Raw genomic sequence first — 72089 nt, forward strand, 5'->3', positions numbered from 1 at the left:
AGTGTTCAAATTTTTAGTGGCAGCACAAGCAATTACTATATCCATTAATGCAATTTATTGGTATGTAATTGGTATGTACTTGTTGCAAGTGAAATTTGTTGAGGATTGGCAAGAGCCCTTCCATTCTCTTCGAGGTGGACCATATCCTGTGTCATTGAAACTATGAGATTCAGGCCAAATCCCACTGTCAAGTATTCCAATAATGATGTCGCTTTCATGAGCGCGTCTTTTAACTCCATGAGGGAAGCCCATGAAGTCCCATGACCTTGTTGTGTGGAGTTTCTTCTTTTCATTAGGGAACACAGACACTACTCCCGCCATGCCTGAATTTTATGGAAGTTAAAAGCAGAGTTAAGAGTGGAAGTGGAGGACAAACAAATCATGCATGGGATAGATTAAGTAACTAGTTGAAATTATAAATCACCCACTTGCTATTTTTTCCTTCTCTTCCTTTGTAAGTTTTGCTACAAATCCATTAAAGCTCCTCTTGTAGCTATAGAGTAAAGACTCTGATGCCCTACTGTTGAATCCATCCAGTTATAAAGAAGTTAGTTAATATCAAAGAAAAAAAAATAAAAAAAAAATCTTAACTTCCTCCCTCTTTTATTTTTAATTTAAAAATGGACACGTGTTATTCTATTATTATGCCAAATCAGTGGTGAGGAAGAGGTTCCTACTCACTGGTAAGAAGGCGAGCTTTGTTTTATTTTTACTTCATGTTTAACTTTTTGTGTTAGTACGAGTCAATGCAAATGCAACAACAAATTGCATTGATCATGTTCAATTTTGTGATTACTGCATTGCAGAGCACCACTTGAGATCATATTATCTAATACATTTTGACATGTTAACATATGGTATATACTATAGACACATCTATACAAGTATAGGGAGTGACCTTCCAACAACTTCCTTCAGCATTCTCATATGATTCGATGATGCAGAGACATTACCCTTGGGAAGGTCACCCATGTACACAATGTATACCTGCGCCACAAAATGATCAGTTCTAACTAATTCTATCAGCTATAAAAACTTTAAAAGCAATATTAACCATAATGTGTTTATATATATATATATAAATGACTTTTGATCTACATCAGATGCTCCAATGCAGATAATAAGCAGAGTACAGGTAAGGCTGACGACGATAAGCCATGAAAGAGTCGTCATTTGACTAGCCATTAGAGGGGTTTCTCAAAAGCTTGAGCTATATTACTGATATTTCCATGCAACAAACAACCAATGGGCTTTTATGACATGAAAAGTAAGCATGTTCAACTTGTATTAATTCCACACATTGATTACTCAAATTGAATTTGTTATACAATCCTACAAGCAAGATCATCCAAAGCCGGGATTAACAATGTTTTTAGCTAAATTCTCCCACAGCCATAATGGTAACAAAGTACCAATGGTTGACTTTTACCATATCTTAAACCTAGTAAATAAGATTGCACCTAGAAGATTATGTTGGGGAATGTGTATCTTTTATTACATAGCATATCACTCAATACATACAGAATTTAGCATTCAATATATTAAATAACATTCAAAGATTAAATTTTACAACATGAACACAAATCAAGAAAATGAAAATACAGTAATAAGGACACATCCATCTACATATAATTATAAAATGAAGGAATATATAGATGGCTTTTAATATAAACATGATTTTAAAAGTTACAATTAACAAAGTTTAGAATTTATAGAACAATGAAAAGAAAAATAGCATAACTTCAATAAGTAAAATGAAGAACACATATTTAAATATATATATATATATATATATATATATATATATATATATATATTTGATAAAAGTTAGAAAACTGGGCTTTGAAGTTCAGAGGCGTGTTAGGCACTGTTGTAAAGTCTATTTCCTCCCCACATATGAGTATTGGCTCCACTATACAACCCAGATGTTCGTAGGTGGGGTCCCCTTCAACCATGTCCTAAGGAAGATGATATCACCATGTCGCTGTCCTGTTGCTCATAAACACGTAAATAAAGAAGTGCATAAGCATTCATATAGATACACCTTGCTCACATTCCTGATGGCTTCTTTCTTCTTGTACATATATACAAAGAATTAGTACTAATATATATATATATATTTGATAAAAGTTAGAAAACTGGGCTTTGAAGTTCAGAGGCGTGTTAGGCACTGTTGTAAAGTCTATTTCCTCCCCACATATGAGTATTGGCTCCACTATACAACCCAGATGTTCGTAGGTGGGGTCCCCTTCAACCATGTCCTAAGGAAGATGATATCACCATGTCGCTGTCCTGTTGCTCATAAACACGTAAATAAAGAAGTGCATAAGCATTCATATAGATACACCTTGCTCACATTCCTGATGGCTTCTTTCTTCTTGTACATATATACAAAGAATTAGTACTAATAGAGAAGAGAGTATTACACACTGTACGTGAGTTTTACAAAGTTATCACTAGGATTAGAATTTGAGAGGTGGTGGAGGCCTCCTTTTACAAGGTTTAGAGAGCAACTCCTTTTTGTTAATAATGACTATTCTCATAATAAAAATCAATAAAAATAATTATTTATAATTTTTATTAAATTATCTCCAGCAGTCCAGCCTATTTAATAAAAATCTAACTATATAATCAATCAACTTTATACCATGCAACAGGCGTAGGTGCCTTCTGGACTTGAACCTACACTTATTAGTATTAATAGTCTCCATTTGAAAGGTTTGTTGAACTATGTCTTGAAACCAATCCATTGAACCAAACTTCAACATTTCACACTATTAAAGATAGATTTTGATCGGTATGTGCTCATATCTTGCTTCTCATGTGAACTCTCTGAAACATTGTAACAACCCAATTTCCAAAGTAGGCGGCAACTCACAAGGCTCTCACCTAATAAGATGAATCCTCCAAGGGTTTATGTAACATATACCTTGTGAGAGTATGCCCGCCTCAGATTCATTCAAGGCAATGCCCTTTCTAACATCATATCAAACAATACTGTGTCATAGGGACGAACATGAGAGAATCTCCTTGAGAAATCTCCTAATAACAAAGTGTTGTATACGAGTCATGCAATAGAGATTATTTCTACCCATTGAACGTTCTTTATGGGATCTCCAAATCACAAAGGATGACTGACACTTGGTATTTGTCCTTTTAGTTTTCTTCATAACCCAATGCTTTGGTTTTTCTTTCTTTACTTTTCTTTTCTTTTCTTTTCTTTTCCTCTCTTTCAGTTTCCATACTCCTTTTTCTTCCCCATTTTTTTTTTCAGCCCACAATTTCCATTCTTTTCTCTCTCATTAGTAAGAGAGAGAGAGTAAAGTATACATGAGTTTTTCTTGGCAAGAAACACATTTACATACTCACTTTCCCCTTATGGGGTCTTGAACTCGACCTTCCATTTTAAAAAAAAAAAAAAAAGTAAACGTGAGTTATGGGTAATGGTAGCCCAACCCCAGTAAAAATTATGTTGTTTTTGTCATGGTAGCCCTACCCCAGTCTCTATACTACTTAAGGGTATTGAAAAGTTTTCATCTCTGTCAGGACTGCACATTAACCATAGCAAAATCCTCATTTTCCTCTTTGGTTTCAATAGTTCTGTTGAGGCTACTATCCATTCACTTGCTGGATTTGTTAAAGGATTGCTACCAGTTAAGTGTTTAGAGGTTCCTTTAATCTCTACCAAGTTAAATGCTATTGACTGCAGAATACTCACTGATAAAATTTCAAGCAGAATTAGGCATTGGACAAGTGGAGCATTGTCTTTTGCAAGTAGTTTACAGTTAATCAGGGCTGTCCTATTCATCACCCAATTCTATTGGAGTACTAAATTCATTTTACCCAAGGGTATCTTAAATGAACTCACCAGTGTTTTCCGAGCCTTCTTATGGTCAGGTCCTAAGCTCAAGTCGAAGAGTGCCAAGGTCTCCTCAACAACAATCTGCCTTCCAAAGAAATCTGGAGGTGTAGGGCTTCCAAACCTACATTTTTGGAACAAATGTGCCATCATGAAGGAGCTATGGAATATACTCACAGCTAAAGAAATGTTATGGACAAATGCTTACCTTCTCAAGGGCATAAGCATTTGGGAAGTAGCCATCCCAGGGCAGTGCTCTTGGTCCTGGAGGAAGATGCTTCAACTTAGACTGGCCATTAGACCTCTTGTCAGGTTAGAAATTGGAAATGCAATCCAATCCAATTTTTGGTTTGACGGTCCTCACTAGGTCCTCTCTGCCCACAAGAAAACACCACTCAGCTCTTTCATTGTGGACTCAGCTTGGGTTTTCCCACCAGCATTGCTACGAATCATTTCTCAACTTGGCATACCATCTATCGCTGCTCTCTCCATGCTCCAGCAGGAACCACAAACTTAGATGGATTCCTTCTCCGAATGGTGAGTTACCCCATCAGCCAAACATTTAAACCACTTCACCAGCATCAGACGCTATTGCTCACCTGGTTCAATCCGAGCATTCTTGAACACAACTTCATTTTGTGGGAGCCCATCCACAAGAAGCTGCCAACTATGGATAGAAGACCGACCAATGAGAAATAGGCAATCGGGTAACCTATGCCATCTTTTCTTCTCATGTTCCTATGTGTCTCCCCCATTTGGTCATTCATTCAAACATGTTGTGCCCTTTTACATCCTCCCATCCTCTTGACCAATCTTCTTGCCTGGGCTACTGATCAGCATTGGAAGAATAGAGAGTTGGCAATTATAGAGCTTCAATTGCAAACTCACCCTTGCAGCTACTGTGTACAATATTTGGTTGGAAAGGAACCCAAGACTCCCTTTACCAAGAAGGGAAAGGGCTTTCACCAATGGTGATTCTGCAATTAATCCTTGATTCGGTCTCAAGCGAATGGGAGCTTCAGCCGTGCGTCATCCGCCCTCCTCCAAGGCCACCAGACTGATCGGATCTCAAGAATTCCCTGCTTGTTCAATTGCCGTACGGCCGGGGGCTTTGCCACTGGGGTATATTATCATGCTTTTTTCTTCTTCTTCTTCTTCCTTTGTTTTTTTTTTTTTTTTTTTTTTTTTTTTTTTAATATAAAAAAATACCTTAAATAAATACATGAATGTCTCGCATATTTAAAATAAATTTACTCCTATGTCTTATAATTTTAAAGTGTCACAAATTAGTTTTACATTTTAAAAAGCTAAACAAAATAAATTCAACATTTGCATAATTATGTTTCTAATTTTTCAAAAATCTTTTAACTTACTGTTTTAAATTAATTTTATGTGTGATGTGTCGTGTGTTTAATTGTTTAGTTAAATGGGCTGTTTTATTTTTATTTTATTTTTTTTAGAAGGGGATGGATTGGGTTTATAGTCTTTGGGCCAATTAGATGGATCTTAAACTATTTAGAAGGGATTCTAATTGGATTGGATAGTGACCTATGGGTAATAATATATATATATATATATATATATATTATGTTGTATTAAAAATAATATTTTATTATATTAATTATTTATCTAAATTATGTTCGAATTTGTAATATTTTCGATTTTTGCCATTTTTTATTTTTTAGAATTTTTTGATTTTTTTTTTAGGTTATTTTTGTTTTTTCTCATTTTGCGTGCCGGACACCGTGGGGTGTGTCAAGTGTGCCAGAGTGTTGATTGGGATATTTCCTTGAATCCAAGACTCTTAAAAATGCATTGGTTGTCATTTCGGTATTTTTTTCGTTTTGCGGGCCGAGAAGTCTCAGGTGGGATCCGCTACAGGAGTGTTGAGCACGTGGATTATTTTCCGGGTCCATTACATTCATACATATTTATTTGATGCATATTTATGTGGATACATGCTTGGATGGGCGGTTGTATAATATTTAGTGTTTATATATATATAAAGGTGAAAAAAGACAAAAGAAATATATATATATATATATATATATATATATATAAGTTGTGAGACAATCATGTTAAAGCATTACAAATGATATATATATATAAGTTGTGGGACAATCATGTTAAAGCATTACAAATGACGTAGGGTCATCACAGACCCATTCTCGCTGTCTCATTTCAGCAGTTTCTCTCCTTTCTCTTATTTTCTTTTTTTTTTTCTTTTTCTTTTTACACCAATTCAAGCTAAGATCCACACTTATAAATTTAGAATTGGGCTTTGCCACTTGAGGCAAAGTTGACAAGTGCATCAAGACCGACGTTTTGATCAGAGCAAAGTTTTAATTGGCCACCTTTTGGATTTTGGGATTTTGGGATTTCTCTTATTTTGCTCTTCATTTGTGAGGTAGGGGTTTTCTAAACCACATATTATTGGATTTTTGTGATTTTTTTTATTTGACTAAAAACATGCTAATTTAGTATAATCGTTTTATAACTATTTTAATTTTATATGTCTATTAAGCATGAGAGGTGTTTTAAGTGTTGAATATGTTAAATTGCATGTTTAATCGAGTTGTGGTGATGATATATGACCTTGGTTGATTTATCTCTATATGCCTTTTGTTGAAATGCCATGATTTATATTTATGAGAATGTGATGTTGTGTGGAAAATTATATTGTGAACATGCTTAAATGATATTGATAATATGTGAAAGTAGATGTGCTTTTAGAAGATTTTTTTTACAAGCATGCTATGCTATGTTGTTGAATTCGAATGCAATGTGAAATAATAATAATAATAATAATAATAATAAATAAATAAATAAATAAATAAAATTAAAATTTATTATTGGCATGATATTGAAAACATGAAGCATTCATGCATTGCATTAGGCAAAAAAAATGAAAATTTGTTTTGAAATGAAATGAAAAATTATTTGGGAAAATATTTTTGAAAAGTGGTTTGTGAAAACCCGGACGCCTAGGAGGTGCCTAGTGGTCTGTAGCGTTAATGTAATCTAGAGGGAATTAGGGAGAGGCCCTAGCATGGTTGAGCTACCTAGGCCTAAAACGGCGCCATGGAGATGCTATGTGGTCAGGGATAGCTAGCTAATCCTTCTCTTGTGGCACCATAGAGGTGCTATGGGTCAGATTGCATTAATGATTTGGAACGGTAAAACGGAAATGTTTCGGAAATAAAGAGCGACATTGGTATATCATTGCATTATACTGGCATGCATTGTATACATATGGTTGGATAACCTGTTTTGTAGTTGTTGATGATATTGTTATCGTTGTTGTGTTTTTCTTTTCCCCAATGATATGATCCCGTACTTCTTTTATCATATGCTTTGTATGGATTCACGGTGTCATTAAGAGGTGTGTCTTAGATACCTCTTACTGAGCGGCTGTGCTCAACCCATTATATATATATTTTTTTTTTCAGGTCACGAGAAAGAAGTGCTGGACGACGCTCCTCCACAAGTTTAGATGAGGTTAGTGAACTGTTTTGACATTCTTTATATTAGTAATCTTATTTTTTTGTATAGCCTTGGGATGGCACGTATATCGTGTATCGACGTTGGAATTAACATAATGCACTTAGATGACCTTCGATTCGGGTAAGGACCTGGTTAGCGATTCCGACCCTCGGGTTTGAGTCGTTACAAAATTTACAAATAATCCTTTTAAATTATATTTTGTATACTGTATCCAATAAACTATCACATTTTGTTGAGAAATACTCCAATATCTAGACTATACTTTATTAAATGGCAATAATACCCTTTGTTATTGTGGGTCCTGGCCATTAGATATATTTATGTATAAAATTTATAAAAAATCGCATACTGTCCCCGGAGATTTTGTAAAATATTATATAATGCCCCCTAAAATTATTTTTTCCTTAATAATTTACCTATTTTTTTCTTTCTTTTCCTTCTTACTCTCCTTCTTCCTCTTCATTTTTTTTTATACTATGCCACCCCTAAAATAAAATCTTGGCTTTGCCCCTGGCGAAGGTGTCGACTTAAACCTACACTTATCTGTTAATATTTCCATTTGAGGGATATGGGTGAACTATGTTTTGAATCCATATCCTTAACCAAACTTCAACATTTTATACATATAATTGATGATACACTTTGTAATACCCCTAATTTTAAAAGGATAGTCTCGGTATTTATTTATTTATTTTTATTGTATTTTTTTAATTGTTTAATTGATTATTTGACTAATTGTTTATGTTTTTAATTGAATTAAGTGTTACTTGGTTAATTGGCTACTTATCTATGTGTTATTTGTATTTTGTCTAGGTGTTATTTGTATTATTTGTTTAATTAGATTGTGCACTTAAATGATGTATTTGATTAGTTGTAATTAATTATAAATTAAATGATTAAATGTTTTATTTTATTTTATTTTATTTTATGGTTATGATTAGTGGTAATGGACTAACTAATTGGGTCCCACGGACTACTTGAATAGGAGGTTGGATGGGTATGGATAATTACCCATGGATAGTTGTATATGTATATATATATAGATATATATGTATATACATATATATAAAAAGGAAAGTAATTTATTAATATTATAGTAACTTTAGTATTAATAAATAATCTGATGTATATATTTTATATATTTATATAATAAGGATATACATATATTTTATACGTAACATGTTTTAAGTTACCTTTTTAATATTATGGTAACTTTAGTATAAATAAATAATCTGATGTATATATTTTATTTATTTAATAAGGATACAGATAGATTATATACGTAACATGTTATAAATAAATAATCTGATGTATATATTTTATTTATTTAATGAGGATATAGATAGATTATATACGTAACATGTTTTAAGTTACCTTTTAATATTATGGTAACTTTAGTATTAATAAATAATCTAATGTATATATTTTATTTAATTAATAAGGATATACATAAATTATATACGTAACATATTTTAAGTTACCTTTTTAATATTTTTATTTTTTTATTTTTCTTTATTAAGTTGACTTGGATTGGGAAAAGGAATAGGGTTATTATTTAGCCTATAAATACACAACTATAGGTTGAAAAATGAGTGAAAATATATCACGTAATATATTCTATAGAGAAAGAGTTAGAGAGAGAAGGAGAAAGAAGAAGGAATGAGGAGAAAACCCTGTAGAGAGAAGATCAAGGAAGAAGAAGTTTAACTTTCGATTCGAAAGTTTAAGGCAAGTTCTTCTTCTATCTCTTTCCCTTTGATTTGTGTTTCTGTACATGCCTAGGAAATTCCAGAATTTATTAAACACATAAAATTAAATAATTATGCATGTTTAATTGGGTTAGAACATAGGTTTTATGAAATTAGTTTATATCTGTTCTTGTGTTATGAATTGATAAAATGCATGATTTTGATTTGATTTCTTATGTGAATTTTTACATGTTTAAATTATGTATTTTTCATATCTGTGGAATGATGGAACATAGAAATATACCTAGGATTCCTGAACATTAAATAGGGACTAGGTTTGGGTTTTCATAAATTTGAATATACTCAATCATAATGATGCTTGCTATTTGAATGTTTTAAACAAACGAATGGATTTAATCTTTTAAAATATTTTAGCAATTGAGATTAAATGTGTAGGATGAATTGGATATAGAGAATCATTATTTAACGGTATAATAAAATATCATTATGTATAAGATTCAGTTTGTGTAGGACATATGATATAGGAAGTTTAAAGAAATAATAAGTCATTCCTATTATGTGATAACTTGATATCATATTTATCATAGTTATTTATGGAATGTTTGATGTATTTCCTTAATTGTTACATCAATTGTTGGATTGTGTGGTTTAATGCACCGGTATGGGACGGTGGCATTCTAGGGATGGATTAACTTATCAGTTAAGTCCTACCTATTTTATATAAGGGAATGGATTAACTAAAATGTTAAGTCCTACTTATATTTAAGTCAGGTCAGCTGAACAAGTTGAATGACTTATGGAGGATTAATTTATTATATAAGGGAATGGATTAACTAAAATGTTAAGTCCTACTTATATTCAAGTCAGGTCAGCTGAACAAGTTGAATGACTTATGGAGGATTAATTTATACTGGATAGGATGGTTACTAGATTATATATATATAAATATGGTGCCATGATATGAACTTGAGTCTCAGGATCAATGGTTAGGGCGCGTATATCGCCAGGGATGTGTAGCTAGATATAGTGTAGTTGTGTACCCTGGTAGGTCTAGGTACTCATGCCCACTATATGTGCGTTTTGCATGTTGCCTACTATTCAGGTTGAGACAACCCTATAGTCTAGTGAGGTTCCTTTAGTGTGTATATATATATATACGGACAATTAGTTACTGTTGGATTGACTAGGATGTATACGTGTATCGGATCTCAGCTTGGACTGTAGTAGAGTAGAACTTGTTTGTGGGCCTGACCCACCATTATTTTTCAGGTGTTCGTCACGAGTAGAGGTTGTTCGTGCTGAGCGGGGATCAGTCTACTTCATTCTTCCGATGCTACATAGGAGTTCCTTTATGATTCAGTTTCCTGTTTTAGATTACTGTCATTTGTTTAGTTTGGATTTTCTAGGGGTCCACACAGTATGGATTCCCGAGTTGTTTTTTGGAGGATCTGTTGTATCAGAAGAGTTTATTAATTAATGGAAATATATTATGAGGTTTATTATTAGATTATCATTTTCTTTTTTGTCGGCATTTTATTTATTCTTCTTTATTCTTTTGTACTCTGTGTTCGTTTATTATCAATTTGTTTTGATATCCTCGGGTATTCGGGCGTGGGCCTGGCCAACCCGCATTCGAAAATTCGGGGGTATCACAGTTGGTATCAGAGCACTCCAGGTTCAAGTGTCCTTAGGAGTGTCTTTCATTATGTGACTTCCGCGTTGCGTCTCTTAAAACTTAGAGCCCATATTAGGATTCGTTGTACTTTATTTACGTTTTGTTAGGAGGAGCTGATGTTAATTATATTCTGTAGTCATAGAATGGTTGGCACTAAAAAAAGGATGGGTTCAAGGTGAAAGCAATAAAGACCCAAAGGAGTAGAGGAGTATGTTATCGATTTAGTTGCCAGAAAGCAGAGTTAAGGATTGACGGTCTAGGTTCGTTTGGCGTTACTTTAAAAGTATAAGTCAAGGAAGGATTTAGGTGTACGTGATAGGTCACCGCATATCGGGACCAACACGACTTCAGTTGATTTCAAAAGGGAGACAAGCAAGGAGTAGGAGCCGAAGAGGATCCTAATGGAGGAGATTTATGTGTATCCAATAGAGAGGGTACTAAATCTTGAAGAGGGATGATTGCGCGAGGTAATCTGAATTGCTAGTAGTATATCGAATATTATTAGTAGAATTGGGGTTGATCAATCTACAAATAATTAAATCTTTCTTATCATCTCTAAAAGAGGTATATAAGAAGTATTGTTCAAAAGTTTGGGGATCGGATGTGTTCTTATCAGAACGAAATACATAATTTTTAAATCACATACAAAAAGGCATTAGTATTATGTTGTGACGTTCTAATTCGATTTATAAAGTCAAGTAAGACAGTTTACATTCCGCATATAAGGAGGATGAGGGTTAAGCCCTTGGTATTTGTTTAGGAAAACATTTGTGCTTTTAAGCGATGTTTTAAAGGATATGTTTCGAGGTTGGATAATTATTTACGAAACTATTAAAGAAAATTTTGAAATAATCTAGTAATGTTGATTTCAAAGGAGACTTTCTTTTCTAGAAAGAACGAGGTCCTAAATAGGAGTATATTTTGTTTTATTGTGTTTATCATACGTGTTTTTTATTTTTATTTTTTGTTAATTACTCGGGATTTGGTATGTGGTTTAGTTGGGGACACAAGTGTGTGATCAGCCAACTATTAATTTAATAACATAACATGGAGTAATAGCGCTATTTACGCTAGATTTGTGAGCGTACGGTCGTAGGATTTGGTAGATACACATAAATCTAGTCAATCTATTGGACCTGGACATGTGTCATTATGGTGTGTTTTGGGATGTGATAATTAAACCATCACTACGAGTCAAACAATCTAGAACGATTAATTTGATATACTTTACGTTATGTATGGATTCGTATCATATTACAACGCCATGATATTGGTGATTGTTAATGTTTCGGTATACTTGAGGTAGTGGTAAATAAAGATCACTAAAACGCCATGATGATATATCAGAGGTGCTGGATTTGCTAAACATCTTCTTGAAAATTTCAGAAGTTGTTACCAAGTCAGAAGGAGGATTTAGTACTGGATTAAGTACTTATTAGAATGACACCGAGTGAGGATAGGAGACTGAATAAATATTCATCAGTCTATTCTTAATCAAGAATTTTATTCGTGAGGGCGTGTCATTAGGAGGAGTTGCCGGTGTTGCATATAGAGGAGGAAACTAAGTCTTATTCACTTGCATAAATAATATGAATTTTTTTTTTTTTTAGGTCACAATTTGCAACAATTAGCTGTTGTTAGGAAATTGATAACTTATGTAGAGGATGGAAGGATTTCATATTCTTTTGAAGTTAGATAAAGAAGTCGGATTGTCATTAACTTGTCTTAAAGAAGCAGGGTGTGTCAAAGACAAGATGGTGAGACCAAACACCTTTATAAAGATGAGGTGCATGGTATGTATGGAAATGTCATAATTTGTTGACTTTTGTTGAGTTAAAGTCGTAGTTGACTATTGATAAATGGAATTACCGATTGACTTTCAATATCGGTAAGTTTATCACAGATCAGTAGTGGATAGATTTAGTTGCAGAATTCGCTTTTGAAGATGCTCCAATTTAAATAATGGGTACAGACGAAAACTGGTGGTACCGGATTAACAGTACTTTCTACAGACAGATTGGATGGAGGATGCAAAGACTAAGTTTCACAACTCTTAGTTCTTTATTTATCCTAGTGGAAATATGATACTTCACGGTATGAAGCAGACGTTTGGAGGACAGGCAGGAGGGGGGACATAGTGATTTTGTCTCCCATTGTAATTTTTTATTAGATAGTCGAGATGAACCATTAGAGATCACTAGATCATTTACAGCTATTCCCTATGTTGAAGTGGAAATGAGATAGCATTTTCCACGGATTTAGTTGAGGGATTGCTGACTTCGCACAAGGGTCATGATTCTGGATGGGATATTGGTTGACTGATAAGTTGGGTCAGCTTAGTTCTTGTCTATTTCGAATTGGTAGGACTTTAGTTCATACGAATAGAATGGATCACGAGACGGTTTAGATAGATAGAAGTGGTAATTCACACTTTATATCAAGTTCCGTCTAGTAGAAACAATTATGGAAGTGGATGCTCTCAACAACCGATAAGATATTTAAATCTTTCGGTTAGTTGATGAGTTATCAGTTGAATTTATAACATGTGTAATAATAACACTTGTTATTACCAAGATAATTTAGGAGGTCAACTTTGAATATCGGAGCTGACCATGGAGAAGGTGTTACCTTACTCAGATGGAGTTTAAGGTACTGGAGAATGATTTAATAGTTTCTGTAAATAGTGTTATGATAGTCGGGCGACTGAGATGGAAAGTTTATAATTTTTCTCGGTGTACTCAGACGGTTCGAAGGTACATCATGACATCAAATGTCAATTTTGGTGAACAGATACGGATAAGGATGCACATATAATTGCCCTAAGTGTAAAACCTGCTACAATGATGGAAAGTTGATCATCAGATTTCGTAGGAATCTTTAGCCACTTCCTAAAACAAATATGGAAGTTGAACTAAACAGGAGTGACGGTCGGTGGGAAGGATCGACATTGATTTGGAATTTCAATTTTCCATATGGAATCCGAGTGGTGGATTGAGAAAGATCGCTTGAGGATATAAATTTGAGTGATGCATATTTTAGAACTTCATAGTAGTTCTATAGTTCAGTGATAGTGGTGTTATAGCATGTGGATGTCCATATTAGTGGATGTAAAGTGCTATTTCGAAGGAGCTTTATGAAGATTTTGGAGCAGCAGCTCTACTTCATATCTATAGACGGAGGATTTAATCGAGAGATTAAATTAGACCATAAACCCTGTCTACCACTTGGTATATTGGAGTTAAGTAGAGCCCTTATAGTAAGGTTGCGTTTACTTGGGAATAGGAGGATGTTTTTCGCTCACAGTTTCCAAGCATAATGGAAGAATAATGAAAGGAAGTAAGGGCGAATTCCGAGGACGGAATTCCTTTTTTTAGGGGGGAAGAATGTAATACCCCTAATTTTAAAAGGATAGTCTCGGTATTTATTTATTTATTTTTATTGTATTTTTTTAATTGTTTAATTGATTATTTGACTAATTGTTTATGTGTTTAATTGAATTAAGTGTTACTTGGTTAATTGGCTACTTATCTATGTGTTATTTGTATTTTGTCTAGGTGTTATTTGTATTATTTGTTTAATTAGATTGTGCACTTAAATGATGTATTTGATTAATTGTAATTAATTATAAATTAAATGATTAAATGTTTTATTTTATTTTATTTTATTTTATGGTTATGATTAGTGGTAATGGACTAACTAATTGGGTCCCACGGACTACTTGAATAGGAGGTTGGATGGGTATGGATAATTACCCATGGATAGTTGTATATGTATATATATAGATATATATGTATATACATATATATAAAAAGGAAAGTAATTTATTAATATTATAGTAACTTTAGTATTAATAAATAATCTGATGTATATATTTTATATATTTATATAATAAGGATATACATATATTTTATACGTAACATGTTTTAAGTTACCTTTTTAATATTATGGTAACTTTAGTATAAATAAATAATCTGATGTATATATTTTATTTATTTAATAAGGATACAGATAGATTATATACGTAACATGTTTTAAGTTACCTTTTTAATATTATAGTAACTTTAGTATAAATAAATAATCTGATGTATATATTTTATTTATTTAATGAGGATATAGATAGATTATATACGTAACATGTTTTAAGTTACCTTTTAATATTATGGTAACTTTAGTATTAATAAATAATCTAATGTATATATTTTATTTAATTAATAAGGATATACATAAATTATATACGTAACATATTTTAAGTTACCTTTTTAATATTTTTATTTTTTATTTTTCTTTATTAAGTTGACTTGGATTGGGAAAAGGAATAGGGTTATTATTTAGCCTATAAATACACAACTATAGGTTGAAAAATGAGTGAAAATATATCACGTAATATATTCTATAGAGAAAGAGTTAGAGAGAGAAGGAGAAAGAAGAAGGAATGAGGAGAAAACCCTGTAGAGAGAAGATCAAGGAAGAAGAAGTTTAACTTTCGATTCGAAAGTTTAAGGCAAGTTCTTCTTCTATCTCTTTCCCTTTGATTTGTGTTTCTGTACATGCCTAGGAAATTCCAAAATTTATTAAACACATAAAATTAAATAATTATGCATGTTTAATTGGGTTAGAACATAGGTTTTATGAAATTAGTTTATATCTGTTCTTGTGTTATGAATTGATAAAATGCATGATTTTGATTTGATTTCTTATGTGAATTTTTATATGTTTAAATTATGTATTTTTCATATCTGTGGAATGATGGAACATAGAAATATACCTAGGATTCCTGAACATTAAATAGGGACTAGGTTTGGGTTTTCATAAATTTGAATATACTCAATCATAATGATGCTTGCTATTTGAATGTTTTAAACAAACGAATGGATTTAATCTTTTAAAATATTTTAGCAATTGAGATTAAATGTGTAGGATGAATTGGATATAGAGAATCATTATTTAACGGTATAATAAAATATCATTATGTATAAGATTCAGTTTGTGTAGGACATATGATATAGGAAGTTTAAAGAAATAATAAGTCATTCCTATTATGTGATAACTTGATATCATATTTATCATAGTTATTTATGGAATGTTTGATGTATTTCCTTAATTGTTACATCAATTGTTGGATTGTGTGGTTTAATGCACCGGTATGGGACGGTGGCATTCTAGGGATGGATTAACTTATCAGTTAAGTCCTACCTATTTTATATAAGAGAATGGATTAACTAAAATGTTAAGTCCTACTTATATTTAAGTCAGGTCAGCTGAACAAGTTGAATGACTTATGGAGGATTAATTTATTATATAAGGGAATGGATTAACTAAAATGTTAAGTCCTACTTATATTCAAGTCAGGTCAGCTGAACAAGTTGAATGACTTATGGAGGATTAATTTATACTGGATAGGATGGTTACTAGATTTTATATATATAAATATGGTGCCATGATATGAGCTTGAGTCTCAGGATCAATGGTTAGGGCGCGTATATCGCCAGGGATGTGTAGCTAGATATAGTGTAGTTGTGTACCCTGGTAGGTCTAGGTACTCATGCCCACTATATGTGCGTTTTGCATGTTGCCTACTATTCAGGTTGAGACAACCCTATAGTCTAGTGAGGTTCCTTTAGTGTGTATATATATATATACGGACTATTAGTTACTGTTGGATTGACTAGGATGTATACGTGTATCGGATCTCTGCTTGGACTGTAGTAGAGTAGAACTTGTTTGTGGGCCTGACCCACCATTATTTTTCAGGTGTTCGTCACGAGTAGAGGTTGTTCGTGCTGAGCGGGGATCAGTCTACTTCATTCTTCCAATGCTACATAGGAGTTCCTTTATGATTCAGTTTCCTGTTTTAGATTACTGTCATTTGTTTAGTTTGGATTTTCTAGGGGTCCACACAGTATGGATTCCCGAGTTATTTTTTGGAGGATCTGTTGTATCAGAAGAGTTTATTAATTAATGGAAATATATTATGAGGTTTATTATTAGATTATCATTTTCTTTTTTGTCAGCATTTTATTTATTCTTCTTTATTCTTTTGTACTCTGTGTTCGTTTATTATCAATTTGTTTTGATATCCTCGGGTATTCGGGCGTGGGCCTGGCCAACCCGCATTCGAAAATTCGGGGGTATCACACACTTTGATTGCAAGGTAGCGTTATTAATGGGCATGCGCTCATATCTTGCTTCTCATGAGAGCTCTTTGGAACAACCCAATTCCCAAAGTCGAAGCCTCATTATAAGGCCATGGGACCAAGATCCTTTGTTGTGGTGTTGTAGGTATTGTACGACATCGGCCGGATATCAGCACTTGCACATGTGTGAGCTGGATTCCAACTTGACCGCGAATCCCTAGAGAGCTTGATTAATTTCATATTGTCATTCTAATCTTATTTTCTCACTTGGAGGCTTATTCACAATTATTTGCTTGATTCTTTGTGCTTTTCTACCATTGTTCTTGGAAGTTAACTGGATAGTTATCTATGAATAAAAAATGCAATTTTATTCACTGTGATCCAAAACACACCTTACTTGGCTCTTATTCCATTATCAAGGAACCAACAATGGGGCTCCTCACTTTATGCACCCCATCATCCCACACCAATGACCCTGAAGTTACATTCTTAGATGTTTTTGCTTTGACTGTAACCACAAAGGATTTCTTCTGACCCATTGACTTGAATTTAAGGACACTCGGCGTGACTTGGATCTTAAGTTCTGCAGGGGCTACCACAATTGCTTTGTAAGTAGACACTGGTGAACCAACATTTGTGACGGTCCTATGGAAGACACGGGTGATGGGTTGTTCAGCCTTAGAAGACAAAGCAAAAGTTAGATAATTTAGATCCCAAACAGTTCCATTGTTTGCTACAGTGCAAATGCTATTGTCTCCAGTGACAAGTTGCAATGACTTGGTGCTATAACCTTGGCCACACAAAAATTTCACAAGTCACGCTCTCTGGCATCATGTACTAAACCAGGTTTTACAGCATTTGCAGGATCCATATGACCTGCCCAATATGCAAGCTTAGCATCAGGGTTATTGACAGTACTGCTCATTGGATGAGCTGCAAAGAGCAAAAGAAGCAAGGGCATGTTAGCTACAAGCCTACAAATAATGGAAGTATTCCAATTTAATTAAGGTGTGTGTCTACAAATAGTATTACCGGTTGTCATCAGAGCAGACTTAATAGCAGCAGGAGACCATCCAGGGTTGAGAGATTTCACATAGGCAGCTGCTGCAGTAGCGTGTGGGCAAGACATGGATGTGCCGGAGATTATATTGTACAGAACTACTCTATGGTCTCCCTCTATTCCCGTCACAGTGGATCCCTGTGACCATGCAGCAATAATTTCCACTCCCGGAGCAGTTAAGTCAGGCTGTAACTTGGGTTGTCCCAACCTAGCCCAGTCCCAACCCAACCTCAACCCGAAGCGGGTTGGGTTGGGCCAACCCAAATTGCACTCACCATGGGTTATGATCATAACCCGAACCGAATATTTTCGGACGGGTTGGGTCGGGTTGATGGGTTGTGTTTTTTTTAAAAAAAAAAAAATTTAAAAATTTATATATATTATATTATATTATATATATATATAATATTATATATATATATATTATATATATTTGATTATATTATTTTAAATAAAAAAAAAAACAAAATATTTTTAGGGCAAATCATTTCAGCCCCCCTATCGCCTCTAGCTCCATTCTCTAGCTCTCTCTCTCTCTCCATCATTTCAGATTATTCAAAAAATCAAAACATCGGCATATCATTTCAGATTGTTCAAAAAATCAAAACCCAGATCTTTCAGTTTTCATCGCCCGCTGTTCAGTTTGTTCAAGCTTCGCCAGATTGGTTCAAGCTTCGCCATATCATTACAGATTTGTTCAAAAAATCAAAACCCAGATTGTTCAAGCTTTGCCCATGGACGGCGGTAAAGAGAGAAAGATAAAGAAAAAGAAGATAGAGAAAGAGAAAGAGAAAGAAAGAGGAGAGAGAAAGGAGAGAAAAAAAAAAAAACCCCCTTCTCAACTCTTAAGGTTCGCCCATGGACGGCGGCAGATAGAGAAAGAGAGAGGAGAGAGAAAGGATGAAAAAAAAAAAAAAAAAGGGTTTTGGGTTGGGTTCGGGTTGAGCCCAGCCCAACCCGATTTTGTCTGGGTTTTGACCAAACTCAACCCGAACATGAACCCGACTTGTGAATGAACACACACACACACACACACACACTCATACACACACCTACTCTAACGGCCCTCACGTGTAGCCTTCTTTTAGTTCACCATCTACTCTAACGGCCCTCACGTGTAGCCTTCTTTTAGTTCACCATCTACTCTAACGGCCCTCACGTGTAGCCTTCTTTTAGTTCAATACGTGTTTCAACTTTAATTATCTAGGCAACCGGTAATACTATATTATAAGTTTAATAATTAAATCATTCTAACATATTTGTATGTATGTATAAGATACCTTGAGAATGTCCGTTGTGATGGGATTTGGCCCTCTTGATGAAAATGAAGCTACGTATAGAGCCAATTTGTCTTAAGTCTCGATGCTCTTCTTTATAGTTGCAATTAGGACACTGTAGAGTTGGTTTTATTCAAATTGTTTAATAGTTTGTGATCAATAAAGTGACGAATGAAATTTTAATATAATATCGTCTAGATATCTACTTACGGAGTTGTGTTTATGTAATAATAAACGCCAGTGCCATCTTTAGAGGTGCCCAAGTAAGAGGCCGGCAAAGGTAAAGAAATGCCAAAATCTTTGGAGACTTCATCATCGATCGTTATGGTACCGACTGCACCCGCATCCAATGCTGCTTTCCCATCATTCAGTTTATCACACAGAACGATTCTGCCATACACTAAAGTCTTGTTCAACGTGCCAGGGATGCATAACCTGCATTTCATGATCATTTATTTTTTGGTCATTTTCCAATATGATCGAAGTAACTACATGATTAAGCTTGATTTTCATGAATATTCGTGCTAAATTTTAAATTTTTGGATCAACATTACCCGGAATCATTTCCATGAAAACCAGTATTGGGTACATTCCCACCATAAACTAGAATGTACAGATCTTCGAGCTCGAAAGTGTTTGTAGAGACTCCCTACATGTAAAAAGAGTTCAGAATCATATAACAAAGCACATTTGAAGGGCAGAGGTCAACATAAGTTATGACCCATTGATTCGATTGCATAGATCAAGTATAGTCTAAGGGATTGGTCTAGTACTGGAAAAGATTTGGACCCTAAGCCTCTCGAAGCTTCAAGTCTCAAATTGGATTCCTCCTAGGTGTGAGTAATTTCTTAGGCCACGATCGCGGACATAGTCCGAGCCTTTCCCGATCTGGAAGGAGGGGTCGACTTGCACAGGTTCAGTACATTAGCCAGGACAAAGCCCAGGACACCCCGGTTATTGAAAAAAAAAAACTTAAAATCATGACAAAGTGTTAATCCGTCACAGTGGTGAGACTCAAGCTCTACTTACCATCACCTTGATTATACTTGCCTAATTACTAGCGAGTTAGGAAGTTCTTATTCACCACCTTAGCACAAAAATAGAATGATCGACCAGCAGTGTCCCTATATATAAAATAATAAAAAATAAAAGATTTGAGAGGTTAATGGGTTAAACCCAATAGAATCCAAATCAAATGATTCAAATCCTATCTAACTGCTTCTGTGACAAGCTGCTTTATTGCTAGCCGAAGCTCTAATCTGATTTTCACTCTCTCTCTCTCTCCCTCTCACATTCTCAAGCTGCTTATATATTTATAGAGAGAAACTTGTGTCTTTAGAGAATAGGAAGAAACAATGACGGTGAACATATGCTAGTAATCTTCTTTCAGCCAAATTATTGGTTCCTGATCTTAATTCACGTTAGAATCTATTGGGTTCTCTACTGGAAGGATTCACTAGGAATCAAGTTAAACATATTATCAAGCCAGCGCAAGAACCCAAGAGCATTAACAATTCAGCCTGGAATTGAAGTGGAGAATCAAACTATTTTTGGGCCACATCAGTGATTGATCGGCGAGTATTGTTGAACCATAAATATTTATATAGAGAGAGATATGCAAGAGAAGAGGATATGCTTGGTCACCTGAGAAGACATATTGTTGCCCAACTGCACCATTGTCTCAAACTTTCTGTCTATGGTGCTAGCAGCCACTGAGAGAGACCACAGTGCGAAATTTGAGACGCTTCCAAGGTGAGGACCATCATTACCAGCAGAAACGGATGTGAGTATTCCCTTCTTCATAGCATGGAAAGCTCCAATGGCAATGGAATCTTGGAAGTAATCTAATGGAAAGAGCACCCCAACCGAAATTGATATGAAATCAACTCCGTCAGCAATTGCATCATCAAATGCTGCGAGGATATCCGAAAATGAGCAACTACCATCAACCCAACATATCTTGTACACGAGCGGAAGGAACCCCGCCCCGAGCTGTACCCAACCCGAGGCCCAATAAGCTTGCGCCATTGACTAAGCTCCCCGCGACTGTAGATGCAGTGTGTGTCCCATGACCATTGAAATCTCTTGGTGTATTAAAATCTCCTTGAGGTATAAATCCTTCGGTATTGTATGTTTTACCTCCTGTAATTTTACTGCAAAGTGTTCACAATTTTAGTGGCAGCACAAGTAATTAATATATCCATTCATGTAATTTATGGTTATGTACTTGTTGCAAGTGAAATTCGTTGAGGATTGGCAAGAGCCCTTCCATTTGCTTGGAGGTGGACCATATCCCTTGTCATCGAAACTCTCAGATTCAGGCCAAATCCCACTGTCAAGCATTCCAATAATGATGTCGCTTTCATGAACGCTTCTTTGAACTTCTTGAGGGAAGCCCATGAAGTCCCGTGACCTTGTCATGTGGAGTTTCATCTTTTCATTAGGGAACACAGACACTACTCTTTCCATGTGATAGCTTTTAATTAATTGAAATTATAAATTACCCACTTGCTATTTTGTCCGTCTCTTCCTTTGTCAGCTTTGCTACAAATCCATTAAAGCTCCTCTTGTAGCTATACAGTAAAGATTCTGATACCCTACTGTTGAATGCATCCAGTAAACAAGTTAGTTAATATAATAAATTTCAAACTTCAACATTTTTGTTGTATTAATGGGATGTATGTGCATTTTCTTCCAAGAGATCGTAAATATTTGCTGAGCCTGTGCAGAAATAAGAACCTAGCTATCTTTTTATCTTTTATTGAACAATACTTGTTTACTCACTTGTAAGTCGGAACCTCCTCCTCACTACTGATTTGAGAGAATGACATGCGTCCATTTTGAATTAAAAACACCATAGACACATATTTATACAAGTATAGGTAATGACCTGCCAACAACTTCCTGTAGCATTGTCTTATGAAGGGATGATGCAGAGTCTACATCATCCTTTAGAAGGTCACCCATGTACACAATGTATACCTGCACCCACAAAATGAACCTTGCTATCTAAAAACTTCTAAAGTAATATGAATCATAACGTAAATATATATATATACACATACATATATATACATGCCTTTTGATCTCCATCAGATGCTCTGATGCAGCTAATAAGCAGAGCACAAGTAAGGCAGATGACGATAAGCCATGGAGGAGGAGACATTTGACCAGCCATTATAGGGGTCTCTCAAAAGCTTGACATTTCCATACAACAATCACTGGATGGACTCTTATAACATGTAAAAGGAATGTTGGACTTGTAGTCCACACATCCATTTACTCAAATTGAAATAAAAATGTTATAGTCTGAATTCTCCCACAGCCATAATGGTAACAAAATAACAATGACAATGGTTGACTCTTACCGTATCTATCAACCTAGTAAATGAGATTTCACCCAGAATATTATGTTGGGGAATATGCATCTTTTATTACACAGTATATCATACTATACATACCAAATTTAGCATTTAATATATTAAATGATATTTGGATTCACAATACTTACCTATTCATTGGGGAGTAGGTAAGCATACAACAGTCAGTAACGACAAAATCAGGAGAGTAATAAATGAGGAAAAGGCAGAGGTGATTAAATTTATTTCAAAAAAAAAAAAAAAAAAAAATTCTTATTATTGCTTTCCTAATTTTGTGATTACAGATTAGGTGTATTTAGGATTGGACCACCGTAAATACAGATAACCAAATCACTAGTAAGTAGACAAGTATGGTCATTCAAGGATTTAATTTGTGTAATGACAGTTTGATCAAATCCTACTAATTTTATGTGGGTGGGATTGATGTTATCAGGAAGGTAAGGGATGTTAATGAGCAGCCCCATTCACTAACTAAGTTTGAGTTGTTAACAAAAAAATACAAATAACAAGGACACATCCAAACACGTATAATTGAAAATGCAGTGCATGACTTTTAGTATAAACATGAATTTAAAAGTTACAGTAAATCAAGTTTAGCCGGACAGTGAAAATAACAATAGCATAATTTCATTAAGTAAAATGAAGAACACCCAATTAAAATATATATTTGATAATAAAAGTTAGAAATTTGGCCTTTCAAGTTTAGGCACTGTCCTAAAGTCCATTTTTTCTCCCACATGTAGGTTGTGTTGGCGGTACTAACAACCCAATTGCTAGTGGGCATTTTTTCCTTCAGGCACATTTAAAGAAAAACGATATAACCAAGTCAGACTTCTTGTTGCCCATATATACATAAATAGAGAAGTGGATATGCATATACATTTATAAGAAGAAATAGTACTAATAAAAATGAGAAAGTAGAATATAGTTTTACAAATTTAAAGTAGGATTAGATTTTGAGAGTTGGTGGAGGCCTTTTTTACAATGACACTATTCTCACGAGAAAAATCAATATAAATACTTATTTATAATTTTTATTGAATCATCTCGAACAATCCTACCTATTTTAAAAAATCAAAATAAATAATCAGATAATTTTATATCATGCAATGTCATAGATGCCTTCTCAACTTGAATCTACACTTATGCTCCGTTTATTTAGACATAAATATTATTCATAAAATATTTTTTTATTTTATGGTGTTTGGTTGTTGTGGAGGGAAAAATCCCCCTCCACCAGTGAGAGTCTTCCACGTCATCACATTACGAATTTATATTTTCGATCCTTTGATATATTGCAAGAGTCCAATTTGGGTCAAGCCCAAATTGAGTTTACCTTTAGACCAAGATCGATGGCACTAGTCGTCCAGCCCATTACTCAAGCTCAGCTGACCCAAGATGTATCCGATCCAAACTATTTGAGAATGAATAAGTCTTGCTAACCAAAGGATTCATCATAGAAGGAAAACTCTATGAAAGGAAAGTTTGGTATGGAAGGAATTATGAAAAGGAAAAAATTCTATTTGTAAATAATGATGTATATAGAATGAATTAGAGGACAAGTAAGACGAGTCCTACCATAATTCCACCACCTTTTTGTATATAAATAAAGGTCTAGACCTCCAATAAAGATCATCGAGCAATATACACTTTTCTCTGATCAGTTCTTGTTATTTATTATTCTATTTTAAGTGAGTTGTATTATTTCTTTTAAATTCTTTTATAGAGAGAAATTTTACACCTACCTGAGGGAATACCAAACAATTAATATTTAAATGAATACAGAATTCAAAAGAATTTGATGAATAAATAATAAAGCTGAAAGAATTCTAAATATAAAATCCTAAAAAGTTATAGATTAATATAATCTAAACTTCCCAAAACCTTCAATACATATAACTCGGGAATCAATCTAATGGATCCCTAATAAAATCCCAATATAAAGTAAAGTACGGAATTAAAATCCAAAACTAAAACATGAAAGAAAATCCTACGTCATCGGAAGAGTGAATGACCGTCTCTACTCAAGACGAACAAGCTCTAAGACTGGAATTGTCCGATACCTGAAAAATGATAGTGGGTTAGGCCCATGAACAAGTTCTATTCTAATTACAATCCAAACAGAGACTCGATACGCAGATACATCCTAAATATCTCAACAATATTTATCTAGTCCATACATATATATATCTACACTAAGGGACTCTCATTGGACTACAAAGGGGTCTCAACCTAAATAGAAGACAACATGCAAAATGCACCAGAGGTGGGTATGAGTACCTAGACCTAACAGAGTATACCTCAAACATCATAGCCAACTATGCATCCCAATGCATACACTCTCCCTAACCATCGATTCTGAGACTCAAGCTCAAATCGTGGTACCATAGTCATATATTTAAAATCTATCCAAAATCAGAGTATATCATTCAATTGTTCATTGATCTGACATAAGTAATAACTAATCCAGTTAGTCACTTAACTTATTCAGTTGATTTGACTTAAACACAAATAACAAATAATCCAGTTAGTCACTCAACTTATTCAGTTAATCTGACTTAAATATAAGTAGGACTTAATTTTATAATCCATTCCCTTATTTCAGAGTAGGTAGGACTTAGCGTTTTGAGCTAAACCATCCCTAGTATGCCACCGTTCCATACTGGTGCATACAATCCATAACATCCATGTAATTGACAGAACATAATTTAATGGTTCGTCAATTAATATCCAGAATAACATCTATGTAATTGACAATTTAAATAATTTAATTTAAACTTTAATTAATTCACAAGACAGTCCAATAATTGACAAAGTAGTAATCAATAAAGCGTCAATTAAAATTCAGGGAATGATATAATATAAATCAGATAATCAAATGAGCATATTACATTCAATTATACATGGGTATAATTATACAAATCCAATTAACTTGCTTGAACAACAACAAGTAAGTAAATATTCCACATCCATTGACAGCATGCAAATAAATAATTAAATTTCATGATGTCCAGTAATATTAGCATATTAGTATATACTAACTGTTTTAGAATTTTAATAAGTTGATTTAAATCATTTAAAACCCCCTTTAAAACCCATAATTCCATTTCAGCCCCTAAAGTTCCAAAAACCACCAAAAATACACTTACTTGTAACGACCCTCACCCTGGCCAGACACAATATTGTCCGCTTTTGGCTCACCCAGACCAGAGACTTCCCAAGGGGTCACCCATCTTGGTACAACTCCAAGTTAAGCACGTTTAACTACAGAGTTCTGATGGGTTCACGGCCATCACGGCTTTAAAACGCGTTGTGTCATAGAAGGGTGTTGAATCTACATATAGCACTTACCCCATCCACACCCAGATGATGTGCGATTGTGCACCTGCAGCTCGCCCAGTGTGGTAGCCTACTGGTGCCCCCTGCACACGCTCACACACACCCGCCCACAAGGTCGCCACAATCACCCCCCCTTTGGGGCCCAACGTCCTCGTTGGCCACACTTCCGACTGGGTTAGGCTTTGATACCATTTGTAACGACCCTCACCCTGGCCAGACACAATATTGTCCGCTTTTGGCTTACCCAAACCAGAGACTTCCCAGGGGGTCACCCATCCTGGTACTACTCCAAGTTAAGCACGCTTAACTACAGAGTTCTGATGAGTTCACGGCTATCACGGCTTTAAAACGCGTTGTGTCATAGAAGGGTGTTGAATCTACATATAGCACTTGCCCCATCCACACCCAGACGATGTGGGATTATGCACCTGCAGCTCGCCCAGTGTGGTAGCCTACTGGTGCCCCCTGCACACGCTCACACACACCCGCCCACAAGGTCGCCAGTAGGCTACCACACTGGGCGAGCTGCAGGTGCACAATCCCACATCGTCTGGGTGTGGATGGGGCAAGTGCTATATGTAGATTCAACACCCTTCTATGACACAATGCGTTTTAAAGCCGTGATGGCCGTGAACCCATCAGAACTCTGTAGTTAAGCGTGCTTAACTTGGAGTAATACCAGGATGGGTGACCCCCTGGGAAGTCTCTGGTCTGGGTGAGCCAAAAGCGGACAATATTGTGTCTGGCCAGGGTGAGGGTTGTTACAAATGGTATCAGAGCCTTACCCAACCGGAAGTGTGGCCAACGAGGACGTTGGGCCCTAAAGGGGGGGTGATTGTGGCGACCTTGTGGGCGGGTGTGTGTGAGCGTGTGCAGGGGGCACCAGTAGGCTACCACACTGGGCGAGCTACAGATGCACAATCCCACATCGTCTGGGTGTAGATGGGGCAAGTGCTATATGTAGATTCAACACCCTTCTATGACACAACGCATTTTAAAGCCGTGATGGCCGTGAACCCATCAGAACTCTGTAGTTAAGCGTGCTTAACTTGGAGTAGTACCAGGATGGGTGACCCCCTGGGAAGTCTCTGGTCTGGGTGAGCCAAAAGCGGACAATATTGTGTCTGGCCAGGGTGAGGGTCGTTACATTACTGGTGTATTTAAACAAGAGAGCTGGCTTTCCCCCTCATAGAGATGGCTCTCCCTCATAGAGAGCCGGCTCTCTCACTTAGGGAGCCGGTTCCCTCTTTAGGGAACCGGCTCTCTCTCACACAGAGAGTCGTAAACTGATTCGGTAGTCTCCTTCGCCTCCGACGACGTTGCAGAACCCTCTGTAATGTCTAATACAGTTCCTAGGGTTCAATTTATGTTCCAAAATTACTCAAAAAACATCTAAACTCCAATATGCATCATTAACAGAAATTTAGAACACATATGAGTAAATAATTGATACGAAGAAACAGATTAAATTTACAACACATATACAGATTAATTCTGATTTAATAAGCATACAAGATTAATTTAATGTCCGATTAAAATCCTAGAGATCATCTAGGCATGCACAGAACACAGGTCAAGGGGAGAGAGTAAGAATAAAACTTGCCTTGAAGATTTCAGTTTTGAAACCTTAACGTCGTCTTCCTAAGTTTTTCGACGACTTCCGTTCACTGTCAACCGCCTACTGCTTTGGTTTAAATCCATAAGCAATACCTTCCCTCCTCCTTGGTCCATCCTTTAATCTACAGTCAAAACCCTACTGGTTCTCTTTGTTCTCTCAAACCTCACTGTTCTTTCTCCCTACCTCCACTGTTACGGGAATAGGGTTCTAAACCCTTGGCAGACCCCTAATGATGTATTTATAGACCAACTTAAGGTAACCTAATTCTAATTATACTTGGGAAATGAAACGAAAAGAAAACACAAGTCGGCTAACCCGTAAAGAATATAAAACCCTAAAATTATATAATACATTTAATTCATATTTAAACTGAGTCCACCTAAGCATAAATGTAAATAAAATAAATAAATCAAATAACCAATTAAATAAAATAATTAACCAATTAATTCAATTAAATAAAATAATTAAATAATTAATTTAAATAAATAAAAATAATTAAACAAATCAGTAAATAATCAAACAAAAATGCAATAAAACAATTAATTAAATACCGAGACTATCCTTTTAAAATTAAGGGTATTACATGCCGTATGTGGGAAACGTATAGAAATATACTCCCACAATTGATTCAAATCTTTTATGCTACTACGATCTGGAATGTCAATCGGAGGATCCGTAGCAGTAGCTGATCAGCAAATAGAGTTAATGCAAAAGATGCGAGAAGAGTTTTTGCACCAATTTGAAACGCTTCGTCAAGCGAACGAGGCCAGCACGGCTCAGATTGCATTGCTTCAGCAACGATGCCCTTCAAACGACAATGGCTCAAATAGCACCACAACCACCACCTGGTGACGCGGCAACACCTCCCCCCAGCCAAAATATTCCTCCTGGTAACGAACCTCAAGCCAATGAGGTTCGGCCTAATGACGTTCAGCAAGAGCAGAGGACAAGAACCGAAGTGGTCGCTTCGGATAATCATCATCGTCGTATGCAGGACGAATAGGCCGAGTCTAGCCGTAAGCTTACGATATGGTTTAATGGCATTCCGAATGGCGCTGGAGTCCAGGAGGCCTTTAATGAGAAGAGGCTCCTGAGGATTCAGACGCCCGCTGAGATGGCCAGAGAGCATAAGAACTCTCTAGTAAGGACTCCATTCACCAATGATATATACCTTGTTGACAGACCTAAGAAGTTCACCATGCCTTCTTTCACTCAGTTTGATGGTACATGAAATCCTTCTCGCCACCTCAACCACTATTCACAAAAGATGGCTCTGGACAGTCACAACGATGCGTTCATGTTTAAGGTTTTTCCGACTAGTTTAACGAGAGCCGCATTGGAATGGTTCAAGAATAGGCCACACAAATCCATCCCGAACTATGAAACTTTGTGCACTATGTTCCTAGCACAATATTGTGCACTTTTGATTTGAACATGAAACCTTTATTATAAATTCTAAGAAAACTACTGACTTGGCTACCACACTCTTGTTATCTAAGTATGGTTATAAATATATATAATATTTTTGAGCTCGGGTTGGGCTTCGGGCTTCATCCATATCAACCCAAGCCTAGTGTGATAACCCGAATTTTTTCTTTAAATTTTAAATTTATATTTATTTCATATTTTTAAGTTGACAAAAATAATTATTTTGTTAGAGACTGAGATTTTGGGTTTCAATCATTTGATTTGATTATTATTATTATTATTATTATTATTATTATTATTATTATTATATATATAGTATGTTTGTGAAAAGAAGACAGTGGCTTCAAAAATTAAAAGAAAAGAAAGTAATGGAGTTGGAAATGTGATTTTTGGTGGGGCCACCAAAGAGATATTTAAAGAATTGAATTAATATTTTTGTAACCTATTATATTTATGTACATATATATATATATATATATATATATATATATATATATATATATATGTAATGTCGGTGGGGAACAGCTGCAGTCGAGAGAGTGAAGAATGGGATAAATGAATGGTAATGAGTTCTTGTGGGGTCCGCCACTTGGATGTTAAGTATGTAGTGAATTTGGTTCATTCACGTGGGCTGATTTGATGAAAGAAGAAAGAAATTGATAAGGTAAGGTTTGTGGCGGGTCCCACTGGAATGGTTTAATGGGTTTGATGTTTTGATTGTATAAATATATATATTGTGTGGTGCTGTGTGATGGAGCAGGTGGAGACGAAATGGAGTAATGGGTTGGCTTTTTGATTTGATTACTCATTATATATTTATATATATAATTTATCTGACGGGAAAAGTAAGAAAAGGAGTAGGTGGCGGCAGAGTTAGAAAAAAAAAAAAAAAAAAAAGGGTGGGGCCCACGAAATTGATTTTTGTGGTCTTAAGTTTTTTGAACTTTGTTCTTCTCGTGGGGGTTGGCTTTAAACGAGTGTTTTGGCAGACTAACTTTTTGACTCGGACTTTATTTAGCTTTTTGCACGTGGGTCTGTTGCGGTGTGAGGGGGTGGATTTGCCTTTATAAATGATGCCTTGTCTTGTGAATTTAGCGAGCAAACAGAATAGAAGAATAGAGAGAGAGAAAAACAGAGTGAGAAAATGGACTGCAGACGGAGGAGCCGAGAGTTGCAGAGAGAAGGTCAGAGCTTGAGGTTTGATGATCCAGTGAGGACATTCTTTTTTAGTGTAGGGTTCTCTATACCTCGAATGGCTTGGAGTGATTTTGCTTCAATGATTTTTGATTAAATATTTCGATTAAATGCATATGTATTTTGTTTATATACTCACATGACTATGTATATTTTGTGAAGCTGTTTTATTAAACCTCCATGAAATTCTTGTTATGGTTTTTCCTACTAGGACTTTTGTCTCACCACTCTCCAGTTTCAGGTACCGAAGATAAACGGGGATTGCTAGAGACGGGCTTAGGATAAAGAGTTGGCGTTGCGAGTTTTATTTTTATTATTTGAAGAATTTTTGTGTATTTGAGGAAATTAATTTTTGTATAAAAGAGGGGGTAATTTTTATGGTCCTGGTATATTGTGATGTATTTGGACTTGAATAAACATAGCATTTTATTAGAATTTTTGGGGCGTGACACCTAAACCGAATTGAATTCGGGCTCAAAATATATAGCCTAGGCCAAAACCGAAACTAAAAACACATTGCCCAAGCCCACAAAATTTGAAGTTGGCCTCAAGTTATTCGGGTTGGGCTCGCCTGAGTTACAACCCTACTTTACAAGCATATAAGCGAGATTGTTCACGAATTAACAAACCAAGCGTAGGGATGTTTGTCATTGGTTCACTAATTAATCAAACACACAAATTCAATTTGTGCTTGGTTCGTTTATTAAATAAACGTACACGAACCAAACATGAGCTAAGTTCAAGTTGTCCAAAACTTGGCTCATTTGCAGCCCTACCTGTCTATGGGTTTTTGCAGTAGTTTTCTTTTCAAATAGTCATATACAATGCCAATCCCTAGAAAGCTTGATTAATTACATATCGTAATTCTAATCTTATTTTTTCACTTGAGCTTTTTCACAATTGTTTGAATGATTTGGAACCAAACAAGCTAGCCATCTATGAATAAATGATGCAATTTTCTTCACTGTAATCCAAAACACTCCATGCTTTTGTCATATTTCATTTCTAAAATGACACAATAGGGCTCCTCACTTTATACACCCATCATCCCACACCAATGACCCAGAAAGTAAATTCTTATGTGCTTTGGTTGTGATTGTAACTACAAAGGATTGCTTCTGACCTAATGACTTGAATGTAAGGATGCTCGGATTGACTAGGATCGTAAGTCCTGCAGGGGCTGCCACATTTGCTTTGTAAGTGGACACCGTTGAACCAACATTTGTGACAGTCCTGTGAAAGACACGGGTGAGGGGATGCTCAGTCTGAGAAGATATAGCAAAAGTAGGATAATTTAGATCCCAAACAGTTCCATTGTTGGCTGTAGAGCAACTGCTATTGTCTCCAGTGACAAGTTGCAATGACTTGGTGCTATAACCTTGGCCACATAAAAATTTCACATAATCAAGCTCTCCGGCATCATATACTAAACCAGGTTTTGTAGCTTTTGATAAATCAATATGACCTGCCCCGTATGCAAACTCGGCATCAGGGTTAGTGACGCTGTTCATTGGATGAGCTGTAAAGAACAAAAAAAAAAAAAAAAAAAAAAAAAAAAAAAAAAAAAGAAAAAAGGACCATGTTAGCTACAAATAATGGATGTATTCCAATACATAATAATATTCATGAGTAACCTAAGAGATATTCCAAGTTATTTAATTACCAGTTGTCATCAGGGCAGACTTAATAGCAACAGGGACCATCCATAATTAAGAGATTTTACATAGGCATCTGCTCCGGTAGTTTGTGGGCAAGACATAGATGTGCCGGAGATTATATTGTATGGAACTACTCTTTTGTCTCCCTCTATTCCTGTCACAGTGGTAGCCTGTGACCATGCAGCAACAATGTCCACTCCAGGAGCTGCTAAATCAGGCTGCACAAGAATGGAGTTTCCAAATATAAAACTAGAATATATATATATATATATATATATATAAGTCTCTCATGTGTGTCCTCCTTTTAGTCCAACGCGTGTTTTAATTTAATTATTATGATGACGGTAAGATTTGAACACATGATATTGCAAGTTTAATATTTAACTCCATCAAGATATTATATAGTACATACGTATAAGATACCTTGAGAATGTCGCTTGTAATTGGGTTCGGCCCTCTTGATGAAAATGAAGCTATATATGGAGCCAATTTGTCTTTAGTCTCGATGCTTTTCTTTATAATTGCAGTTGGCTTACTGTAGAGTACGTTTTATCCAAATTGTTAAATGTGTTGTGATCAATAAAGTGTCAAAACACATTAATATTGTCTATAAATCTATATATACCGAGTTGAATTTATGTAATGGTAAACAGCACTGCCATCTTCAAAGCCCAAGTAGGAGGCCGGCAAAGGAAAAGAAAAGCCATCTGTGCGGCCTTCATCGTCATTCATTATGGTACCGATTGCACCAGCATTGAATGCCGTTTCTCCGTCAGTCAGGTGATCACATAGAACGATTGTGCCATTCACTAAAGTCTTGTTCAATGAGCCTGAGGTGCAGAACCTGCATTTCATTATCATTGTTTATGCATTTTCTAATCCTCAATCAATTATCTGTGATTGATGTAACTAAATGATTAAGCTTGCATCATTAATGTTGATAATAAATCTAAAATTTTTGGATTGACATTTCCCTTTTCTTCCTTACCTGGATGTGTTTCCACCAAAACCAGAATTGGGTACATTCCCACCGTAAACCATAGGGCACTGATCCTTGAGCTTGAAAGTATTTATTGAGATTCCCTGCATGTAAAACAAGTTCAGAACTTATAACAAAGCACATTTGAAGGGTAGAGGCCAACATAAGGTATGACCCCATTGATTGGATGGCATAGATCAAACAATACCCATACAATGGGAGAAAGTCTACGATACCCCGGTACTACCGTACCGTGAGTCTTTTAGCCGTTGGATGTTGTGTTGTGACCCACTTAATTGCTGAGAGACCTGGAGTACCGTACTCCTAGGTATTGGGTAACGTGGTGAGCGTGGGCCCACATCCATTTTACATTGGAGTTGTTTGAATATAGGAAGTTGCTCACCTGATAAGACATATTGTTCCAACTGCACCATTGTCACAAACTTTCTGTCTATGGTGCTAGCAGCCACTGAGAGTGACCATGGTGAGAAATTTGTGATGCTTTCAGGATCAGGACCTTCATTACCAGCAGAATTGGATGTGAGTATTCCGTTCTTCATAGAATGGAAAGCTCCAATGGCAATGGAATCTTCAAAGTAATTCAATGGAAACGATGCCCCAACCGAAAGTGATATTATATCAACTCCATCAGCAATAGCATCATCAAATGCTGCAAGAATATCCGCAGATAAACAACTTCCATCACCCCAACATACCTTGTACACAGCTATGCGAGCTGAAGGAACCCCTCCCCGGGCTGTACCCAAGCCCAGGCCTAATAAGCTTGCGCCACTCACTAAGTGCCCTGCTGCTGTAGATGCAGTGTGTGTCCCATGGCCATCTACATCTCTTGGTGAATCAACTTCTTGTGGAGGTATTGATCCTTCGGTATAGTAGTATTTAGCTCCTATAATTTTACTGAAAAGTACTCAAAATTTTAGTGGCAGCACAAGCAAAAGCAATTAATTAAGATATCCATTTATGTAATTGGTATATACTTGTTGCAAGTGAAATTTTTAGAGGATTGGCAAGAGCCCTTCCATTTGCTTGGAGGTGGACCATATCCTTTGTCATTGAAACTCTCAGATTCAGACCAAATCCCACTGTCAAGCATTCCAATAATGATGTCGCTTTCATGAGCGCTTCTTTTTACTTCTTGAGGGAAGCCCATGAAATCCCATAACCTTGTTGTGTGGAGTTTCATCTTTTCATTAGGGAACATTGACACTACTCTTTCGGTGCCTGAATTTTTTGAAAGTTAAAGCAGAGAGAGAACGTATAAATTAATAAATTGAAAATATAAATCATGTGATAGCTTAATTAATTAATTGAATTTATAAATTACCCACCTACTATTTTGTCCTTCTCTTTCCCTGTCAGCTTTGCTACAAACCCATTGAAGCTCCTCTTGAAGCTATAGAGTAAAGATTCTGATGCCCTACTGTTGAATGCATCCAGTGCATTAAAGAAGATAGTTATAAAGAAGATGAATTGGGATGTATGATCATATTGGGGCTATAAGAAGTGCCAATATCATTCCTCTTTCCTTTATAGAAGGCAGCTATGCTGGCCCATTAGTTTTAATTACAAAATGGCCTATAATTTATAAAAGTTTTTAAAATTCCCCCATGAAATAATTTATTTTAAAAAAATGGTCATTAATTTTATTACACATAGGCCAATAATTTATAAAAAATTGAAAAATGCCATCTGAAATAATTATTTACCCTTGGGCCAATTAATTTTTATTGCAAATAGGCCGATAATTTATAAAATTTTACAAAAATGCCCACTAAAATAATTATTTTTAAAAAATATCTTTAATTTTTCCTTTCTTTTCATTCTTAGTCCTCCTCCTCCTCTTCTTCTTCTTCTTCTTCTTCTTCTTCTTCTTCTTCTTCTTTATATTCTCTTTAAAAAAAAGTTGCTGTGATGTCTGTATATAATTGTGTGGTGTGTGATTTAAATGAAAAAGAAAATGAGAAAAAGGAATTATAAAAGAAGTGGGACCCACATCACTTTTTAAGTGAATTGTGAGACCAAAATTGGTCTCTGCCTTTCTCTCTCTCTCCCGACAGACGCTCTCTGCTTCTCCTTCTTTTCTTTTTTTTTCTTTTCTTTTCACTTTAAGCTTCCATTGTTGATTGCTCCTTCATCTTTTATCGGATTGAGGTGCCGTTTGAGGCAAAACGAAGCTTGTGTCGAGCTCTACGCATACATACCAACAATTCCAGATTTGGTGCACCCTTTGAACTTCAAAATTTAGGACCTATTTTCTAGGGTTTGCTCATTTTTGAGGTAGGGGCATCTTAATCCACTCTAGTCTTGTTCTATTGTGAATTTTACCTCCATGTTGTATTAAATATGCTTAATTTAGAGTTAATTATATCTATGATGGTATTAATAATGTCTAGAGGGTTTTCACGATCTTGAATATGGTTGGTTCATGTGCAAATTATATTTAGTTGTTGATTTCCCATGTTTACTATGTGCTAACATGCCGAAATTGATGTATGAGAGTATGCTTATTTAAATTGCGCCAAATTTCCCAATTATTTTGTTGTATCTTAATGTGTTAATAATTACTTGGGAGATGTTGAACATGTTGAATGTTTAATTTTATGATTAAATGCCATGACATTGAATGTATGGAACATATATACATGCACATACCATTGGGTTTGCATGAAATGGGAGAAATTGTTCTTGAAATAAATATGGGGAATTTCAGGGAAGTGTTTTTGATAAAATGGTTTTATGCGAAACCCGGTCGCTGCGGGGTTACCAACGGGCCGGAGGTTAATATAGCCTAGAGGGGACTAGGGAGTCGCCCTAGCGTGGTTGAGCTAGCTGGGCCCCATAATGACACCGCGGGGTTACCAAGGGTCAGGGACACTAGCCAATCCTCCTTTCGTGTCGCGGCAGGGTTACCAAAGGGCGGGTTGTATTAACGTTTGAAAGTGATGGTTTTGAGAATGAAAATGGGGAGTGCCATTGACATGCATTGCATTTCATTGCATTGCATTGCATTGTTTATAATTGGAATTGAATTGAATGTTGTATTTGATCCCCTACATTGTATGATCCCTATCTCCCATTGGCCTATGCTTTGCTTGAATTCACAAGGACACAAGATTTGTGTCTTAAGTGTCACCTACTGAGCATATAGCTCACCCTACTATTTATACATTTTTTTCAGGTCTTGGAAAAGAACCGGTGAACGACAACCCACCTCAAGCTTGAGCGATACTAGAAGCTCACTTTTGTGTCTTTTGTATATCTCCCATTATTTTTGCAAAGCACCAAAAGTGTGAAGGTGTATATGTATATTTTGCAAAAACTTTGTCATGTAATGTAATTAAGGTATTTGATGATATTTTGGATGTGAATTTCTTAACATGTAAACCTTATTGATGAATGGGGAGAGTAATACTAGTTTGAAGTATTATTGAGATCATTTGATTGTGTATCATCATCTTCTATTGCCGTGAATTCGGAATTTGAGCCATGATAGGTTAAAAAATGATTTTAAACAGGTTGCGATAGGTCCATTTTTAGGGAGGTTATGCCGAATGTTTTGTAAAATTCTTGGCATCAGCTAGGGTCGTTACAAAATTTGGTATCAGAGCAAAGGTTCGAAAACCTTTAGGACGACGGGTAGAGGCCTATATAGAGTCGCATGGAATGTTGTTTGTGTTGCTTACTTGACTACTTGCTACGTGATATCTTATTTAAATGAGCATGCTTAACTGCCTATGTGCTTACTTGCTTACTTGTTTATATTAAAATGTTTCTTGCATAGTCTTGCATGCTAAGTGTTGTACGATATTAATTCTTGTTGAGTCGTCCACAGTGGACCTTAGTGTCATGTTTCTGAATCGTTTTCTCATTTTATAGCACGATGTCACGGCGTAAGGAACCTAGAGAAGTTGGCCCTAGGCCAACAAGAGGCGATGTTGGTGAGAGCTCTAGCTCCAATCCGGCGGAGCCAGTTGATGAGAACATGCTTCTTAGGGACTTGATTCCCCCAAGAGCTGTTCCCCCAAGAAGAGAGAATGTTGAAACACCCGTACCCGTAGAAGTGGATGAAGGTTCTGTGGCACTGGAGTTTAATCGTTTGTTGCAGAATGTCGTGAGGGCAACGATTGCTGTTCAGTCGCAGTCGGCACCACAACCTACAGTTCAAGTTGAAGAGACGCCAACTCAAAAGCATCTCAAGATCATAAAGGGGTTTTCTCAGCTAATGCCGGTTATGTTTGAGGGCAGTGCGGATCCAATGGTAGCAGATGACTACTTGGATCAAGTTGAAACCCAACTAACTTCAATAGATGTGACAGAAGATCATCTAAAGATCATCCTAGCTACGTATAAGTTTGCTAAGGATGCCAAGGTTTGGTGGAAGTCGATCACCAACCAGTACAAGATTGAAGAGATGAGCTGGGACAGGTTCAAGGAACTGTTCTATGAAAAGTACTTTCCGCTTTTCAAAAGATGGGAGTTACAAGACCAGTTTCATAATCTTATTCAAGGGAACATATCAGTGGCGGAGTATGAGAACAAGTTCACCTCACTCTCCCATTTTGCTCCAGAAGTGGTGAGAGATGAAGCTAACAAGACTCGGAAGTTTGTCTCGGGTCTTAATGATCGAATGAGGCCGTTGATCACGGCACAGTTTATTAAGGTTTACTCTGAAGCAGTGGAAATGGCTTTGATGCTGGAGGTTGACAATAGAGATAATGATGCAAGAAGAGAGCAATTGAAGCAAAAGAGGGGTGCAGGGCCATCCTCAGAGGGACCTTCTTGGAAAAGGAATAGGGGCAGTCCATCTCAGTTTCAGGGGCAACAGTCTACAAGATCTGCTCCTACCACTCCTATGCCAGCTGGATCTGACAGGAGTGCAGTTGTTTGTTATCAGTGTCAGCAGCCCGGACATTACAAGTCCAGTTGTCCGATGAGATCGTCTTCAGTTTCGTCAGCTCCGAAGGCTTGTTATGGGTGTGGCCAGCAGGGTCACTTGATTCGTGATTGTCCGAGTCAGAGAACAGGTACCATTAGTGGCAGAGGGTCACAGCAGAGGCCGTCACAATCGGCTACAGTTCAGTTAGGTTTCAGACCACCACCACCACAGCCTACTATGTCTTCACAGGGTTCACGATCAGTTAAGAGGGATACTCCTACTATGTCAGTACAGCAGTTAGGTGTTCAGGTTGGCAGTCCTCAGGCACAAGTACCACAGGGACGTGTTTTTGCACTGGCACAGACCGATGCATCTTCTAGATCGTCAGTTCTTCGAGGTATATTTCCAGTGTTTGGTTGTTGGGCCCGTGTTTTGTTTAACTCTGGTGCATCTCATTCTTTCATTTCATCATCATTTGCACATGCATCGGGGTTAGAGGTTAGTTTCATGGATCGGGCGTTATGTGTTGATACGCCAGTTGGGGTTTCAATGTCATTGAGCCGAGTTGTGCGGGATTACTCCATTGTGATAGCCGGGCGGACCTTTGTGTTTGACCTTATCCTCCTGGAGATGACTAGCTTTGATGTCATTCTCTGGATGGATTGGTTGGCTTCATTTCATGCCACGATCGACTGTTACAGAGGAAGGGTTACAGTTTGCACTCCCGAGGGAGACTGTTTCTTTTTCGTGGGAGATCGGAGTGATTCCCACATTTCATCATTTTATGGAGTTCGTGGAGGAAGTCATGGTGATTACTTTTTGGCTAGCCTTATAGCCGAAGAAGATGATGTCGTGGGAGAAGTTTATTCGGCGATTGTTTGTGACTTCTTGGATGTTTTTCCAGAGGATTTGACAGAGTTGCCTCCACACCGAGAAGTGGAGTTCACTATTGATTTGATGCATGGTACTACGCTGATTTCTATGGCACTGTATCGTATGGCACCAGTTGAATTGGAAGAATTGAAGAGGCAGCTTGATGATTTGAGAATGAAAGGTTTCATCCGATCGAGTGTGTCACCGTGGGGCGCACCGGTCTTGTTTGCTAAGAAGAAAGATGGTTCGTTTGAGGTTGTGCATTGATTATCGGAAGTTGAATTATGCCACCATCAAGAACAAGTATCCTTTGCCAAGGATAGATGATTTATTTGATCAGTTGAGGGGAGCCAGTTGTTTCTCGAAGATTGACTTGAGGTCTGGCTATTATCAGTTGCGAGTTAGGGATGAGGATATCCCGAAGACAGCATTCCGTACACGGTATGGACACTATGAGTTCCTTGTTATGCCTTTTGGCTTGACTAATGCGCCAGCGGCATTCATGGACTTGATGAACCGCGTCTTTCACGATTACTTGGACCAGTTTGTGGTAGTTTTCGTTGATGACATTCTTGTGTACTCACGGACTCGGGAAGATCACGAGGTCCATTTGAGTATTGTTTTACAGATTTTGCGGGAACACCGATTGTATGCCAAATACGAGAAATGTGAGTTTTGGCTACAGGAGGTGAAGTTTTTGGGGCATGTTGTTTCAGAAGGTGGAGTATCAGTTAATCCATCAAAGGTTGAAGTAGTTTTGACTTGGGAGCAACCCAAGAATGTGTTTGAGATCCGTAGTTTCCTTGGTTTAGCGGGTTACTATTGGAGATTTGTGAAGGATTTCTCCCGTTTGGCAGCTCCTATGACCCGTTTGACCCGGAAAGGGGTCAAGTTTGTCTGGAATGAGGCTTGTGATTCATCTTTTCAGGAGTTGAAGACGAGATTGACTACAGCGCCAGTGTTGGTGATACCTGAGCGTGGCTTGGGTTATGTGATCTATCGTGATGCTTCACGTGACGGGTTGGGATGTGTGTTGATGCAGGATGGTAGAGTAGTGGCTTATGGGTCTCGACAGTTGAAGACTCACGAGCTTAACTACCCTACTCATGATCTGGAGTTAGCGGCAGTTGTGTTTGCCTTGAAGTGTTGGAGACACTACTTGTATGGTTAGAGATTCGAGGTATTTTCAGATCACAAAAGTCTCAAGTACCTTTTTCCCTAAAAAGACTTGAACAACAGACAGAGACGATGGGTTGAGTACTTGGAAGATTACAACTTTGATTTGCAGTATCATCCGGGCAAGGCAAATGTTGTAGCTGATGCCTTAATCCGAAAATCTCGTGTAACTTTGGCCAGCTTAGCTATTCGGAAGTGGAAGATACTTGAAGATCTGGCAGAGATGGGATTACAGTGTTGTGATGATGATTTTTGCAGTGAGTCGGCATTCTTATTTAGTCTTATGGCTCAGCCTACTCTTATTGTACGAGTGATTGAGTCACAGAGACAGGACCCGGACTTAGATGCCATCCACGCTTTGATCTCTAGTGGTGAGACAGTGAAAGATTGGGCCTTGCATGTATATGGGGGTCTACGGTTCAGGGGTTTGTTGGTGGTTCCCACATGTTGTCGTGAGGACGTCCTACGGGAGTTTCACACTTCCCGCTTTGCAGTTCATCCAGGTGGTAATAAAATGTATCACAATTTGAGATGTCAGTATTGGTGGAGCGGGATGAAGAATGATGTTGCACAGTTTGTGGCTAGATGCCTTACCTGTCAGCAGGTGAAGGCCGAGCATCAGAGGCCAGCAGGTTTGTTGCAACCATTACCTGTAGCGCAATGGAAATGGGAGCATATCGCTATAGATTTTGTGACAGGTTTTCCAAGGTCAAGAAGGGGCAATGAGGCCGTATGGGTCATCATTGACAGATTGACCAAGACGGCTCACTTTTTGCCTATTAAGGCAACAGATGATGCAGAGAAGCTTGGTGTTTTTTATGTGAAGGAGATTGTAAGGTTGCATGGAGTTCCTGTAACCATTGTCTCAGATAGGGATGCTAAGTTCACTTCGAAGTTTTGGGAAGGACTTCAAGCAATGTTTGGTTCAGCGTTGCATCTTAGTACGGCATTCCATCCACAGACAGACGGTCAGTCAGAGCGTACTATCCAGATTTTGGAGGACATGCTTCGGGCATGGATACTTGATTTGGGAGGTAGTTGGGAGGATCACCTTCCACTTATTGAGTTTGCCTACAACAACAGTTAACAGGCGAGCATCCAGATGGCTCCATTTGAGGCCTTGTATGGTAGACCTTGTAGGTCTCCTGTTTGTTGGATTGAGGTAGGCGAGACAGCCGCCTTAGGACCCGACATTGTACTCGAGACTACTGAGAAGATTAAGTTGATAAGATAGAGGTTACTTACAGCTCAGAGCCGATAGAAGAGCTATGCGGATAAGCGGAGACGACCGTTATCCTTTGAGGTGGGAGACCACGTTTTTCTATGGGTTTCTCCACGGAAGGGATTGATGAGATTTGGGAAAAGTGGCAAGTTGTCGCCACGATTTATTGGACCGTTTGAGATTTCAGACCGAGTAAGAGAGGTTGCCTACAGGCTTGCTTTGCCACCACAGTTGGATAAGGTCCACAATGTTTTCCATGTATCGATGTTACGGAAGTACGAACCGGATCCATCTCACATTTTGAGTTGGGTAGATGTGGACATTGATGAGGATGTTTTCTACGAGGAAGGACCAGTTCAGATTCTTGACACACAACAGAAGGTGTTGAGGAACAAGACAATACCAATGGTGAAAGTCCTTTGGATACACCACGGAGTCAAGGAAGCTACTTGGGAGCTTGAACAGGAGGTTCGCTCCAAGTATCCAGCGTTGTTTTCCTCCTCAGGTATGTCTTGATTTCGAGCACGAAATTTTTTTTAAAGTTGGGGAGAATGTGATGTCTGTATATAATTGTGTGGTGTGTGATTTAAATGAAAAAGAAAATGAGAAAAAGAAATTATAAAAGAAGTGGGACCCACATCACTTTTTAAGTGAATTGCGAGACCAAAATTGGTCACTGCCTTTCTCTTTCTCTCCCGACAGACGCTCTCTGCTTCTCCTTCTTTTCTTTTTTTTCTTTTCTTTTCACTTTAAGCTTCCATTGTTGATTGCTCCTTCATCTTTTGTCGGATTGAGGTGCCGTTTGAGGCAAAACGAAGCTTGTGTCGAGCTCTACGCATACATACCAACAATTCCAGATTTGGTGCACCCTTTGAACTTCAAAATTTAGGACCTATTTTCTAGGGTTTGCTCATTTTTGAGGTAGGGGCATCTTAATCCACTCTAGTCTTGTTCTATTGTGAATTTTACCTCCATGTTGTATTAAATATGCTTAATTTAGAGTTAATTATATCTATGATGGTATTAATGATGTCTAGAGGGTTTTCACAAACTTGAATATGGTTGGTTCATGTGCAAATTATATTTAGTTGTTGATTTCCTATGTTTACTATGTGCTAGCATGCCGAAATTGATGTATGAGAGTATGCTTATTTAAATTGGGCCAAATTTCCCAATTCATGATGTTGAGCTCATATATATATATATATGCACATGCTTAAATGTATTTTGTTGTATCTTAATGTGTTAAAAATTACTTGGGAGATGTTGAACATGTTGAATGTTTAATTTTATGATGGAAAATTTTAAATGCCATGACATTGAATGTATGGAACATATATACATGCACATACCATTGGGTTTGCATGAAATGGGAGAAATTGTTCTTGAAATAAATATGGGGAATTTCAGGGAAGTGTTTTTTATAAAATGGTTTTATGCGAAACCCGGTCGCTGCGGGGTTACCAACGGGCCGGAGGTTAATATAGCCTAGAGGGGATTAGGGAGTCGCCCTAGCGTGGTTGAGCTAGCTGGGCCCCATAATGACGCCGCGGGGTTACCAAGGGTCAGGGACACTAGCCAATCCTCCTTTCGTGTCGCGGTGGGGTTACCAAAGGGCGGGTTGTATTAACGTTTGAAAGTGATGGTTTTGAGAATGAAAATGGGGAGTGCCATTGACATGCATTGCATTTCATTGCATTGCATTGCATTGTTTATAATTGGAATTGAATTGTATGTTGTATTTGATCCCCTACATTGTATGATCCCTATCTCCCATTGGCCTATGCTTTGCTTGAATTCACAAGGACACAAGATTTGTGTCTTAAGTGTCACCTACTGAGCATATAGCTCACCCTACTATTTATACATTTTTTTCAGGTCTTGGAAAAGAACCGGTGAACGACAACCCACCTCAAGCTTGAGCGATACGAGAAGCTCACTTTTGTGTCTTTTGTATATCTCCCTGTATTTTTGCAAAGCACTAAAAGTGTGAAGGTGTATATGTATATTTTGCAAAAACTTTGTCATGTAATGTAATTAAGGTATTTGATGATATTTTGGATATGAATTTCTTAACATGTAAACCTTATTGATGAATGGGGAGAGTAATACTAATTTGAAGTATTATTGAGATCATTTGATTGTGTATCATCATCTTCTATTGCCGTGAATTCGGAATTTGAGCCATGATAGGTTAAAAAATGATTTTAAACAGGTTGCGGTAGGTCCATTTTTAGGGGAGGTTATGCCGAATTTTTTGTAAAATTCTTGGCATCAGCTAGGGTCGTTACAGTTGCATTCCTTTATTCAAACTATTTTTTTTTTTTCTTCAAAGTTTGGTAATTAAATTTGTTGCCTTATGGTCGGTATTTTTATGTTCCTATTTTTTTAAATAATTAATTTTCAAATTATTAAATGCTATTATTCCACCATTAGTACAATTTTATTTTTTGATTTATTGTCTTGCATCACTTTTCGCTTGAAAAAAATATAATTTATCATCTTTAATATGGTGCCCCCCCGAAATAAATTCCTGACTCCACCCCTGATTATAGTAGACAATTGTGTGCAAAAAAAAAAAGTTCCCATATGCACAAGAGCAGTATCTCTATTTACAAGTGCGCTACTTGCATGCATGTATAGGGATTTAATTTTGGGAATGGGGTGGCACAAATTGATATTTCACAAATTATATACTATTATTTATAAAACTATTAATGGGCTAGCTTGGGCGCAAGGGAGCATATACCCCCGAGTCCAAGCTTGTTCCATCTATGTACATGCACAAAAGTGATACTTGAAAATAATAATGGTAATTTGAATAAATAAATAGTATTTTTTCAAATATAACTTTGAAAAAAATTCATAATTTTGAAAAAGTCAACTCTATGACTTTGAGAGTTGGTCTCCAAAACTGCATATTTTTTTAATTATTTCAAAGAAAAGTATTGAAAGACAACGACCAGAGTCTGCTTAGCCAGAACAAAAATAAGAACTTTACTTATATGCTTTCTTATATATTTTTACTTTTAAGTTTAACGATTTGTGATGGTAGGATTCAATGCAAATGTGACAAGAAATTGTTTTGAGCATGTTCAATTTTGTAATTACCACATTACAAGTACACTTCAAGATTATATTTTCTACTTCCTTGTGACATGCTAATATTATGGTATAGGTGACCTGCCAACAACTTTCTGTAGCATTCTCATATGAAGGGATGGTGCAGAGTCGAGATCACCCTTGAGACGGTCACCCATGTACACGATGTATACCTACAACCACAAAATGAAGTTTGTTGATAATGCACATATCTAATTAACAAGCCTTGTTCATGGCACAACCAAGCTCTAAACACTTTAAAAGCAATATATATGTAGATGTAAATATATATAGATATATACACACACACACACACACGCCTTTAGATCTCCATCAGATGCTCCGATGCAGCTAATAAGCATAGCACGAGTAAGACTAATGACGAAAAGCCATGAAGGAGAGGACATTTGACTAGCCATTAGAGGGGACTTCCAAAAGCTTGAGCTCTACTGCTAATGTTTACATGGAACAAACAGTGATGGGCTTTTATAACAGGGAAAAAGGACATGTTGGGCTTGTATTAATTCTACACATTGATTACTCAAATTGAATTTGTTAAACAAAGCCGGGATTAACAATATTTTTGTCTAAATTCTCCCACAGCCATAATGGTAACAAATTAAATGCCCACGGTTGAACCATACTTTCAACTTACCTTATCTCTCAACCTATTAAATTAGAGGGGGAAAAAATGAGATTGCATCAAGAAGATTACATTGGAGATTATGTATATTTTACTGGAAAAATTAGATTTTAGTTACCTAATCTAAACATAAGTGACCATAAAATCAAAAAAAAAAATAGTCACCATGAAAATTAATTGCCAATAAGTAACCATATAATAGTTTATTTTATAAATGCCCTTCTTGCAATACGTTCATATATATATATATCCACTTTTCAACCTTTGCACTTCATTTATATTTTTCGTTTAAAGGAAATGATAAAAATATCATTGAATTCATTAATGTACTATGTCTTATTTTATAATGCCATAACTATCATTTATACAACTTTAACTTCTTCTTTTTTACCTTTTGTAGTTCCTTTATTATTATTATTTTTTTCTTGTGCTATAATTTCTTTTCTTTTTCTTTTCAGAGGTCCTCTCAAAGAAAATAATTCCTATATTGATAATTTTATTTTTGGCAGTCAAAAGAGATAATTTATTCACTAGTGACTTTTTTTTCTTTCTTCCTTTTTTTTTTTTTTTTTTTTTTTTTTTTTAATCCTATCAAAAGTGGTAACTTTTTTTTTTGTGATTTTTTATATATGGTTCCTGTCAAAAGAAATATTTTATTCAATATATATATATATATATATATATATATATATATATATATATATTTGGTCTTATCAAAAGAGAAATATTCAATAGATATATATATATATTTTAATTCTCTTTTCTCATACCTTTTTTTTTTTTTTTTACCTTGACAAAAGAGATAATTTCTTCAATAAATATATTTTTTTTTTTGGGTTTTTTTTTTCCGTATTTTAATAGTTACTTTTTTTTTTTTTTTTTGTCAGGTCAAAAGAGGCAATTTAGTCAACATAATTTGTTTTTTTTTTCTGTAAATAAAATATTATTCAATTTATTTATTTATTTTATCTTGTTAAAAGAGACCTAAAATATTAAAGATTAGAGATATGGTGAAGAAATCTGGAAGGACAATTGTGTCATTTAAAAATTAATAATCATTTATTTGTAAAATTAAAGTTATAATTGACATTTCATTTAAAATTATAGTGCAAATATAGAAAAGTGGAGTGCGAATAGCGCCTCCCTATATATATATATATATTTACATGGCAAGAAGAGTTAGAAGTTAGATTAGTAGATGCCGATAGTCGAAGTCTACCAAATCTACGGAACTATCGAGACATTGCAATATAAATTTTCATATGTTTATTTATTTTTCACTATTCATTATTTTAATCAATTGAGTCTAAGGATGAATTGAAAAAAAAAATAAAAAAAACTTCAACTGATTTTAACTTAACTCCGTTTAATTAATTTGTGACGCAATTACCCCTTAAACATCTTTTTAACTTAAAACATTTATTCTCTGTTGCTCTCTCAATTCACCAAACTTGGATACAAATTAAGTTATTAACAATTAACTAAACTCATCTAAAATAACCTTATGAATATTTTTTTGGTAAAAAAAAAAAAAAAAAAAAAACTTCAACTGATTTTAACTTAATCAATTTGTGACGCAATTACCCCCTAACCATCTTTTAACTTAAACATTTATTCTCTGTTGCTCTCTCAATTCACCAAACTTGGATACTAATTAAGTTATTAACAATTAACTAAACTCATCTAAAATAACTCTATGTTTTTACCTTTCAATTTTTTTTCATTGTTAATTGATTAATTTATTTGTTTCTTGTTTTTGTGAGGAATGAGGATAGAACAATCAATGATAATTCATGAGTCCAGCCAAAATGGGGTTCGTGTGTGCAGACATGTTATGATTTTAATCGAATGTTCTCATTAAACTGTCAAGATAGTGTTTGTTTATGTATTTGGTAATCTTACCTGTCTATTGTTATTTGGATTTTACTTGTCACTTTGAATTTGTTTCATAAAAGGTAAATTTTGTGCTAAAATTTTTTTTATAGGTAAATTGGAAAAATCAAAATTTCATAAAAGCTGGGTTTGGTCCAGCTCTGTACTTCTTGGGATTTTAGCTGTAAATACTAAATACACCGTTAAAATTTGCAAGAAAAGTATGGCACTTACTTTTAAATTTTTGTATTCTTTTAAAGGAAAAAGAAAATTTGGAGAGGAAGGACATAAAGTCCAATAAACCTTAAGATGGTTTGGTTGTTTCACGAAGACTGTTGATTGTATTATTAAAAGGAATATGAAGTTCAAGGTAATTTTGTTAGAAAAATTTGCCTCACAAATTAGTTAAAGGGGTTTAGGTTTAATCACCCCCCATGATAGCTGAAGAGTTTTTTTTGTCAAAAATATTCATAACATGGTTTCTTGCAAATGGATAATAGTCGAGAGCGGTTTTCACAATTTGCCCTTATAATAATGTAGCTTTTAATAATTTTTTTAGGGTAAAGTGCAAAAAAAGTCCCTAAACTATGTCAGAATTTGTAAATAACCCTCTTCAACTATATTTTGTGCGTTTAACCCCATAAACTATCACATTTAATTGCAAAATGTCTCAATGCCTTGATTATATTTCATTAAATGCCCATAATACTCTTTCTTATTAAATTACACTTAATCTATTTTTCTTATGGAAATAAATTATGAAAAAGAATTCATACTAATATGATGACATGTTTCTCCATTAAATTTGCATTAATTTACATTTAATTTTTTGTATTAATTTTTTAAATAAAAATATTAAGTGGAAAATTTTAAAACAATTTAAGTAATTTCTTAATTTTTCATTAATTTATTGCATAAAAAAGAAGGTATTTTTTATTTAAGTGATTTATTAATTTTTCAAGAATACATTGTATGAAAAGATGGTACGTTTATGGTAAAAAAGTTCAAAGTGAGCATGATAAGTTTTATTATAAATAGTAAAATTTTAATAATAAGTTAATCATTTTTAAAATGGTACTTACAAATATTTTATTATTTATTTTTATTTTTATGATAAATTGATACTAATAATAAAATTAAGATAAATGATATAATTAATATTTTGATAAGAGAAAAGATAATAAAAATAATTTTAAAAGTGACAAATTTAATGAGAAAGGAAAAAATAGTCTTTTGTGATAGATTTGCCCTTAATTGCAACATATCAATAGTTCAGGGGGACAATTTGCAGTTTAGGGGGTTACATGCAAAAGAGAAATAGTCCAAGTGGGTTTTTTGCACTTTACTCTTTTTCTATTATAGTGGTGGCCGGTTGGAAATGAATTTCTATATATACTCTTCTATGGTGGGTCTATATGAAATTATTTCAAACTTTAATTGCTTTTATAACTTCAAGGTACAAGGGTAAGTTAGAAATATTAAAAATGAATAATGTTTGCCTTAGGCCGCTCCTTCTTATAATGAGGTGACCGAATAAAATATTAACAAGTGTTGAAGTTTTAAAAGAAAAAAAAAATGATGACTATAGGAAATAAAAACTGATCCTTCCCCTCTTTGTCTCTCGCGCAACTATATATTGGGAATGTTGTATATTATTTATATTGTGCGTTGGGACATGATAGATTAGTTTTAAGGCCAAGTGAGACCATTGCATTTTATATGTATTTCAGCAGGTCATAGTAGGACTTTTTTTTGCAGAGGTCATGCCGGATTTTTTTTATTATTATTATTATTTTGGTACCGTCGACCGATATTTTTTTGGGTCGTTATAAATTTGGTATCAGAGAAATGGTTCGAATACCATTAGGAAGACGGGTAGAGGCCTACCTAGGATTGCATGGGAAATTGAATTGCATGTTTATATGTTTATGTGTTAAGGTGTTAAATTGTTTGAAAAACATGTCTAACTACTTAATTGCTTAACTGGTTATGTGATTATGTGCTAAGTGTTTAAAGTTGATGTACGTATATTATTATCATGATCATGTTTATCATTAGTTGGGTATTCCGGGAGTATGAAAGGTGTTTATGTGTTTCCATTCATGTCAAGTCATTCGTGTGAGGACTCCGTTCTCGTATGTATTTTAGTTTAATAGTTTTTGAGTACTCATTTCCTTTTTCTTATAGCATCATGCCACCAATAAGGGATTCAGGGGAGAGTTCTAGCTCCAATCCCACGGACAAGGATCAGGAGCAGGTTAAGGAAGATGTGTTGTTGCGCGATTTGGTCCTACCAAGAGGGGGACAAGCGGGGGAACCGTCGAGCCATCTCCTCAGATAAGTGAGGAGAAGCTTAGGTTGGCTCTACAGGCGGTCTTTCAAGATGCATTCTGGACTGCAATGGCGTCTTCATCATAAGTTGTGTCACCACCAACAGAAAAAAGTAATCAGAAAAGACTTTTAATCACATAACAAAGTTTGTAAAGTTGATGCCTACTCTATTTGAGGGCGGCATCCGCTTATTACGGACAGTTTTATTGATAGGGTGGAGAAACTCCTTAATGCTATGAATTTGGCGACGGACAGGTTGAAGATTATTTTATCTACTTACAATTTTATAGGCAATGCGGAAATTTGGTGGAAGACCATTTCTCACACGCATAATTTGGACACAATAACCTATGATGCATTCAAGAAATTGTACTATGAGAAGTATTTTCCAGCGCCTAAGAGAATGGAATTAAAGAAAAAGTTTGATGGTCTCAAATAGGGAAATATGACAGTCACGGAGTAAGAAAACAAGTTTATGTCTCTTTTAAGGTTTGCCCGGGTGATTGCTAGGGGTGGGCAAAAAATCCGCCAATCTGCGAACCCGATCCGATCTGTACGGATCGGATCGGATCGGATTATCAGACCCACGGATCGGTGATGGATTTTAAAAAATTGAATCCGTAGTTCACGGATCGGATCACGGATTAGGCTGTCAAAAATCCAATCCGATCCGTGACAATCCGTGGGTAATCCGTAATATATATATATATAATATAATATAATATAATATAATATTAATATATAACAACTCTATGGCAATCCGTGTGCCACATATCGTTTTTTATTATTATTTTTTTTTGGTAACTAATTAAGTATTATACATATTAGTATATTACACACTGATATAAAACATATTAGTATTTTTTTTGGTAACTAATTAAGTGTTTTTTCGGATAATTTGGATAACTACTGCCCTTTTGGTTATGCAATATTTTACAATTTGATTATTCTTGTTATTATGCATTTAAATTGGGTTAATCTATGTTCTATTATACACTTTTGTAATTGAATATGAAATTGGTAAAAAATTAAAAATAGACTAATTTGGATAATTCAGTCCGCGGATTGGATCCGATCCGATCCGTGAATTCACGGATCCGATTCGTGAACTAACGGATTGATGGCGGATTCAAAATTCCCTAATCCGTTGTGAGCGGGATTGAATTAGAATAGATGCCTTATCCGATTCGATCCGATCCGTAGCCACCCCTAGTGATTGCTAAGGATGAAGACGAAAAGACATTGAAATTTGCTAATGGCCTTGACCTCGCTATTAGGCCAATTGTGGCTACCCCAAAATTGACGGAATATGCAAAGGCAGCGAGAAAGGCCTTAGTTGTCGAAGCCGAGGACAAGGATAGCAAGGTTATTAAGGAGTCCTACAAGCACGGCAGGAGCATGGATGCTACTTCCGAGGGCCAGTCACAGAAAAAGCAGAAGAATGAACCGTCAGGGGTTAACGGACAGCAGTCAGACAAATCTACCCCTGCAGCCTCAGTGTCTATTGGATCTTCTAGACCGAATATTATGTGACGGCCCTGGTTTTTCAAGCCAGTGCATCCTGTGATGAACCGTAGTTTGACTCGATGACGGATCTGAAATGCAAAAGCGAAAACAGAAAACAAGACTCTAAGAAGTTAAAGTGACCTTCCATGAGGTCGTGGAACTCAATGGGAACTGATGCGGAAGCAAAAGACCAAAAATATGACAAATAAGCCACCAGGGGTAAAATAGTCATTTCTAAAATTTGTGGACTCGGGTGCCACCGAGTACACCGCTGGAAGGATAACAAAAAACTAATCAAGATGGACTCAAGAATTGCATGAATCGGAGTCCGGACAAAGGAGAAACGACATGACGAAGAAAAACGAGCACTTAAAGTAAAAAGGGTAAACTTGTAATTATTCAAGAAGATCAGGGTACAACCGAGCATACCGCTGGAAAGACAGCAAAAAATTAGTCAAGTTCAAAAAAAAATTCACTCAATTTGGAGTCCGGACGAGGGAGAAACGAGTGTTTGAAATTGTGACGTCGCGGCGGCCCGACGAAGGCCATGGCGCACCCGGCGCCCAATGGCATGCACATGTTGATAGTAAGAAAAAAAAAATTGAGTGTCCAAAACTGAGGCATGAAACGGAGGTCGAAACGAGTTTTTCGGGAAAAATAAGAAGAAGAAACCCCCCTAAAACTGAGTTTTCTATCCGACAACGTGGAAGGAAACGAAAAAAAATCACTGTAAAATCCCCAAAATACCCCTAGATCAGAACTGGACAAGAGGGCAAAAAGCTACTACAGGATCTGAGATTGAAAACGGGCTACCAAACGAATTTTTCTAGAAAAAGACAAAAAAAAAACCCCCCCTCAAAATTGAGTTTTCTACGTGACTTACGAAAGAATTAAAAAAAAAAAACTCATTATAAAATGCCCAAAATACCCCTCCATGAAATCTGGTCATGAAGGCCAAAAAGTTGCTACAATTGAAAACTGGAAGCTGAAACTTCACGAGGGATTTTCGATGCCAAGACGACATTTTCTGGAAAACCACGAAGAAGAAACCCCCCTAAAATCACATTTTCTAAGCGACCATGTTGAAAGAAGAAAATAAAATTGATGTGAAAAGTCTAGAAAGCCCCTAGATCAGATTATGCAACAAAGTTTCAAAATGAGTCCATAAGAGGCTCATTTCACCAAAGAAGAAGGTTTGCTCGGAAACGACCATGCACGTAAACTTAACTTACCTATTAAAACGTGCTACAATGGTCCATGGCTTAAAAATACCACCGATGCAAAATCCGACCCCCCAACGGGCAAAAAGGCAAAAATGAACAAGAAAAGGGAAATTTAAAAACCAAAATTAACAAATGATTTTAAATTACCGTTTGGCCCTTGACCACACTTCAAACATGATTTATAAGACCCTATCAAAGAATAAAATGGAATTCCCACACCCGATGCAAAAGTTATAAAGTAATGACGTAGCATTTTTCAATATTTTCATAATATTTCATGAAGTTAAAGTTGCTTAGAATACAAGATACATGTCATTGGCCTCCGGCCTCATCTCATTCATGTCAAATACATTGCATAGAGTGTACTTATGTACACATTACATAATTGGAATCAAATCTACACATTTTGACAAATAAGGCTTCAAGTGGCATTTCAAGCCAGCATTTTCATGAAAATGATACTTCAAGTTTACGAAACTTCCATGGCATAGTGTGCATCCCAAATCAAGGTCCCAGTACTTGAAAAATGTCTCCACTACGTGGGTGAGTAACATAAAGCTACTCATACGAGATGAGCATGCATCGACCTAGCAATTTACAATTATATCGCCTTAAGGTGAAACATGTCAAAAGGGCTCATGCCACTTAACGTCTATGTCAAGTGAGACTCAGAGATCATCCGAAGCTACTCATGCAATTTAAAGTGAACAACAGAATACAAGTATACATGCTCAAGTATATTAAACAATGTTAGACATGTTTAGTATACTTGCAAGCCTCCAAAAACAATAAGTTCAAAACTTATGGAAAATCAATAAGTTAAACCAAACTTATACATCTCAAATAATGTCTAGGAATCAATTTACATGCACAAGTAAGGTTGAATTCACACAAACCATGTCCTAGAGTTCAAGTCTAAATAGTATATGACATGTCATGTTCTCAATATGCAATTTACATACAAAGCAAGAATATTTTACAACAACTGTGCCACATTACCATCCTAAGCCACAAGTATTAAATACGCTCCAATTTAGTAACTAACTTACAAGGTAAACAATTGTAATATTCTAACAAATTATATACTTACACAAGATATATTTAAACAAGTCATGCAAGACAATAATATGATATATCATGCTAAGTCAAATTACCATCTTTAGAGGCGACAAGTACTAATTCTACCAAAAGTTAGTAGCATGCTCAAAAGCTAATTAAACGGACTACATTTCAAGGAATTATCAACCTATTACATCCAATTTCAATTTAAGTGACTAACACACTTAAAATAAAATTAATTAAGCTAATTAATTAATTTTTTTTTCTAAATTTTCAAATATATCCAAATGTCCTCAAATTAATATATGTTAAAGAACTCATCAAGACCTACTTTAATATCACAATACAAGTTAATTTCATACTTGTTTCAACTATGTAATTTAATCTTTCACAAAAGATAAATATTAAATAAGTTTTGCAATTCTTACTCAAATGCTCCAAATTTAATATATGTTACACAACTCTCCAAGGCCTAACTTACTAGTATGCCACAAATTAATTCTAAACTATATATCATCATTAGAATTAAATCCGGAACAAAGAAAATAAATAAATTAAATTCTAAAAACTTGAACAAGGCATGCTCACAAGTTCTATATGCTTATAAAACAATCAATACAACAATAATATAAACCTAAGACATCCTCTAGCTCAATTTGAGATGAAAATCTCAAAAGCCCACCGAAAAAAAAGTGCTCCAAATCCGACGATACCGAAGGGTTTTGTAGGGGAGAACACGATCTACATGAACCCACAAGTAGCCCCATCAAAATCACAACTTGACTTCAAACCCGAACTCAAAATTTGGCCAAAAACGGGTTCTAATAAGGGGGAAAGATGCGCGTGGTCAAGACAAACACAAAACGCAAAGGCACTTCGACTTTTTAATAAAGGGAAGAAGGTTCAAATGAAAAAAGAAGGGTGGCAGCCCCCTTGGGCTGCCATAGCAAGTTCTGGTCGCTCATGGAGAGGGGAGAAGTTGACTTTTTAATTTTAAGTCCCCATATTTATAGAAAATCTCAAAAAGCCCCGAAAGGGTCCCACCGGGTCCAGAAAAGTGGATTTTCAGCAAACGGGCTCAAACGGCAAAACTCCGTGAACAAAAAAAGTTCAAAATGATAAAATATGAATAACGGAAGAAACGACATCAAAAAATGAGCCCCGAGGAGAAAGATATGCCCCGAACAAGTTCAGCAGCAACTAGGGCCAGAAACCCTGAAACTGGAGAAAAACGACCAGAAGGAATTTCTAAGAGTACACGACTCGACGAAAAGTGAAAATGAATCTCATACGAGGTTGCAGGATCAAAATGAGGCAATTTTTCAATAACTTTCATTAATTGCACAATGGCCCATCCAAAAAGTGAAAACTGCACTAATAGCCCGGAATGAAAATATCTCCCAAAAATATTTTCTTTAAAACTCCTGAAATAAAATATCTTCAAAAGATATTTACGAAAAACACCCCAAGAAAAGAAAATAATTCCAAAGAACTTTGCATCCATGCCCTTATGGACACCGAGAGCAACCAGAGTACTTTCTTGCAAAAGTAAAGATACGTATTTCGTGGAAACCACTTAGAATGAAGATACGTGAAGTCAAAAACTAATTCCGAACACAAAGAGTGAGGTTATGCCAACAAAGTGACAAATAGGAAAAAGATAAAATAGGGAAAAGGACAAAACAGGGAAAAGGACGAAAAATGAATAGTGTCGAAAAACGAAAAATGTGGAAATGACTCGGTCCTTAAAGGAAGTTGTCAATCCAAAAGAAAGAGTCTTATAAACCATTTTCGAGCACTCGAGATGACATTAAACGTCGAGAAACTGAACTTAGAAATGAAATTTCAACGAAAAAAAATTCATCCATAAAATTCTGAGGAAAAAGAAAAGGAAGGAAATGACCGGGTCATTACAACCTACCCTCCTTAAAGAGATTTCGTCCCCGAAATCAGGAACATTCCCAGAAGAACCAAAGAAGGACCGTACACAAGGTCATATGAAAGAACAAGATCAGAAAGTACCTAAGGACAACTCCAAAGGTCTCAAGATCAACGAAGAGACACGAAACCTATCCGTGAGATATTTCACCAACAAATTGACATACCAACCCAATGTCAATCACCCCAAGGAGATCAAGGCAACTACACATCGAAACAAGGAACATAACCAGAAGCAACATGGCAGCACGAATACTGACTAGAACCCACCCACAACGTACCCAAGGTGTGGTAGCATCCACAGTGTCAAGTGCCCGCCCATACTCACATTACTAGCTAGGTAATGCAAGGTAGCATCGACGGCAACTAACACTCACCCACACACAACCTGTACGGTAGCATGACAGTATAAAGCCCTAATTCATCACCTGCCCCCAACAAGCTTACCCGTGAAACCTATCGATACAAATGACATCAATGTCAAAATGATCATTACCAAAAGCACCACAGAAACTAGGCATTCTTTGAGAATTGCGATATGGTCCAAAATGTCCGGCCGGACCATTCTGGCCAATCCAAAACTCTAACAACAATGTCATAGGCACTGCTACGCTTATGGCCTTAAATCCTCAATATTGGAAAAACTGACAACCATAAGTCTCAAAACACTGTTGTCAACCACACCAGTCACGAATCCAAAGCCTGACAAGTCTATTCCTTCAAGCCAATGGATCGGACTTTACAAATCAAACAACATCATCATTGCCTTAGTTACAACGACTCCCAACAAAATAATGCACCCAAAATCTTCCACGTCATCCTAAAGCTGACCTACTATAAGGCTACGCCTAGGAATCAAGACCTTGGATCAAGCTCACACACACAATCCCGACAACCAAGGTCATACAACCCCAAGCACAGTGCGGAATGATAAAAAGAAAATGAACTAATAAAACAATTAGTCATGTAACATACACGTATATATACACAAGTATACATTCACAAGTATACTAAACAGTACTAAATCCAGGTGAACAAGTATACAAGCTCAAGTATACTGAATCAAAGTGAAATGAAATAAACAACGCGCAAGTATGCTAGGTACAAGTATATTAAACGTAAATGAAATTCTACGAATAATTTCACAGAAACAATATCACACCATACAACTAAACACATAGTGTACAAGGGTAATCAAATATGCTACCTATCACATAGGGGTCAAGCATCAGAGACATACTGCATATCACATATGACGCTAGCATGACAAACAGATATAGTAAATGGAAAACACACCATCTATACCAGCACATAGCCATCAAATAGTCATATCCCCTAACATGTTTCTAAGGCATGCTCAAAATAACAAAGTATATAAACATGTAGGAATCACGATGCAAATAACAATCCTGCAAAATCACAAGCAAGAAGGGATTAAATGCCTCTCAGAAGGACAAACTCACGGAAAGTGAATCCCAAAAACCCGGATGAGTCTGATCTCTCTCCGTGAGGAAAGGAATCATCTCCTAGAATGAATACTAAGGTTCCCGAAACAAAGAGTCTACAAGTCTTTCCCAAGACTGGCCCAAACACAAGGTGGAATCCTAACGCCACACAAAACAAACAACGGTGTAATGGATAGTCCCAATACTAACCATTATGAGACACCAACGAGAGAACTTAACTCAAGATGCCAATGAGTTCGATGATAACTCTACAGGATCTTATCCATACAAAATCCCAAGTCTCCAAGGACGAGGGACAATAATTAATTGCACCAATGCAATTAATTATGTGTAACCACTCACACACAACCTTAGCTCGTAAGAGCTGTCCAAGGCAAGACAAGAAGAATTCTAGGTCAACGCACCCATCAAATCCCTAACCTTCACTCTAAGAAGAATAGACGCGAGGACCTCACCGTGAGGCTCACGAAAGCGAATCTCCCAATCCCCAAGGAAGGACTCGAGTCAATCTGACTCGTTGTCCCATGGCTTTAAAAACAAGACCCCAATGATGTCATCATATCAAGGTCACTACGAAACTCCAAGAGATGATACCCTAGAATCAATCTCAACCAACCAAGCTAGGACAACCCGCAATGCCTAAACAAGACATAAAATAAACAGTTGTCACGTAATATAACAATGGACTACGTACTCACACAAGTAGAAAATAATCACATAAGGCATATCAATGTAAGCATCATACAATCATGCTAAGAATAACAAGCACATGTAACACGCTAAGGCAAACAAGCATTACCATCATGCAAAGCATACAAGCGTGAATCAACATGCTAAAACAGACAAATACATACAATATGCTGAGACCTATAAGTATATACAATGTACTAAGGCAGACTAGCACATACAATATACTAAAGCAAACAACCATATATATCATGCTGAGACATTTAAAGAACTTCTAAACATACGTCCACATAAGCACGTAAACATATGATCACATTCAACATGTTATCAAAAGCAATTAAACACATAGAGCATGGCAACACAAGCATGATATACACCCAAAACCCGTCGTCCTAAGGTTTTCAAACCTAGGAGCTCTGATACCACCTGTGACGGCCTTGGTTTTTCAAGCCAGTGCGTCCTGTGATGAACCGTAGTTTGACCCTGTAACGGATCCGAAATGCGGAAGCGAAAACAGAAAACAAGACTTTAAGAAGTCAAAGTGACCTTCCATGAGGTCATGGAACTCAATGAGAACTGATGCAGAAGCAAAAGACCAAAAATATGACAAATAAGCCCCCAGGGACAAAATAATCATTTCTGAAGAAAAACAAGCACTTGAAGCAAAAAAGGGTAAACTGGTAATTATCCAGGAAGATCCGAGTGTAACCGAGCATACCGTTGGAAAGACAGCAAAAAATTAGTCAAGCTCAAAAAAAATTTCACTCAATTTGGAGTCTGGACGAGGGAGAAACGAGTGTTTGAAATTATGACATTGCAGTGGCCCGACGAAGGTCATGGCGCGTTCGGCGCCCAATGGCATGCACATGTTGACAGTAAGAAAAAAAAATTGAGTGTCCAGAACTGAGGCTTAAAACAGAGGTTGAAACGAGTTTTTCTGGAAAAACACGAAGAAGAAACCTCCCCTAAAATTGATTTTTCTATCCAATCCCGTGGAAGGAAACGAAAAAAAATCACTGTAAAATTTCCAAAATGCCCCTAGATCAGAACTGGACAAGAGGGCAAAAAGCTGCTACAGGATCTGAGATCGAAAACGGGCTACCAAAAGAATTTTTCTGGAAAAACACAAAGAAGAAACCCTCCTCAAAATTGAGTTTTCTAAGTGATTCGTGAGAGAATTAAAAAAAACTCAATGTAAAATGCCCAAAATACCCCTCCATGAAATCTGGTCATGAAGGCCAAAAAGCTGCTACAATTGAAAACTAGAAGCTGAAACTTCATGAGGGATTTCCGATGCCAAGACAACATTTTCTGAAAAAACACGAAGAAGAAACCCCCCTAAAATCACATTTTCTAAGCGACTATGTTGAAAGAAGAAAATAAAACTGATGTGAAAAGTCTAGAAAAGCCCTAGATCAGATTATGCAATAAAGTTTCAAAATGAGTCCATAGGAGGCTCATTTCACAAAAGAAGAAGGTTTGCCCAGAAAAGACCATGCACGCAAACGTAACTTACCTATTAGGACGTGCTATAATGGTCCATGGCTTAAACATACCACCGATGCAAAATCCGACCCCCCAACGGGCAAAAAGGCAAAAATGAACAAGAAAAGGCAAATTTGAAAACCAAAATTAACAAATGATTTCAAATTACCATTTGGCCCTTGGCCACACTTCAAACATGATTTATAAGACTCTATGAAAGAATAAAAATGGAATTCCCACACCCGATGCAAAAGTTATGAAGCAATGACGTAGCATTTTTCAATATTTTCATAATATTTCATGAAGTTAAAGTTGCATAGAATACAAGATACATGTCATTGGCCTTCGGCCTCATCTCATATATGTCAAATGCATTACATAGAGTGTACTTATGTACATATTACATAATTGGAATCAAATATACACATTTCGACAAATAAGGCTTCAAGTGGCATTTCAAGCCAACATTTTCATAAAAATGATACTTTAAGTCTACAAAACTTTCATGACATAGTGTGCATCCCAAATCTATGTCCCTATACTTGAAAAATGTCCCCACTACGTGGTTGAGTAACATAAAGCTACTCGTAGGAGATGAGCATACATCGACCTAGCATTTTACAATTATATCACCTTAAGGTGAAACATGTCAAAGGGGCTCATGCCACCTAACGTCTATGTCAAGTGAGACTCAGGGATCATCCTAAACTACTCATGCAATTTAAAGTGAACAACGGAATACAAGTATACATGCTCAAGTATATTAAACAATGTTAAACATGTTATACAACATACAAGCATACATTTTCAAGTATACTAAACCACATTAAGATAAGTCATGCAATGTCTAAGCATATTTACACAAGTATGCATTTTATATGAAAATCTCGTAAATCAAGTATACCGACACAAGTATACTAAGCTAAGAGAGATTAACAACTTGAAATTAAATGCGAAATCAAATAGTGAAAAGACTAGTATCCTTGGCTGCAGACCAATCGAGTTATTCCGGGTTACTAGCCCGCAAGGTACTACCTGGTACGCACGTGCATAAGTTATTTCGGGTAATTATGACTCACAAGGTACTACCTATTGCGCACTTCATATGACTTAGGAGACTCACGAATCCGTACTAGGGCCAAAGCCTAGCCATCACATGAATATGATCCTTACAAGCCTTCAAAAATAATAAGTTCAAAACTTATGCAAAATCAATAAGTTAAACCAAACTTATACATCTCAAATAATGTCTAGGAATCAATTTACATGCACAAGTAAGGTTGAATTCACACAAACCATGTCATAGAGTTCAAGTCTAAATAGCATATGACATGTCATGTTCTCAATATGCAATTTACATACAAAATAAGAATATTTTACAACAACTGTGCCACATTACCATCCTAAGCTACAAGTATTAAATAAGCTCCAATTTAGCAACTAACTTACAAGGTAAACAATTGTAATAGTCTAACAAGTTATATACCTACACAAGATATATTTAAACAAGTCATGCATGACAATGATATCATATATCATGCTAAGTCAAATTACCATCTTTAAAGGCGACAAGTACTAATTCTACCACAAGTTAGAAGCATGTTCACAAAGTAATTAAACGGACTACATTTCAAGAAATTATCAACCTATTACATCCAATATCAATTTAAGTAACTAACACACTTAAAATAAAATTAATTAAGCTAATTAATTAATTTTTGTCTAGATTTTCAAACATATCCAAATGTCCTCAATTTAATGTATGTTAAAGAACTCTCCAAGGCCTACTTTAATATCACAATACAAGTTAATTTCATGCTTGTTTCACCTATGTAATTTAATCTTTCACAAAAGATAAATATTAAATAAGTTTTGCAATTCTTACTCAAATGCTTTAAATTTAATATATGTTACACAACTCACCAAGGCCTAATTTACTAGCATGCCATAATTTAATTCTAAACTATATATCATCATTAGAATTAAATCCTAAACAAAGAAAATAAATAAATAAAATTCTAAAAACTTGAACAAGGCATGCTTATAAGTTGTATATGCTTATGAAACAATTAATACAACAATAATATAAACCTAAGACATCCCCTACCTTAATTTGAAATGAAAATCTCAATAGCCCATCGAAAAAAAAGTGCTCCAAATACGACGATACCGAAGGGTTTTGTCGGGGACAACACGATTTACATGAACCCACAAAAAGCCCCATCAAAATCACAACTTGACTTTAAACCCGAACTCAAAATTTGGCCAAAAACGGGTTCTAATAAGGGGGAAAGATGCGCGTGGTCAAGACAAATACAAAACGCGAAGGCACTTCGACTTTTTAACAAAGGGAAGAAGGTTCAAATGAAAGAAGAAGGGTGGCAGCCCCCTTGGGCTGCCATAGCAGGTTCTGGTCGTGCATGGAGAGGGGAGAAGAAGTCTTTTTAATTTTAAGTCCCCCTATTTATAAAAAATCTCAAAAAGTGCCCCGAATGGGTCCCGCCGGGTCCGGAAAAGTTAATTTTGAGCAAACGCGCTCAAACGGAAAAACTCCGTGAACAAAAAAAGTTCAAAATAAGAAAATATGAACAACGGAAGAAACGGCGTAAAAAATTGAGCCCCGAGCAAAAAGATATGCCCCGAACAAGTTCAACAGCAATAGGGGCCAGAAACCCTGAAACTGGAGAAAAACGACTAGAAGGAATTTCTAAGAGCACACGACTCGACGAAAAGTGAAAATGAATCCTGTACGAGGATCCATGATCAAAATGAGGCAATTTTGTAATAACTTTCATTAATTGCGCAATGGCCCTCCAAAAAGTAAAAACTGCACTAATAGCCCAGAATGAAAATATCTCCCAATATTTTCTTAAAAACCCCTAAAATAAAATATCTTCAAAAGATATTTACGAAAAACACCCCAAGAAAAGAAAATAATTCCAAAGAACTTTGCATCCATGCCCCTACAGACACCGGGAGCAACCAGAGTACTTTCTTGCAAAAGTAAAGATACGTATTTCGTGGAAACCACTTAGAATGAAGATACGTGAAGTTAAAAACTAACTCCAAACACAAAGAGTGAGGTTACGCCAACAAAGTGGCAAACAGGGAAAAAACAAAATAGGGAAAAGGACAAAATAGGGAAAAGGACGAAAAGTGAACAGTGTCGAAAAACGAAAAATGTTGAAATGACTCGGTCCTCAAAGGAAGTTGTCAATCCAAAGGAAAAAGTCTCAAAAACCATTTTTGAGCACTCGAGATGACACTAAGCGACGAGAAACTGAACTCAGAAAAGAAATTTCAACGAAAAAAAATTCATCCATAAAATTCAGAGGAAAAAGAAAAGGAAGGAAATGACCGGGTCATTACATATTACTTATTTCAGATGTGGGCAACCGGGACATTACAAGTCCTAGTGCACTCAGGCTCAGGTGGTTTTGTTTCAGATGTGGGCAGTCGGGGCACCACAAGTCCCAGTGCACTCAGGTTCAAGTAGCGTCAGGTGGATGTTTTGGGTATGGCCAACAAGGCCATGATGAGCGCTGAATATTACATATTCGAGCCCCTAAATATACATATGTTAAGACCTAAAGTGATACTTATATCCATTGTTAGGCTGATTTCTATGTATTTCGTGTTTTGAGGTACTTTCCCAAAGAAACGGTTAAAACCAGGCTTTTATGATCAAAAGAATGATAAAGAAGTTTATCGAGTCGTTGCCGGTCATTCGAAGCAAGCCGAAAGTCAAAATGGTGAATTTTGGAAGAGTTCAAGTTGAGCCTCAGTTCTTTGGCTCGAGCACAAAACAAGAAATTCTACCAAGGCAAGAAAGCTCGAGCTTTGAACTTCAGAGCTCGAGCCCAACCACAGGGTGCTTGAGCCTTTGCCTAAGAGCTCGAGCACATGATGCATTGGAATTTGAAGAGTTGATCCAAATCCCAGGACCACATGCCAGACCTTAAGGGATCGAGCACTAACACCTAGAACTCTAGCCCAACACCTTGGGATTGAGCACCATGAAGAGAGGATCAAACACCATCAATAAAAAGATATTTTAGACAAATTTTTCTCCCAGAGCTCGAGCCCAAGCTTCAAAGCTCGAGCCCAACTCAGAAAGCTCGATCACAACCACTCAGGGCTCGAGCATTGCTGAAAACTCTAGACCTGCTTTAGTATTTTACGCATAACTTTTGACTCGAAACTCCAAATTGAGCAAAATAAGCGGCTCTGGAAAGAAGACTCGAAGCCCGATATTTTTGTCTTTAATAGCCATATCGATATTTGTAATACCCCTAAATTTCAAAAGGATAGTCTCGGTATTTTGTTTAATTGTTTTCTGTTCATTAATTGTTTTTGGTTCATTAATCGTTTTGAATTATGTTTTAATATGTTTTAATTGACTTTTTTTTAATTATTTGATTTACTTGACTTATTTGTGTTATTTGAATTAATTAGTTGGTTTATTTGTTTTCTTTGGTTTAATTAATTATTTGAATTATTTACATTAATTATGTGTTTAATTGTAATGGTGTTATATTTAATTCTTTATTGTAAATTTAAATTGGTAATTGTCTTGATATTAGGGTTAAATTGGAAATTGTCTTGATTTAATAAGTAGGGTTTTACTGTTAATCCGTTTGTAAGCCGTCGTAGGTTTCTCAGTATGTTGGATGGGCCGGTTAGGATTTTAGTTGGGGCTTGAATTAATTTAGGGTTTAGTAAAATCCTATAAATATATGTTAGATGTTTGGTTAGGGTTTGAGAAACATAACAAAACCAAGTATACGACTGTGGAGACAAAGGAAGAACAGAGAGGGTTCACGTTGGTTTTCGTCGGACCTTTAGAGACGGCGTAGAGATTTTTGGACAAAGATCTCAAAGGCAAGTTCTAACCTTACTCTCTCCCTTATACTCGTGTTCTTTGAGTACTTAATAGTTCCAGGATGAATTACATGTTTAAAAATAAAAACGTTAGCTGTTTCATGTTTAGAGTTTCACTGAAACTGAATTTGTTTTAAAATTGTAAACTGTTTAACTTTGAACTTTCTTGTTTAATTCTTGGTTTAATCCATATTAGTAGCATAATAAGGACTGAATTAAGGGTTGGAATCTTCTGGGATTAAGTTAAACTCTCTGAAAACCTATACTGTGAAGTGTCGGAGGCGTAAACGGCGACTGGAGAGGAGAACACGAAGAAGAGAAGGGAGAGAGCCGGCTCCTATTGGATTGAAGCCGGCTCTCCTTGGACTGGAGGTGGCTCCAATGGTCTAGGAGCCGGCTCCAGGGCCATTGGAGGCGGCTCCAATATTCTGGAGCCGGCTCCAGGTTGTTTGTTCGTGGGTTTTTGGTTCTGTTGGTTGTTTTTCCACTTTTCAGTGATTAGGCTTCCTAGTGATTGTTTTAATATGTTTTAGTGGAGAATGAATACTGTAATGGATGGTTTAAGAGTGGTCTAGAGTAAACATAAATATGCAAAGATCAGATTAACATAGAATTGGACACAAAGCATTAATCATTAGGATTACATGGAGTTAATTACGAATGTCTTGTAGACTTGGGTGGATTTGGAGTTTCTAACTTCCAGATTATAATGTAAAATTTCTTGTGAGAGTTTGTGCACTGCTAATCGCAAATTCTTAGAGTATACCTACATACACGGAATATGTAGTTTTGCTAAAGATTAATTGATGATTAAACTTAACATTTAATTCGTCAATTTTGTTGGATAGGAGCTTAACAGTATGATAAATTGTCTAGATTTATTATGCGTGCCATGGAAATAAATATTATAACATTTGTTTAAGCTCTGTTAATTATGGATACCGGAAATAAACTTATATTTACAGACACAGTCCTGTGGGTGATCAGGTAACGGCTTATTGTTGGATTAATTAAGCATGTTTTTCTAGTATACTTTAATGTGCTTAGTTTGGAACTGTGGGTTTTGACACTGATACTGTTAGTACTTAATCAGTGATTGGATTTATTAAAGCATGATGATTAATCTATTCTAACATGGTTAGGTTGGAATTGTTGGTTTTGGCATTTATAAATTATTTAAATGCGTGGAATAGAGTAATTAATATTGATATTTATGTTTCTAATGTTAATCAATTTGTTGGGACTATTCAAGAACGGTTGTTAATATATTCTGATATGTTTGATATGGACTCGTTGATATTGTTATGTACTTGTATATGCTTTATCAACTATTGGACGGATTGGATTGTATGTACCGGTATGGGACGGTGACATACTAGGTTTGGATTAGCTCAAATTGCTAAGTCCTACCTATTTTGGAGTAAGGGCACGGGTTATAAAATACAATCCTCCTTATATATATAAGTCGGTATAGTTGAATACGCCGATTGACTTACTGGATTTCTTGTGGATGGTTAGAAACGGAGTTTAGATATATTTTTATGTTACCGTGTCATGAGCTTGAGTCTCGGTGTCGACGGTTAGGGTGCGTATATGCAGTTGGATGTGTAGCTGACTGTGAAGGTTGAGGTATACCCTGTTTAGGTTTAGGTACTCATGCCCACTCAGGTACGTGTTGTGTGATGCCTTCTATCCAGGTTGAGACCCCCTTCATGGCCTAGCGAGAGTCCAGTAGTGTGGATATATTTATGTACGGATTATTAGTTATTGTTGAACTATTTAGTATACACATGCGTATCGAGTCTCTGCTTGGATTGTAGTAGGATAGAACTTGTTCGTGGGCCTGACCCACTCCTATTTTTCAGGTGTACGTCAGTTCCAGGCTTGAGCTTGTTCGTGCTGAGCAGAGACGATCTTCCATTCTACCGACGATGTAGGGTTTCTTTCCAGATCTTGGATTTGGATTTTATCTTTCATTTTACTTTCATTCAGTGTGAGATTTTTATTAGGGGTCCACTAGAGATGGATTCCCGAGTTGTTCAAATTATGGATATTTGGTTTATCAGATTTAAGTATTTAATTATTTAAGGATTATCTTTTAGTTCTCTTTTCAGCTTTAAATTTTCATTTCTTAATTCATTTTGTATTCCGTGTTCGTTATAAAATATTAATTGTTTGATATTCCCTCGGGTTTGGGCCTGGGCCTGATCAACCTGTGTCTCAGATCCGAGGGGTATCACAGTTGGTATCAGAGCACTCCAGGTTCAAGTGTCTCTAGGATGTTTTCGTATTAAGTCTTCCGCGTAGCGTTCTCTTGAATAGAGCTTAAGTTAGGATTCATTGTATTCCTTATGGTTCGTATAGAAATGGTACTGATGTCTGTCTTTTCGTGTTAACAGATGGTTAACGCTAGAAATGGACAGAACATGCAAGGAACTAGGAAGGAAAGGAGAGCAGCACGTAGGCAACAATATCTCCTATAGCGTCAGCAAATGGAAGAAGAGCAACAAAGGCTTGGGTTTCAAGATGACATGGATCAGTTTCAGGAGGAACAGGAGAATGTTCAACAGACTCTGGACCAGGTCAGAGATCCAGAGATTCTTCCTCACCTCAATGACCTCGTTGCTCGGGCTATAGAGGCTGGGGTAACAGCTGCACTCCGGAACCAACCACAAGTTCAGCAGGCACCTGTACCAACACCAGTGGTTCAGACGGATTCTTGGGGAAAGGCTAGGAGCGCTTTCACAAAGGGGAGTCCACCTGTATTCTCAGGCTTAACCGATGCGAGAGCAGCTCACCAGTGGAAACAGGACATTGAGCGTCATCTTCGTTTGGTTCAGTGCACGGAGGTTCAGAAGCAGATGCTTGCTACTTTCAAGTTAGTTGGGGATGCACTACAGTGGTGGGAGTCAGTTACCACCTCAGAGGAGAGGATGACATTGTCTTATGATGAGTTCAGTGCTCGCTTTGATGAGAAATATTTTCCCTATGCAGTCAGGGCAGCTATGAAGACTGAGTTTCTAAGTCTGCAGCAGGGAAACATGACAGTGGCGGAGTATGAACAGCAGTTCACAAGCTTGTCTCTCTTTGCACCGGAGGAGGTGGATACAGAGGAGAAGAAGCGTAACAGTTTTGTCAAGGGACTGATGTGGTCTATCAAGAGAGCTATTACAGGTAGTCCAGCCTATACTACCTATGCTCAGGTGGTAGACGCCGCTCTACAACAGTATCAGTTGACTGTGGACATCAGACAGGCTCGTGGTGATAAGCGGGGAGATAAAGACGCTACTAATCAGTCAGCTGAAAAGGGGAATGGCAATGGCCACCGGCAGAATGACAAAGGCAAGTTCCAAGGGCAACAGCCTTGGAAGAAGCACAAGGGTGGTTCAGATGCTCATCGGAATGGGGTACCTATTCAGAGGTAACAGAATGGGGGACCACAGGCAGGACACGGTCAGCCACAGGCTAACCGACAGAGGAGGCCATTTGGTACTTTCCAGGGTAGTTGTTACACTTGTGGAGAGTATGGTCATACCACCAAGCAGTGTCCTAAAGCAGGACAGGGACAGGGACAGAGACAGTATGTGCAGCAGGGACAGAGGGTGCCAGTGCCTCTACCAGCTCCACAGGTTCCACGGATTCAGGGACAGACACATCTGGCTTTACCGGCACCACCGCAAACTCAGGGACAGGCACCACCGCAAACTCAGGGACAGGCACCACAGCAGTTGCATTATGGCAGGGTGTATAACCCCAAGCCACAGGATGTTCAGGCACCTCAGACTATTGAGGGTAAGTTTCCTATTCATGGTTTATATAGACGTGTTTTATTTGATATGGGTGTTACACACTCATTTGTAGCTAGGACTTTTGTTGCTTTATCTGGGATGAGGACGAGGGTATGCACTAGACCTCAGGGTATTTCTACACCATTGGGTGATACAGCTATTATACATGAGAGTGATGGGCCTGTGACACTAGATATTGGCAGCCTCAGATTTCTAGCCAATCTATTGGTCCTGGACATGCACACTTATGACGTGATCCTTGGGATGGATTGGTTGTCTCACTACCATGCCCAAGTTGATTATTTTGATAGATCTATTATTTTTACCATACCTGGTCATGATATGTATGTAGTAGCTATGCCACGTTCTAAAGGGGGCGGTAGCACCTATTTGTTCCATGTGGAGGAGGAAAATAAGGAGGGGATTACTGTGTCATTGGTTAACATACCAATTGTACAGGATTTCCCGGATGTATTTCAGGAGATTCCAGGGTTGCCACCTAGTCGCGAGATTGATTTTGTGATAGACTTAGCTCCAGGCACTGCGTCTATTGCTAGGGCACCCTATAGGATGGCACCGGTGGAGATGAGAGAGCTGAGGGATCAGATTCAGCAATCACTCAGCCAGAGTTTTATTCGTAGGAGTACATCACCTTGGGGAGCACCGGTTCTGTTTGTGAAGAAGAAGGATGGTTCGCTTCGTCTGTGTATAGATTACAAGGAGTTGAACAAGGTTACAATTCGTAACAAGTATCCTTTGCCCAGGATTGATGACTTGTTTGATCAGTTAAGGGGAGCCACATACTTCTCCAAGATTGATCTGCGTTCTGGGTATCATCAGCTGAGGGTTAGGGAGCAGGATGTTCCTAAGACAGCGTTTCTCACGAGATATGGTTCTTATGAGTTTCGTGTTATGCCGTTTGGGGCGACTAATGCACCTGCAGTATTCATGGACTTAATGAATAGAGTCTTCCGGGCTTATTTAGATCAATTTGTTATTGTCTTTATTGATGACATCTTGATCTATTCTCGGTCGGAGGATGATCATGCTAGACATCTTCGCATAGTCTTGCAAACGCTTCGTGAGCACCAGTTATATGCCAAGTTCGGGAAGTGTGAATTTTGGCAGCGGGAGGTGAAATTTCTGGGTCATGTGGTGTCAGAAAAGGGGATAGCAGTGGATCCGGCCAAGGTTTCAGCGGTGGTTGAGTGGGGACAGCCTACATCACCTACAGAGATTCGGAGTTTTCTCGGTCTGGCAGGATATTACAGGAGATTCATCCAGGGGTTCTCCAAGATAGCAGGACCACTACCTCATCTGACCAAGAAGGGTGTACAGTTCGTGTGGGATGAACACTGTCAGTGAGCTTTTGATGAGCTGAAAAGGAAGCTGACGTCTGCACCGGTTCTGGCTACTCCGCAGAGCGGGATAGAGTATCTTGTTTACACGGATGCATCGTTGCAGGGTCTTGGATGTGTATTGATGCAGGAGGAGTGACCGATTTCTTATGGATCTCGGAAACTTAAGCCTCATGAGCTTAATTATCCAACACATGATTTGGAATTGGCAGTAGTGGTCTTTGCCTTGCGTATTTGGAGGCATTATCTGTTGGGTGAGTCCTTCAGATTATTCAGTGATCACAAGAGTTTGCAGTACTTGTTCACTCAGCGGGAGCTGAATATGAGACAGCGCAGATGGTTGGAGTTTGTAAAAGACTATCATTTTTCTATACAGTACCATCTAGGGAAAGCGAATGTGGTGGCGGATGCACTCAGTCGCTGACCTGTTGGTAGTCTTTCTGCTCTATTCACTACTGAGTGGAATGCTTTGAAGAATGTAGATGAGTTGTCAGATGCTTTTATGGCTTGCATGGTGGTTACACCTTCCATCATTCGCAAGGTTTTACAAGCACAACTCACTGATCAGCAATGTGTCGACAAGGTCACAGAGATAGCTTCCGGAGAGGTTCCATTCTATTATGTTGGGGCTGATGGAGGTTTAAGGTACAAGGGACGGTTAGTGGTACCTTCTGCTGATAATTTGAGGAAGGATGTGATGACTGAGACTCACCACTCTGAGTTCTCTGTTCATCCAGGAGGCGATAAGATGTATCAGGATATGAAATGGCAGTTTTGGTGGGCAGGTATGAAGAGGGACATTGCTCTTTTTGTTTCTCAGTGTAGTACTTGTCAGATGGTTAAGATTGATCATCAGAGGCCACCAGGAGCTCTACAGTTACTACCAGTTCCGGAGTGGAAATGGGAGAGCATATCTATGGATTTTGTGGAAGGGTTGCCAAATTCTTTCAAGGGGCATAATTCCATATGGGTTATTGTGGATAGGTTGACCAAGTCAGCTCATTTCTTGCCTATTTGCACTGACTACACTTCGGAGCAGTTGGCGAGGCTTTACATTTCAGAGATTGTGAAGCTACATGGCATTCCATTGTCTATTATATCGGACAGGGATTCGAGCTTTGTATCTGGATTTTGGAAGAGTTTTCAGCAGGCTTTAGGTATAGAGTCACACCTTAGTACTGCTTATCATCCTCAGACTGACGGACAGACTGAGAGGGTGAATCAGATTATGGAAGATATGCTTCGGTCGTGTGTTCTGGATTTCAAGGGCCGCTGGGAGGAATATTTGCCACTTGTGGAGTTTGCTTATAACAATAGTTTCCAGAAGACTAATGGGATGGCACCTTTTGAGGCGTTATACGGTCGACCGTGTCGATCACCTGTTTGTTGAACGGAGGTTGGAGAGAATCGATTCTTAGGTCCTGAGTTCATCAAGGATACCTCTGAAAAGATTGCTCTTATTCGAGATCGCATGCGTACTGCCCAAAGTAGGCAAAAGAGCTATGCTGATCGTCGCACTCGTGCTTTGGAGTTTCAGGTTGGGGATCAGGTTCTTCTTAAAGTATCTCCTATGAGGGGTGTTATGCGTTCTGGGAAGAAAGGGAAGTTGTCTGCGTGGTTTGTCGGTCCATTCATGATTACGGATCGAGTTGGAGCTGTCGCTTATCGGTTGGCACTTCCGGATACTTTGGATCGCGTTCACAACGTGTTTCATGTTTCCATGTTGCGGAAATTTCTGCGAGATGAGGATTGGTATCAGCATATCGATGTTGGGGAAATTGAGTTGCAACCGGATGCAACTTATTTAGAGCCACCGTGTCGTATTGTCGACCAACGAGATCAGATTCTTCGTAATAAGGTTATTCCTTTGGTTCGTGTTCAGTGGAGTCATCACAATGAGGCTGAGTCTACTTGGGAACGGGAAGATGTCATTCGCTCGCAGTTTCCTAGAATTTTGGAAGAAGGTAAGAGCGAATTCCGAGGACAGAATTCCTTTTGTTAGGGGGGAAGAATGTAATACCCCTAATTTTCAAAAGGATAGTCTCGGTATTTTGTTTAATTGTTTTCTGTTCATTAATTGTTTTTGGTTCATTAATCGTTTTGAATTATGTTTTAATATGTTTTAATTGACTTTTTTTTAATTATTTGATTTACTTGACTTATTTGTGTTATTTGAATTAATTAGTTGGTTTATTTGTTTTCTTTGGTTTAATTAATTATTTGAATTATTTACATTAATTATGTGTTTAATTGTAATGGTGTTATATTTAATTCTTTATTGTAAATTTAAACTGGTAATTGTCTTGATTTAATAATTAGGGTTAAATTGGAAATTGTCTTGATTTAATAAGTAGGGTTTTACTGTTAATCCGTTTGTAAGCCGTCGTAGGTTTCTCAGTATGTTGGATGGGCCGGTTAGGATTTCAGTTGGGGCTTGAATTAATTTAGGGTTTAGTAAAATCCTATGAATATATTTTAGATGTTTGGTTAGGGTTTGAGAAACATAACAAAACCAAGTATACGACTGTGGAGACAAAGGAAGAACAGAGAGGGTTCACGTTGGTTTTCATCGGACCTTTAGAGACGGCGTAGAGATTTTTGGACAAAGATCTCAAAGGCAAGTTCTAACCTTACTCTCTCCCTTATACTCGAGTTCTTTGCGTACTCAATAGTTCCAGGATGAATTACATGTTTAAAAATAAAAACGCAAAGATCTCAAAGGCAAGTTCTAACCTTACTCTCTCCTTATACTCGTGTTTTTTGCGTACTCAATAGTTCCAAGATGAATTACATGTTTAAAAATAAAAACGTTAGCTGTTTCATGTTTAGAGTTTCACTGAAACTGAATTTGTTTTAAAATTGTAAACTATTTAACTTTGAACTTTCTTGTTTAATTCTTGGTTTAATCCATATTAGTAGCATAATAAGGACTGAATTAAGGGTTGGAATCTTCTGGGATTAAGTTAAACTCTCTGAAAACCTATACTGTGAAGTGTCGGAGGCGTAAACGGCGACTGGAGAGGAGAACACGAAGAAGAGGAGGGAGAGAACCGGCTCCTATTGGATTGGAGCCGGCTCTCCTTGGACTGGAGGCGGCTCCAATGGTCTAGGAGGCGGCTCCAGGGCCATTGGAGGCGGCTCCAATATTCTGGAGCCGGCTCCAGGTTGTTTGTTCGTGGGTTTTTGGTTCTGTTGGTTGTTTTTCCACTTTTCAGTGATTAGGCTTCCTAGTGATTGTTTTAATATGTTTTAGTGGAGAATGAATACTGTAATGGATGGTTTAAGAGTGGTCTAGAGTAAACATAAATATGCAAAGATCAGATTAACATAGAATTGGACACAAAGCATTAATCATTAGGATTACATGGAGTTAATTACGAATGTCTTGTAGACTTGGGTGGATTTGGAGTTTCTAACTTCCAGATTATAATGTAAAATTTCTTGTGAGAGTTTGTGCACTGCTAATCGCAAATTCTTAAAGTATACCTACATACAAGGAATCTGTAGTTTTGCTAAAGATTAATTGATGATTAAACTTAACATTTAATTCGTCAATTTTGTTGGATAGGAGCTTAACAGTATGATAAATTGTCTAGATTTATTATGCGTGCCATGGAAATAAATATTATAACATTTGTTTAAGCTCTGTTAATTATGGATACCGGGAATAAACTTATATTTACAGACACAGTCCTGTGGGTGATCAGGTAACGGCTTATTGTTGGATTAATTAAGCATGTTTTTCTAGTATACTTTAATGTGCTTAGT

The 72089-nt window shown here is 36.8% G+C and overlaps 3 pseudogenes; all 3 read right to left on the minus strand.

The window, feature by feature from the left end:
• The window catches only part of LOC132271246 (cucumisin-like), an 8667-nt pseudogene extending 2500 nt beyond the window's left edge, over positions 1–6167 (minus strand).
• Positions 6168–17285: 11118 nt separating this feature from the next.
• On the minus strand, positions 17286–22396 carry LOC132270033 (cucumisin-like; annotated as a pseudogene).
• An 8786-nt stretch (positions 22397–31182) lies between these two features.
• On the minus strand, positions 31183–44503 carry LOC132270034 (cucumisin-like; annotated as a pseudogene).
• Positions 44504–72089: the final 27586 nt, after the last annotated feature.

This window comes from Cornus florida, unplaced genomic scaffold, assembly GCF_030987335.1.
Source record: "Cornus florida cultivar Cherokee Brave unplaced genomic scaffold, ASM3098733v1 CherokeeBrave_3.0.0_Hap2_Chr08, whole genome shotgun sequence".
Classification (NCBI taxonomy): domain Eukaryota; kingdom Viridiplantae; phylum Streptophyta; class Magnoliopsida; order Cornales; family Cornaceae; genus Cornus; species Cornus florida.